The sequence below is a fragment of the Limanda limanda genome, chromosome 19 (genome assembly GCF_963576545.1).
Source record: "Limanda limanda chromosome 19, fLimLim1.1, whole genome shotgun sequence".
Taxonomy (NCBI): Eukaryota; Metazoa; Chordata; class Actinopteri; order Pleuronectiformes; family Pleuronectidae; genus Limanda; species Limanda limanda.
The window spans coordinates 18,241,735-18,302,682 of NC_083654.1; the positions used below are offsets into that span (position 1 = coordinate 18,241,735).

The 60,948-nt window shown below is 42.4% G+C and overlaps 4 protein-coding genes across 6 annotated transcripts; 3 read left to right on the forward strand and 1 right to left on the reverse strand.

The window, feature by feature from the left end:
• Positions 1-31,006: 31,006 nt before the first annotated feature.
• Positions 31,007-36,623, reverse strand: cks1b (CDC28 protein kinase regulatory subunit 1B). The gene is made up of 4 exons (XM_061093021.1): positions 36,196-36,623; positions 35,875-35,941; positions 35,289-35,416; positions 31,007-32,424 (listed from the first exon to the last, which is right to left on the reverse strand). Exons 2-4 carry the CDS (start codon positions 35,931-35,933, stop codon positions 32,375-32,377), a joined length of 237 nt encoding a protein of 78 aa, XP_060949004.1. The 5' UTR covers positions 35,934-35,941; positions 36,196-36,623; the 3' UTR covers positions 31,007-32,374.
• A 3,292-nt stretch (positions 36,624-39,915) lies between these two features.
• pbxip1a (pre-B-cell leukemia homeobox interacting protein 1a) lies at positions 39,916-49,220 on the forward strand. Of its 3 annotated transcripts, none has more exons than XM_061092948.1 (10): positions 39,916-40,031; positions 40,752-40,880; positions 41,707-41,791; positions 41,894-41,961; positions 42,593-43,406; positions 44,224-44,448; positions 45,392-45,435; positions 45,616-45,711; positions 45,874-46,054; positions 46,191-49,220. In XM_061092948.1, the coding sequence occupies exons 2-10, from the start codon at positions 40,809-40,811 to the stop codon at positions 47,198-47,200; spliced, it is 2,595 nt and encodes an 864-aa protein (XP_060948931.1). In that variant the 5' UTR covers positions 39,916-40,031; positions 40,752-40,808; the 3' UTR covers positions 47,201-49,220. The 3 variants fall into 3 exon arrangements, with proteins under 3 accessions (XP_060948931.1, XP_060948930.1, XP_060948932.1); XM_061092947.1 differs by lacking the exon at positions 39,916-40,031 and adding an exon at positions 40,121-40,258; XM_061092949.1 differs by lacking the exon at positions 39,916-40,031 and adding an exon at positions 40,567-40,587.
• A 1,368-nt stretch (positions 49,221-50,588) lies between these two features.
• Positions 50,589-52,003, forward strand: s100a11 (S100 calcium binding protein A11). The gene is made up of 3 exons (XM_061093019.1): positions 50,589-50,704; positions 50,788-50,934; positions 51,713-52,003. Exons 2-3 carry the CDS (start codon positions 50,806-50,808, stop codon positions 51,845-51,847), a joined length of 264 nt encoding a protein of 87 aa, XP_060949002.1. The 5' UTR covers positions 50,589-50,704; positions 50,788-50,805; the 3' UTR covers positions 51,848-52,003.
• Positions 52,004-53,750: 1,747 nt separating this feature from the next.
• s100u (S100 calcium binding protein U) lies at positions 53,751-59,035 on the forward strand. Its single transcript, XM_061093002.1, has 3 exons — positions 53,751-53,952; positions 57,851-57,979; positions 58,300-59,035. Exons 2-3 carry the CDS (start codon positions 57,860-57,862, stop codon positions 58,918-58,920), a joined length of 741 nt encoding a protein of 246 aa, XP_060948985.1. The 5' UTR covers positions 53,751-53,952; positions 57,851-57,859; the 3' UTR covers positions 58,921-59,035.
• The last annotated feature ends 1,913 nt before the right edge of the window (positions 59,036-60,948 follow it).

A 60,948-nucleotide genomic window follows, 5' to 3' on the forward strand; every position in this document is an offset into this window, starting at 1 on the left:
TGCCTGCCGCTCGGGCTAATTTTCATAATTAATTAAAAAGCCGGTAAACATTACATCACGCTGCTGATAAGGTTCCCTGTTGTTCTCCTTTCTTCCCATTAAGCGCAAATTATCAGTGTGCAATGCATTTCCCCCCCCCCGCGTTATCTCACTATTGAACTTCAATAGAGTGATAGTTTGGACTCTAAACCAGCGGTGAACTCCCGGCGTGGCCCCTGTCAATCTGTCACTCGCTGTGACGAGACTGAAGTCGCCACCAAAGACTTGAGATTATGTATTATATACACGCTCAATATACGCTCAACAATTATACAGATAAGTCAACTTGTTTTCAATCAGGACTAGGGTTGCAAAGGGGCGGAAAGTTTCCGGTAAATTTCCGGAAACTTTCCATGGGAAGTTTAGCTCTGGGATTTTGGGAATTTTGAAAAAAAATAAAAAATACGCAAATTAAACGCTGAGCAATAAAAACATCATTCAAAACTCTATTTTAAAGATGTATGGAATGCAGCACACACTGCACGTTGAGTTTCAACCCTCCACTGTGCATTCTTCCATCACATGCACAGATAACTCCCAGCATGCTTCACTCTACAGCAGGGCTATTGAGGCCTGCTGTAGAGTGCAGGACTAGTCAGGTAAGTTTCCATGATATTACTGGGGAAAATATATTAGCATGCTGATTGAGGATTGTTCATCTGTTCATCTAGCCTATTTCCATTCATTTATCCATCAATTGTAAATTATTTTTACAGACGATTCCAATAGTTTGGCTAACTATTTATATCTCTGGCATTGCATTAGTGTTTTTTTACAAACTTTTTTCTCATCTTATTCTACAGAACAATGCCACGTGCACTCTCTCATGTGTGGAGACATTTCACCCCATCCAATGTAGAAGGAAAGGCTGTGTACATTTGCAAATACTGTGCAAAGACCTATGTTAAGAATGACACAACGATGCAGAAGCATATAGTCAAGTGCCCAAAGTTTCCTCAGGGCTCAAATCAGCCTATGACAAAACAAAATGTTTATATTTATGTCTGTATATGACAAGGTAAATACAGTGAGTATAAATTACCCACAACATTTCCAGTTTATTCCTGTTAATTCCCGTTAATTCCCGTTTATTCCCATGGAAAGTTTACAACTTTGAATATTCCCGGAATTTTGCAACCCTAATCAGGACTAATATTCCTTCAAAAGAAAATTTACTTTTAATCTTTTAAAGGCTTGTAGTTGGTTCAAATTCTTCATTACAATGTTTAAAATGATAAAAAAGACCTATGGGAGATATTGACAGGATTTGTGTAATGTTCAAACCCAGAGAAATCCCCAATTTTATTCAAGGTAACAGAATCATATCAACAGCCGGTGAGCATCAGGACATCAGACACAATCCATCATGTGTCGCCCTCATCCATCAAACAGTTCAGTGAGCAAAGTAAACCCAGTCGGTTTCTAACCTCTGATCCACAGACGCCACGAACACGGTCAAAATCCAAATCATCCAAAACCTGGCCGGTGTCACCCGGTGGATAAACTTTATACAGCCCACAGTAAATAAAAGACATGGGTATAGATAAAAAGTTGGATAAACAAATGCATAAATTGCTCTTATAACGATTATTCTTGAATAATGATAATAAAAAAGGCAGATTTTCATCGGTAACGCTGCGGTGAACAACTCCCAGGATCCCACGCTGCTTCACAACACCATCATAATCATAAGAGGGATTTTAGTGCTGTTTTGATTTAGAGACCCCTAGCGACCTAAATTATATATTGTATAATTCAATTTGAATCTTCCCCCGAGAAATATTTTCAGAAATTGTGTTATTCTTGGGTTCCTCCTCATCTCTTCATTGACAAGCAGGAGGAGGAAGAGACCCCCTCCCCCCCTCTCTACATCCTGCCAGACACAGATGGACCGAAAAGAAGAGGAGGAGGATTTTTATGTTTTTTATCCTAATTACCTTTTTTATCCAAGTTACTCCCACTGCGATCCGGAGTCTCCTTTACAACCCAAGTCAGCAGCCGCACACCGAGCCACTGAGAGACCGACAATAAAACAAATAAAGTAAACTATTTATAATAAGTGACATGCAATCTAAGCAAAAGGAAGCGGGAGGAGGGAGGGGGCGCAGGAAAGGCAGAGGGGGAAGAAGAGGGATGAGAGGGAGGTCTCAGAATGATGTGCGAGCAGCTGCCTGCTGTGAACAAGCCCCCTCAGCATCCAGGTCCTCATTGGTTCGGAGGACTGAGAGTGGCGCCACGGGCCCTTCACTCCACTCCTCCACCGTCCTCCATCTCCGTCTTCTCCCTATTCATCTTTCACTCGTATTCCTTCTCTTTCTTCCCCTTCCTCCCACTTCTCTCTCTCTCTCTCTCTCTGCGGTTCTCCTCAGCTTCCTCTTCAGAGTCTTTTCTCCTCGCACGACACTCCTCTTCCCTCTCTCCTCATCAGCCGAGCATCCTCTTCTCATCTTCTCTTCCCTTCCCTTCCCTCCTCCCGTCTCCGTTTCTCTCGTTCATTGTACATCAGTGGGCCGGATATCAATCTAGCATTAATATACTAATGTACACACATGTTTAATCACGTAGATCCCTTGTCCCTCTCCCTGTACAGTAGATCTGAGGATGCCTCTCCCTGTCTGAAGCTCCCACGCTCTGCTCGGCCTGTCAGATTCCCCCCCCCCCCCCCCACCCGTGTAGCAGCTGCAGTGTTTGCTTTGGGCTCTCTGTGAATAATCAAAGTCTCCTGTCGTACGCCTGTCTCCTCGCCGCTCCGCGTGTGGAGTGTCGCCGTCAGGATTACGGCGTGGTAATGAAGAGCGGAGGGAGAGCCGCCCGACCCCGGACCTGGGGTTAGAACACTCCTCCAGCGGATTAACGCAGCACATAAGTGTTTGGTTGCACCGCAGCGCGTGATGTGACAAACTCCTTCCCAGGGAAATGTTCTCCGCGGGTTTTCGGCGAAGTGAGCAATGAACACAGCGGGCCTGAGTGGGATCGGCACATCAGGCAAAAACACATGAAAGTCTGAATGATAACGTTGATGTGGGTGTCGTGTACTCACTAGAGTAAAAGATTTTAGCGTGAGTTTAAATATAATGACAGGCTGATATTTATGATGTCTATTTTGGTGACTCTCAGACATTCTCAGAGAGTCCTTCAGTTGTTTATTCAAGCAGGTATTTCCTTGTTTGGAAGGACCTTTGACCTAGGGAATGACCTCTGACCAGCAAATGGATGGAGGTGAAGGGAAGATCCTTGACCATTGTTTTTTCATCTTCATGTACAAAAACACTTCCTTATTAGGAGGCCTTAGGTGAGATGACATGTTACCCGAAGCCATGGGCGGAACTGACCTCTCTATATAATGTGTGTTTGACTACGGCCTGTCAGACTTGTTGAAAAAACAACAGCGTGTTCTTTACTTCTTTAACGAGAAGATGAGCCAAACTCAGTTTTGCTCAATTTAAGAATATTTATTTAGGAAAGCAATGAACAGGTTACGGCGAAGCAATGGGCTCCCAGTACATTAGGTGTATCAGAGCGAGATGGACATCCGGTGTCTGTCCATTTTATACAGTAGATCTTCGTTCCTCCCTCCTCGGAAGTGCGCACGCGTAGTCCATCCTCCTGGCTTTTGGAATATACGGAAGGGAACAGGTAGACACTCCCAATGCATCTATAGTTGCTAGACAACGAGTTTTACTACAAGAACGTCCTTCACCCAAAGATGCAAGGTGGGCCAAAGGTGTTTACAATTGGAGAAAAGATTATTATGTTTCAACTATTACAAAACAAACCTTCCTGTGTAAACATTCGCAACAACTTCACCAAAACAATGTCCCAAAATGTAGTCACTCTGTCCAACCTCGAGACTTATCAAGACAGCTGTGGAACTCTGTGTGAGTTCAATGAATCCAAGGGAATAAGCCTTTAATATCAGAAAAGTTAATTATTAGCACTAAGCAGCAACAGTTATTAAAATCATATGTATGAATGCCTAATATATAGCTAAAACTGTTCCTATCTTTATTGTTAAGAGTTCTTTCAAAATTTTGAAATCCCAACAGACTTCACCATTTGGCCTGTGTGATTTCTCCGAGTTCTAGAGCTCGTCCTGACCTGTGAAACTTCTGTGTAATAAACATTATTATACTTGTAAGTACTGGGTCCGCTTTCCTTACCTTCACCCTCAACTTCTACAACCACATCGACCTCTCGGCCGACCAGAAATACACGTCATGGGCTCTTGTTTTAATGCTGAAAAAAACAAGAAGGCTTTACAGCATCAAGAAATCCAGCGTCATCTAATTGTTTTTAGGCCATATGCTCACGATACTATTTCATCCATTAGTGGGAATCCCTACTGAGACACCGGCTGGGGAAATAAAATCTGCTAATTCCCCCGAGACGCCCCTCACACGTACCTAACGGAGACAAAGAAGATGGCATGTCGCCTCGGAAAGAAAACTCCTGAGCCCCGGAAGTCAGGTGTAACCCTAATAACTGAAGGAGCCGCACGGCGCGGAGTAACCGTCCACTTTAATTGCACATTTTCCCCACAGTAATTGACGGAATAATTAAGACTCAGAGGAGTCACCGAAACCATCTGTGCAGGTAAAGAGAGGAGGTCCAAGAGGGGCGACAGAGAAGAGGAGCCAACGAGAAACATGAAGAGAGAGGGAGTGTGCTCGAGGGAAAAGACAGAGGGCAGGACAGGGGGAGGGAGGGAGGGAGAGCGAGAGAGAGAGAATAAGAGTGTAAATGTGAGCGGTGGAGAAGAGGGGGATGAAGGGAAAGAGCAGTGGAAGATGAACTCATTAGTCTCAGAGTTATTCGTCATGGAGAAGCTGCTTCTGCCAAATCCAACTTCTGCCAAAAAGATTTACCCGAGACACCAAAAGCTGGGGGAACTTTCCCTGTAGGTGTGTGTGTGTGTGTCATCGCATCAGTGTGTGTGTGTGTGTGTGTGTGTGTGTCATCGCATCAGTGTGTGTGTGTGTGTGTGTGTGTGTGTCATCGCATGAGTGTGTGTGTGTGTGTGTGTGTGTGTGTGTGTGTGTGTGTCATCGCATCAGAGTGTGTGTGTGTGTGTCATCGCATCAGTGTGTGTGTGTGTGTGTGTGTGTGTGTGTGTGTGTGTGTGTGTGTTTGTGTGTGTGTGTGTGTGTGTGTGTGTGTGTGTGTGTGTGTGTGTGTCATCACATCAGTGTGTGTGTGTGTGTGTGTGTGTGTGTGTGTGTGTGTGTGTGTGTGTGTGTGTGTGTGTGTGTGTGTGTGTGTGTGTGTGTGTGTGTGTGTGTGTGTATTCTTCCAGGAACCAAGTAAAAATACCCTGTGACTGTCCTTAATTAGATTTTTCACACATAGCGGTACTTGACTTTACTTGAGTATTTATATTTTACTTTAACTAACTATATCTGTACTTTCTACTCCTTATAGAATCAAAACAGGCTCATTACTTTTGTTTTAATGCATAATTAATACATTTTGCACCATTATGGAGAGATCTTCCAAAGTGGTATAACATAGAAAGTATAGAATCAGCCATCATTGCTGAGAACATATTTCCCGTCCCTGGCCTTGTTACTTTATTCAGTACATGGTCCTTGACTTTTATACTTTGAGGGCATTTCAAAGCTTGTACTTTTTCTTGAGGCTTAAGTATCTGTTCTTCTACTTGTGTACATTTGCCACCTCCGCACTCACTTAAGTACATAACAAGTATAGTGTGTGTGTGTGTGTGCATGTGTGTCTTTGTTTACTCACTGTACATGCACGTGTCTGTTGCCTGTACAGTTACTCATCGGTGCATCCGTGTGATCGTTCACTTTAGAGGACAAACACCGGGACGCAGCCGACAGAGAGGGAACACCAACAAGAGATATGAAGAGAGTAAAGACGATGGGGGGGGGGGGGGTAAAGACACCGGCATTACTCTTCAGAAGCCTCCTCCTCTGGGCAAACATTTATTCTTTGTCTAACAGATACACACACGGACCATCTGGTGCAGCTACTGGCTACAAACGTGACCGCGGCCTCTTTGTGTGCGTTAGCATGACAGACTGTTGTCAGGCAGCCGATCATGTCACAGCAGTGGTGACTAACATGGTGACTAACATGGTGAGCGGCCGACGGGAAAAGATGAAATACTGTAGATGAGCTCTGCCACGCGGCCCGGTTTGGTAGATAACTTGTCATCCGCAGAATTGTTAGATAGAGTTTGAACAGTGTTACAGAGGGTACGCACAATAAGTACACAAACCTTTCCAATAAACAAATGTTGTTGCTTATAATTAGTACAAGTAGTGACATCTGTAGAGGCATGAGTATTACCAGTAGCTATATCTGCATTCTTTATCAAAATGGCACAGCCGAGACATTGAGAGAAAACCCATTGCGTGAGTACTTTTACTTTTAATACTTAAAGTAAATTTAAAAGTAGGGACTTTTTACTTTTCCTCAAGTAGGATTGTTGATGTAGTACTTTTCTCTGAAACAAAATGTCTTTTGCACTTTTATCACTTTAGAACGTCGACACTTTACTTTACATAAACCTATGCTGCTACACGTACTGTACTTGAATCTGTTTGTTTACTTAGAATTAGGAAATGTCTTGTTGTCTTATCCGTTGTGCCCCTGCACTTTATGTTTCACCGTGGGAGAGAGTGTGAAACAATAAATCGATTTCTTTGTATATCTGTACATGTAAAGTAATTGACAAATAAAGCTACTATACTATACTATACTATTTTACTTTTACTTAAGTATATATTTTCCTGGGTTTAGTACTTAAGTAAAAGTACTTAACTTCAGTACTTCCTCCACCACTGCTGGTTTGTTCTCTTTTGTTTTTCTTCTCTAAACATTGAGAGACAACCCATTGCGTGAGTACTTTTACTTTTAATACTTAAAGTAAATTTAAAAGTAAGTACTTTTGGTCTGAATGTTTCCACCATTCTCACAAGAGGGTTTGTATCATAGCTCAGAATGCTCTGCCTCAAAAGAGGCACTCTGTTTTACCATTTAATTGATTTACTTTTATTTCTGTATACTTTTATTTTACTTATCTGTTTTTAATTTTTTCTTACTTGTATAGGACGTGACCCCTGAATCTTCTGCCTGTATGGATTTGAATATGTGTGTGAGACAAATGTTTGTCTTGTTTTGTGTCGTATTACCTGTTAGAAAACTAATAAACTTTTTTTTTACTTTTCCTTAAGTAGGATTGTTGATGTGGTACTTTTACTTGTACTTAAGAATATATTTTCCTGGGTACTTGTACTTTTACTTAAGTACTAAACCTCAGTACTTCCTCCACCACTGCCGGTTTGTTCTCTGTTGTTTTTCTCCTCTAAAGGTCCGACACCTCTGTCTGAGATTGACAAGTTGTCCACTAATGAGTGAGATTCGATTGGTTGTGCAAAACAGAACCAACTGAAATGAGTGAGTGAGAGGAAGCAGGAAAACAAACTTAGTTCCATCAGCCAATGAATAAAACCTCAGCTGTATTTAGTCCTATTTTCAGACGGGAACTCTACGGGTTGGAAGCTTCCACAACAGTTAGAGCAGCAGGAGGCTCGACATGAAATATAAATTCTGCTGTGGAAATCACAGGTTTTTGTTTACAGCCCAAATCGCCAAAAGTGCTCAAATTGGTCGGCATCCTCTACGTGTTACCGCTCCTCATTTTCCTCCTGAAATATTTGTATTCTTCCACTCTTGTGTCCATGGAGACGCTTACGGTGAGTTTTCCTGCTGTATTCTAACACGAGCCTGACAGGAAACGTTTCACGAAAATTACTGGAGCAAAAAACTTTCGTTTCCATATCAGTGCCTTTCTGACAAAAGATGGTGACTTCAATTTTTACACCTCATCTGAGGAGCCAAACATGAAGCAACATCACGCTTTAAATTAATTACTTTACGCGTGTCGAACCCACAAACCAGGTGGCGACAAATACGGTGGAACAACAACCAATCTGTGTGTAAAGTGAGGATGTCACTCTCTTATCTCCACGTCACCTGGATGTGAGACTACTGGCTGTCTCGTTCAGATCCGACACACTTTACAAGAATCGAGTCTTCAATCCCATTTGATCGTAAGTACCTGGAAACTTCAGGTAGGATGAAGCTGTCACTCATCGTGTCGCCGTGGAAACAGTCCTTGAACTGAGTTTATCACAGAATCAGAGCGACAGCTTCATTTAGCTGTGGTGTCAACGTCCTGTTTGCAAGAGATTGAGATATTTCAAACAGAGAATTTTCAATTTCTATTGTTTTGCTTGCCGAGTTTGATACGAATCCTGATCAAAGTTGTTCTCCTTTTATTAAAGTAACATTCATCCAGCTTTTCGTGGGACACAATAAAGAATAAAAGGCTCATCCAATTTATGCCACTTTTTGCATAATCCAAATGGTTCTGTTGTAAAATAATCAATTTTTTGGCACAGAAATCGAGTCATTGTGAGTATTATTCGGATCCAGAGCTCGTAATCCTCATTTCAGTTTTATGAGACTGCATTGTGCTGTGTCCTCTCTCTCTCTCTCTCCCTGTTTCTCTGCCTCCTGATTTCTCTCCTGAGCGATCCCCTATTCCGGGTCTGGGGAAAGACGACATTAACCCATAATAAAAGCAGGAAGATGGAATCAACAGGGGAGGAAACACATTCCAAAAGGACGGGTGGGGAGGCAGTCAACAGGCCTCAGCTCCCACAACATCAAGGACGTCCCAGGAGGAAAAGGAGAGGAAGGGAGCCAGGTCCACAGGGGCCTGCAGGGAGGGCCAGAATACATTACTGTCATCGTCGGTGCAGTTCCCCCCCGACTCACAGAGCTAGAAAATAGCATTGAGAGCGTCGAACACAAGCCGTTCTATAGAAGTACAAAGTGCTGCTGCTGTCAGTGCGGCTGTGAACGATGAGCGTCGCAGGCGTATTCATGTGTGAATGTGAGCGTGTACGATACAATAACAGCCGCGTTCACACTGATGAATTAATGGTTTAATATTTTAATAGCTCTCATTTACGAGTGGCTGCCTCATTCCTACGGCATGAAAAATGCAAGTGGAGAATGTGACGAGCAGCGGTTTGACAGAGACACAGAGATGAACTCTCTTCTGCTCACGAGAGTTTATCATGACCGCTTTTTTTCAAAGGTACATCTCCTCCAATATTTTAAAAGCTAAAATACTACAACACATTTCATTATTGGCTCCCGGGCCCTCGGCTTGTGTTCACTCTGCCCGTGCAGTAATCCGTCATTGGACCCTTGAGCTAAATAGAATCCATACGAGCCTTGGTGGTGCTTAAAGGAAGAGTTAAACATTTGGGGTTAGATAATAGTATTTTCATATCTGTGCGTTAAATATCAGGATTAATGGCTGGAAGGAATATTTACTGAGGCTGCTTCCACACCACATGGTTCTAGTTTTAAAATTCATCTCTGTTGCTATGTTCCTGTCTTCCATTAAAACTCAGAAGTTTGGAAATGCTGCTGGTCCTGATTTTCCTTTTAAACGATTGGGCTGAGACGTTTGGGAACGATGACACGTCACCAGTGTTTGCTTCTTCTGATTGGTTCTTATCATGGTCACGTTTATATGTCTTTTCCAGGTGTGTTGGAGCAGATGAGGATTATTACTGATACAGTTTTACATTATTTAGAAAATAGGACAAGATGTTGAATATCTCTTGTACGTTTGAAGGTCTTTTACACAATATGCAGAGATTATATTTTCAAAATGAAAGCGTTTAAGCCTTGGAGTCTCTGTTGGTTGCTTGGCAAACACAGGGCGAGCAGATAACCAGGAGATTTTTATTCCACATCTTCCAAATCCTTGTCACGAAGAACCGACACTATCCAAAATGAGCTTTGAGTGTCACCTAAGTATTAATTTGAGAGGGAATAACTGAAATCTACAAGTTGTGACTCCGCAGTATAAATGTCCTTCATGCCAACTTGACTTTTACGCACTAATGAAAGTGACACTTTGATGGAGAATATATTCTTACAATTGTTATTCCTCTCTGCAGGTACTTCAAGATATCACACACATATATATAATCACATTACAAACTCATTTTAAAGCTGAAAGGGTGAAAGAGACGGAGCTGCGTCAACGTTCACGTCCTTGTGCAGCGATCGTTAACGTGCGGAAAATGAATATAAAACTTGAAATGAATAGGATCAGTGTCTTGATGCTGCTCTTTTCAAACATTAGCTCTCTCCGACAGCCCCTGCCCTCTTCAGGTTATTAAATTGCCAATTAAGGGCATCCATCTCTTTTGATAATTACGAGCTGCCGGGGAAGATCTTCCTTTTATTCAACAATTACGTGTCTAAGAGACAGTTGAAGTGCAAAAATGTGTTTTCTCGTCCATGTGCCTGATTCTATCTGGCCCAGTTTCCCTCCGCCGGCTCGTCCAAGATCTAAAAAGCTCCGGCGACAGAGACCAGGAGCTGCAGCGTCTTTTTTAAGCAACTCTCAGAACGTGTATTGAAGGAGGGAGCCAGGAAAGAGGGATAAAGTGAAGAAGGATTTAACAAGAATAAAAAGAGTTTGTCGATACAGAGACACAAAAACTAAGTGTCTCCATGAAAGATGGAGGGAGCAGAGGGAGCAGAGGGAGAGAGGGGAGAGCCGGTCGTGCGACACACTGGGAGCAGTGACTGTGAAACTGCTTAAATAAACACTGCGAAGGAGCAGGAGGTGGAGGAAGTGAGGGATTGGGCCCCCGGAGGAGAAAAGAGCAAAAGAATAAAAGGGGAAGAGAGTGGACCCTGGCTATTTTTTCAACATACGCAAGAAGATGCAGAAAGGCGTTAAGGAGATAGACACTAAAGGTTAAAATAAGAAAAGTGAGGCAGATGTGTCAAAACAGATGAAATTCCTGATTATCAACCAGACTGTGGAATTGGACTCAGAGGTGGAGCGATTTTAAAAGATGGAGGCAATGGAGGTGAAATGCGGTTAGTATGAAAGGTGGCAAAATAGAGGGAGGAAGATTGCGAGTGAGTGAGGGGAGTGAATCGATGGAAACAGAAGCGATGACTGCCGGAGGGGAAAAAATGCCTCAGGGAGCGATTCAGCCCTAACTCCCATAATGCTCCTGTGACAGAAAAACCTTTTACCTTCAATCCACGACATTTCCATATTCACTCCAGCCGACGTCGGGCCGGGCGGCTGCGTGAGGAGCCCGGTGTCATGGCTCCGCCGGGATTACACAACCTATTAAAACCAACTGACATTTACAAAAAACAAATGGTAGTTTAACAGAGAGCGCTGTAGTTAAGACGGGAGCTTTTTATCCTTCCTAACATCCAGCGAGTCTCTTTATGCCGAACGGAGATAATTGGCTTCTGCACTGGCATCTGTAGATACATGGTTCTATAGTCTGTGGATTATTAATCTAGATTATATATTATTACAGATGATTTGAAGTATGTTGTTCTACCTCATGCAAAATTCAGAGGATTTTCTTTTTTCCAAAATCCCAGAGAGAAGTTGCAGATGCAGGGTGACACGTTTCATCATGTCCAATTAACTGTGGTGCAATCTTCACGTTGCTCGTACAGTTAAATTAAATATTACAAAATATATTCTGAACAATGGCCTATTTTAAATCACATTTCATATTAATGATATGGATGTGGATCACCATTTTTGGTAACTAGCCCACATTGAGAAACTTTCCTGCCAGTTAGCTGAATGTAAGAATGGAAACGTTCGAGAAACTCTGGAAATTCTCCGGAGGTTTTCCTGCCAGCTCCCCCAGTAACATGTCACACCAAGCGAGTGGGTGTGTTGATGATTCCAACACCCAGCAAATTAAAAACTAAATATCTATATCCACAATACCCGCTCCCAGAGCTGGCTTTCATTACATCTGCCTCGTGTTAAGACCAACTTGGGGAAGACAGTTTTCTGTTATAAAGCACCCTACATTTGGAATGAGGTCCAAAAATCTTTAAAGTTGCGCTCATTTGTTTCAGTGACGGAGTTCTTGAGTCTGGTCTCATGTACAGCTGACTTCTCCTGCAGTGACTGAAACTGCTAGTTGACTTGGCCGTAGCATTTTATTGACGAATTGTTTTATACCTTGTATTACTGTGTATATATATATGCATATTTATTTCATTCCTATTTATTCAATGTATTAACTTTTAATGTATCAGCTTTTTTATTGTACCCTCGGCACCATTGAAAATGAGGGTCTTATCCCTCAATGTGTCTTCCGAGGCTTAAATAAATATTCAATCAATCAATCAATCTATATCTCAGGATGAAGAAGTCCATGAGATTTGAGCAGTGAAACGCAGCGGAACTATTCGGTCCTCTTCTGCATACTCAACCCAGATCCAACCCCTCGCCTTAATGATCTGGACGTTTTCCTTTCATTGTGAATGCATCTGATCTATAACGTTGTTCATATGTAAAAGGAAAAGTCCAGAGAGAGTCCAGACCCAACTGTCTAGACATCTTCTGGAATCCATGTCTGAAACTGGCCACGTTGTGTTTGACGCTGGTGCCAAGAGGAGATTATCATAAGAAAAAACTAATCTTACTTCTTCCAAAGTTAAGAAATATGCAACAATAAATCTAAAAGCTCACTAATCAAATATCAGAACTTGTTTGTTTAGTCTATACACGTATTTAAAGAACAAAAACCGCCAGGAGCAGAAACTTTTAAACGTCTTGCTATAATCACGAGGCTGCCAGGCAACTGGCGGCGAAGTGCTGGGAGGAAGCGATAAACTGTTCTTTGTCGAGAAATAGTCACAGTGCACGAGTGCCTGTAACATCACACACTGAATTTATTATTCTGTTGTGTTCTGATTAAACTCAGGAGATATAACAAGTTAATTAGTGAGCCTCAGAGATGTCGATGGGTGGATTCTCTTGAACTTCGGTTTCTCCACCGTTCCATGTCTGAATGCTAATCTGAGATAATCTCTCTCCTCGCTTCGGGTTCAAATCTAATGTAAACATCAACAGTAGCATCGGTGTCATAGAAACTCACAGAGAACACAGATAAACATAACTTCCAGAATGTCAAACCATGCATTTCATTTGGGTTTGCACTTGTGGGAAGAGAGGAGCTTTTTTATTTTTTGAGTATTGTTGCCATCATTTAAAGGAAAATGCTTTTTACATCAATATAATGGGAAATATTTCCATTTTACAGTATGTCTGATTGATTTTACCAAGTTTTATCATCATCAACAGGTGAGAATGGCTCATTTGATAAAAATGTAAGTAGAAAAATGTATAACAATGGTCGAATAGAGCTAACACAGAAACTGGATAAATTGATAGTTTGTGCAAACCTTAATTATAATTATTCTCACATCTCTTAATTAGTAATTCTGTTCCTATTTTTTCCGCCCACACAAGCCTGGACTGCAGAGCTAAAACACACTGCGTCTTTTACAACCCTAATTTGAGGCATAAATGGAAGATGTTTTTAACATTGTCAGTTTTTGAAATGCTATTATTCACCGAGATGCCTGTGTACACACATTTATTTCACACTACATTGTTGCACCTGGTGCACTTAGCCCAACACGTCAACAACAAAACATATGGGTTGTTGACGCATATTTGTGTGTTGACAGGATGAATGAGAGAATTGAACGTACATTCATAATGCATGTGCCTTCTGTGGGGTTCTGGATATGTATGAAGTATCCATGTGTGCCCGGGCGCCGGCGCTCCGGCTCCTGTCTGCTGTCTCCGGACCAAAGGTCGGCAACTCAACTGTCACATTTGGTCCGTCACAGGATCTGCTCTGTCTTACAACAATGGTGTGAGGTTCAGGGTCCGCTGACGCCACACTCCACCTCTCAGCGTGGGCGGCGTGCGAGCCGGGAGGAGAGTGACAGGGCCGGGCTGGGAAAGGGCGGCCGACACGGGGGTCACGGAGCCAAAGGGCCATGAAGGGAGTCGCAGGGATGGAGAGAACACAGGCAGGGTGATGGAGGATAACCTGAGGAGAGGACAACTTCTCCGGGTAGCATTTGCGTCTCTCTCATGCTCTGACTCACACTCTCCTCCACACCTGGGTCTACTTGTTTCTACTCTGCCCCCACACACCCTTTGTTTTCTTACTTCCTCTCTCTCTCTCTCTCTCTCTCTCTCTCTCTCTCTCTCTGCTGCTCGCTCTATTGCTCTGTTGGCTTCAGGCAAGGCTGTCCGTTCCCCTCTCTCACTCTGTGATGGAGGGATGGCCTGTGGAGTGAAGGGGCGATGGAGCGATGGAGGCCTTCAACACGGAGGGGAAGACACTCCCTTTCTTCGTGTGCCATCTATTGTTGACCCTAACATCCACCAAATTAATAATCTATTGTCTGTCGACCTTCAGAGCATCTCAGGTGATCTGCTTGTTTAATTGAAGAGTCAGTTCACCCAAATTAAAAACAGACATATCATCACCTCCGGTAGTTTTGAGCCATGGAGACAAATTTTCGTTTTATCTGCCTGGGTTTGAGATTTTGAGCCTTTGTGGAGATTTATAAAACAGACACCATCTCTGAGAAAAGACGTGTATTTTGACTTTTTATTTCTGTCCATGTTACATCCACTAACATGGAGGAGGCAGGATTCAGTACGTATACTGCAGGTGGCGCTGTGGCTTCCACCCTCCTTTGGTTGCTCGGAGAGGAGGCTGTATTTAAAGAGTGAATAATACGGGGACAAAAATATTGTCAGGGAATATATCACTGTTATGTTCAATGCCGACGTTTTATTAATTCAAAACTATTAAATTAACATTATTTCCACATTATGTAAATGAAGAAATTCGAATCAATGTCTCATTGTGTCACTGAAAAAAGTAAGAGGCGGAGATGAATGTTTTCTGCCTGACGAGATACTTGAGGCGTTAATGAGGGAAATAGATGATTGTACTTTGGGTGAAGTGAGAAACTTATACATGCTGAGTCACACTTTAAATACATATCATCTGAAAGCAGGTACTGCAGGTGCATGTTTACCACTGTGCTGTTTGCATCTGCGTAATTCAAACACTGCCTCTGCAGTGTGCAGCACGCTTCGTTATCTCCTCGCACACATTAATGAGCCAGGTCTGCAGGATTGGACCAATTAGTCTCAGTAATCTGGTCAATTTAGCCATTCTGCTTTCTCCTCAGGGTTTTCAGCTCCTGGAAATCAGGCTCCCATTCGATGGGAGCATTGAACGGGGCGGGAGGAGGAGGAGGAGGAGGTAGGTGGTGGTGGTGGTGGGCTGAGGGAGAAGTGGGGTGGGTTGGGGGGGGGAGCTATCGGCCGTTCGATATCATAATGGTGCATTACAGCTCGGAAAGCTCCCCATGCGGCGCAGCCAGCTCCACCGGAGGTCAGACAGAGTATCATTTAGCTGTGATAGAAGCATCTGTGCTGCGAGCGGCGGACCTCTCTCTCGCTCTCTCTCTCTCCCACAGGCATTATCGTTTTAATTGCAGGTAACGCGGATACACCGGGTGAGCAGAGGTTATCCGTAATGCGGAGCGGCGTGGTTATAGCCGTGTATCACCATCGCTCTTCCCCCCCATCAGACATAGCCAAGTGTCGGCGTATCGATTCTCGGGCCTCATTTACATCCAATGGCAAGCGCGATTATCAACGCTTTAATGAAGATTCTCAAACCCGAGTGTGGATCTGCTTCGACCTCTGCCTCGCGTTATGTGGTCCTCGTGTACCTCCCCCCCCCCCCGACCCGTGTTCCACTCCGTCTCATTATGTGGTGACATCTGTGCAGCGAGCAAAACTTCAATCGAGCATAATTAGCTCCTACCTATAATTACGGCACGTCTCATGGCTCCTCGCTATCTGATTGTTTTCGCTGTGGTGTGCGGTATTAACTTCGCAAGGCTCCGGTTTCCTCAGTACGGTGCTCACCTGGACTTAAATGCTTCATGTGTATGTTTTGACTATACTTTATTAAACCGTTTATGCTAATTTACTCTTTCTTCCCCTGTGCACGGAAGGAGAAACAGAGCGTGGAAGCTTAATTTGCAATAGTCCTTGCCTGAGTAAAGGTATAAAAGTAGACATAATACACCGATATTAAGGATAAGATTAAAGTCGCAATTCTCAATCGTTTTCCTCAGTGATTGCTCCGACACGTCATCCTTCACTCGGCTGCTTTTTAGATGTGCATAAATGACTCTCTTCATCAAAGTATGCTCCGACAAGGGGAGCACTTAATTGAGATACACAGTGTTTGTCCTGGTCTGAATACACTAACATATCGATCCAGAGGCCTTGTTTATGTCACATTTGACTGAGCATTATCAATTCGGTCCTGGCACTTTGATTGATCACCAATATGCTGTCACGGGTATTGATTGGGGCTATGGTTAGAATAATGCCACCATCCTAAATGGAGTGGTTGAAGGGGAACGTGCTGAGCCGGGCCTGATTTGTCTCAAGAGGGTCGCTTCTCCGGCTCGACTCCTTATTTTAGAACGTCTCTGCACACGTCTCTTCCTCTGCACTGCAAATTCTTTTTTGCTTCACGTCTCCCTCTTGGCCTCGGTCTCTCCCTTTCCTACACAAATACACCCTCCCTCTTCTGTGTCTTTGCTCATTATCCCTCCTTCACCCAACTTCTTGACTTGTCATTTTTTTCCCAAAGCCTCTCCCAGATCTCCTCTGTGCATCTGTGAATTGTGTCTCTCTGTTGCTGTGCCCCTGTATAGCCCGACTCTTCACTCCATCCATCTCTGTCTCTCTCAAGCCTCTCCCCACTCCCCTCATCCATCTCTCCTGCTCCCGTATTCATATCCTCTGAGCTTTCTCTCCTCTCCTCTTTGTTACAGGATCACGGCAACCAAGTTTCTCCTTGACCCTGTGCAGCAAAAACACACACACACACATTACCCTGAAACACAGCAATACATTAGTGTACATTTTTAGAAAGTAATGTATTTTGTACGGCTCTGCACGTGTGACAGTATGCCGACGACATCTATATGTATATCTACAATCTGCTCTACATGGATACAAATATTTAGACAATCAGATATTACATGCATGTCTTTGAAACATTCATTTATTCACAGGAGCATTAGTGAGGCCGATCACTGATTCCCAGTTTATCCCAGTGATGTTGTATGGGGTTGAGCAGGACAGTCAAGTGCTTCCATATCAGACTGGGAGAAAACCGATTCCTCACAAACCTCACTCTGCACTCGGGGGGAAGTTCTGTATTGAAACAACTTTGGAAGCACAATACTGCTTAAAAACAGGCATGGGTAATTGTGTTTTTCCCTGAGGGGCCACATATATACAGATATTGTGCATTTACTCTTATTCTTCAGGATTTATCATATTTAAAATTCCAAACCGCATTTTATTAGGAATATTAAATAATGTAGGAGTCTGTGAATATACACAACAGGGATGCTTTCATAGCTCAAACCCATTCTGTGTTTTCTGTTTTATCTTTGACACGAAGGAATAATAAACCTTAAGCACTGCTCTGGCTTTTTTGGGAAATAAGCTACACTAATTCAGAAGATTAATTCGTTGTATGATAAGGATGAAGCTAATGCCGTTATATTAAAGGGACAGTCCACCCACATTTCCAGCTGGTCAGCTTAGAGCAGAAAGAAACTAGGTAGCCTACCATCCCCCCCTACAGCTCATGGATAATCACATTTCTTTAATCTTACATTTTCAGTTTCCCTCATGCAAAGCTAACCTGTCCACTGGTTCCAGATCCATATATAATGTTATATATAACAATTCGCTTAAATACCAAACATAAACAATAATTATAGTTAGAGGGCAGTAAATGATGAAATAATACCTATTCAATGAAGTGTATAAAATAACAGTGGCATTACATGGTACAGTGTATTACATATAGCTCAATTACATGACATAAATGAGTGAGGTTAACTGGAGTGAGATGTAATGAGTGCAGTGGGTGCATATCTCTTTTGACACATGCATCCACACTCCTCATACAGACGCGCAGCCATGCAGACAAAAGTCCAGTCATTCCTCCTCCGTTTCATCTCCTCCCTCCCGTGTCTGTCTCCTCTCTTTCTCGCTTCCCCTCCTTCCCTCCCTCTCCACAGAGCAGGGCCAATTAGAGAACATCCCATGTTTCTTCTTGGCTCAACCAAGACACTCTCCAGGGCTGCTAATTAAACACAAGCCTTCCCCCTTTCTGTCTCTTCCTTCCTTTCTCTCTCTCTCTCTTCCTCTCTCTCACTGCTCTGTCACCTCTCTCCATCTGCCTCACATCCCCTCTCTCCATCTCCCACCCGCCCTCCCTCCCTGCCAGCAACCTCTTTCCATCAATTTGCTCATGCTTGCCTCTTTTCACAACTCTCGCCCGGCTCTCCATCCCCTGCCCTCTTTGCCTATTTGTCACGGTGGAGGTTTGATATTCACATTGGGACAGTCCTCAGAGTCAATCTGTACAAAGCGCTGGACTTGTTATTCTCCTCTGCTGGTGTTAACCATGCGCCCTGTGACCTGGGCCGTGTACACTTTAGGAGAATGTCCAGATCTGACAGTGCTGCTGCCTCTTAACAATGTTCCTCTGCAGCACAGCGCAGCCCGCTGTCCGCAGCTGAGCCCGCTGACACTGACAACCCAGCCCTGTTAATGGGTCAGTCATAGTTACTCCCTGTACTCCTGCTTTCTCCTGCCGCCTCATTTTCTCCTCTCTCTCTCTCTCTCTCTCTCTCTCTCCCTGCACCACTTCCTGTCAGGGCGCAGCATGAAGAAAATATATGCAGCTTGATAGAAACCTTCACCTGGCTTGGCAACATGTCAGCTGTTGCTACATGTAAATCCTGGCAAAGAAATACAGGAAAATGTCCCAGCCACATTTTCATTCACGGGATTTCATCCAGGGAAACTTGATTAGTCGTAGGTATCATCCAGCCGTGATGTGTGTTCCCATTACGTGCATCTATTTGTTCTTTTTTTGGCTGCCATGCAGATTCATGTAACGACCAGGGAGCTAGTTAGCAGTCTTTCTTGTTATCTCCTATTTTTTCCCCTCTTATATCTATACAACTTTGAAGAAAACTTCAGAATACACAAATGCTTTGTTACTGCATCGTTTTCCTCCCCTCTATCACAGGGAATTAGACCCCGTTGAGCACTATTTCTGTGTTAAAGGCTCCCCCGATGGCATCAGTAAAGAGAAAAAAGATCTCACAAGCATATCTTTCATTTCCAAGGCAAAATAGGAGCAACAAGAGATTCCTGCCAACTGAAAAAGGAACAGCTTTAGCTGCTCATTCTGAGTCATGTGCTGAAACTAGTGTCTTGTTTTGCACTGAAGGATCTATCAGGGTAATGTTGGAGGACAGACTAGCTCCAGGAAACAGGAAATATTAGAATACAAAAACAAGGTGGTGTGATCCATCTTCTGCTGCTTATACCCACTGGTTCACATGCAGATGCAGAATTAACATAATGGTGGCCAGCAGCAGGTGTTGCTCCATAGATCCGAGTGGTCGTAAGATGGTTGTATCTGCTCGACAACAGTTGGCGAGAAGCTCTTAGGATGGAGTGAACCGGCAGCTTACGTTTCACCAGCCATGCAAGCAGCTTAGAGGCTGCACAGTAGTTGAGCCAAAAGCTAATCAGCATGTAAAACATGCTCTCAGTGATAATGTGAACATGCTGATACTAAGAAGTTGTGATGTTTGTCATGATCACAGGCTTTGTTGCACAACGGAGTCATCATATATAACCGAGGGGTTCGTGGCTAAACCTGTAAAGGTTGGGAGTAGGATTCATCATTAGGATTCAACCACTGGGTACCATGACCGGCTTGAACAAATTTAAAGGCAATCCATCCCAGAGTTGTCAAGATATTTCACTAAATGCCCAAAATGTCAATCATCTGGTGCTAAAAGTCAAGGAATCACTGTCAGTATCTTAAATAAATGTGCAAATTTATACTTATAATATTGTTTTATTATTTTAACCACTGCATCTTCAGTTATAAAAGTTTGCTGCCAGTGTTGTCCAGTAGATAAACACATCCCAGACGGCTGGGAGTGCAGGGTGAGTGCAGGGTGAGTTGAGAGAGAGAGAGAGAGAGAGAGAGATTGCTTTGCGTCTCACTTTGTCAACAATTGATTGATAAGAGGTTTTGTTTTCATGACGCCACCCAGATCAGCCGACTCGCTCGCCCTCCCTTCAATCCCCAGTCCCTGGAGCAAAACTAATCCTAACTAAACTCCCAGGATTCCTCCCAGTTCCCATCCCACTCCTCTCGCTTTCTTACTCCCCCATGTTCTGTCATTCCTGAATTGGCACTAATCCTCCCCCCTTCTCTCTTTTTCATCTCCTCTTTCCTCCCCTTTGTGTTTTTATGATCTGTCGTTACCGGAGCAAAACTAATCTCCCCCCCCCCTGCTCTTTCTCTTCGTGCTATGGCTGCAGTCCTCCTTACGCCAGCTCCCACTTCTTCCCTCTGACACCCAGCTGTTATTCACCTCAGACCATAAATGTATTTACCTCTCCCCCCGCCACAGTGCATCTCTCCTACTCTCCACGGGCAAAGTCGTATTGACAGGTAAGCCTTCGGAAAGAAACGGCTCAGGTGAAATTGGCCGTCATGTATGTGATGGTCCTCCCAGCAACATCCTACAAATAGGCTTCATCTGACACTTTGTATTCAAACGCTGTACTAGAAGGAGGAAGATGTACCATGTAATAGCGGTTCTCCACCTTTCAAAGAGGAGGTGGTGAGAGTGCAGCACGGATAAAAGCAGAAGCAAAGACTTTTTTCGCAGAAGTACCTGCAGCTTCGCCGGATTCAGACATCTTCTGACGTCTCTTTCATACACCAAGGAACACTCATAGGTCCTGTCATGTGCGCACACACACAAATACTCGTGTGCTTGTGTTGAAAGAGGCCGTGCAATTTCCACTTTATCTCAACGTCCACTGAGGAGGAGTGGACGCACAGAGAGCGCGCATGAGGCTGTCGGCTCATTCTTCGCGGCTCTGCCTCAAATTCGTATATCTGCTGCAGCCGCATAATTACAGAGTTATCAGAGCCTTTCTTGGGCTCTCGGCTGCCGACAGCATATGAAAAGACCCCAATTAAGCAATTATCTTTAAAGGTAGAGCCTAATTCAGTCATTTGAGCTGCAAAGAAGCATTGAGACGGAGACCACAGCGGCTGACAGCTAATTCGGAGAGTGGGGCTGAAAACGTTAAGGTTCAGATAAAAAAAAAAAAAGAACGGAAGAGGGCTTGTCAACACGCAACGCTCGGATAAAAGCGAAATGGCGACAGGGAAATGACACACACTCTCAGTCCTGGGGAGATAACAGGTTTTATATGCATTCTGTGGACATTCAAGCCACTTTATCGCACATGTCCATTCTTTGTCTTTTCATAACACTGCAGTGCTTAGTAGCAGAGTTCAGGTCACTTCAATGGATGTGCCACTGAGACGCTGAGGACATCTTCTGCTCTGAGATATTCTATAACGACTCCATAATACACCCTGTTCTCCAGCATGGCACCTCCTGGCTCTGCTGTTTAACAGTGGCTAAATGCTGTTCTCATTAGTTCCTCACACTTTCACTCTCCGTCTTTGTCACTCAGGCTGATGTGAGAAGTCCTCCTGCTAAACACTGGCCTCTCGCCGTAATGATCCTCACAAATCACCACACCACTCTACACACACCACTCTACGCCCAGTGAATCAGAAGAATAAATTGCTGCAAATGGTCGCCTTTTTACACCCATCTGCCATTTTGGATGTAATAATTAAGGACGTAATCATTTGTACCTGGAAAAATGGCAGCGTTTCACCCCTTTTGGCACTCTGCATAGTTCTGACATTTCTCTTTTGCTTGATCTGTTGATACTGAACTCAGAAGTGCAGAGATGTACTCGGTGAGAAAAACACATTTGCTGCTGTAGCCTGCTTTGTTATGTCCGGAGCTTCCTGAGCGTCTCTGCGTCTGTATCAATCTCAATTGTCTGCATTATACCGTTTGTCAATGTGTCTACACTACTGGAGCAAAGTGAAGTGATGGACGACTTAACTACCCATCTTATCGCCTCTTGAGCTTATGATATATGGAGAAGGTTGTGACAATTACAGTTCTGACTTTTTGGAACTTTCTGGTATCATGCTTCAGTTTTTCATCACTAGTGCAGTGCCAGCTCAAAGCCTGCCTGATTGGAACGGCCTGTGGTAATTCTGTTTGCAGCTTTCAATCTGGAAACGTATAAGTGACCTGCAGTAATTGAGCTGTGGCTGCAGTAATTACTACATACAGTATGTATTATATACTACATGGTAAAGAGATGGACATAGAGCTTGGGCTGTACAGAATCTCTTCCTCAACAACAGAGCTCTAGCTCGTTCTACCAATAATCAACACAATGATAGCCAGACATATTGTGATGCATTATTCATTTTTGTCTGTGTCTGATTACCCGCTACCATTTGACAACTATCACACCCAAATGTGTTTGGATTATAAGCAGCAAGGAGTGAAAAGGGGGAAACGGCTCATCCATTGCCCATCTATCATGCAAAGAGGGTCTTTCTGCAGCAGCGAGGGAAGGGAGGCAAACATTCCCTGATTCATTGGGGGTGTAGTTCATAAACACTAAGCTCCAGTTTGACACAATGTCTATCCCTCTGGGAGGATAAGTAGTCTCACGAGTGGTCAATAAGTCAGACAGTGCCCCATAATCCACGGAAATGAATGCACGGCGCCGAGGCGATTCATAACGTGTGAGTTGTGCGAGGTCGTTTAACTATTTCCATTGATTGCTGTTGTTATTGAAGTGCGTCGCTGTCAAGGGGTCTGAATGAAGAGGCTGCCTAAGACTCAACCTGCTGATCGATAGCACAGTCTCCAGGTCCAGACGGCATCTCACACATCAAGGCCATGTGGAAGTCCTCCCCCAGCCCCCTCCCTCCCTCCCGGCGGATCGATACCCTGTGCACAATCACACGCACTCCATTTGCTCCCGACCTCTCATCAACAGGTGCAGTTTAATATCCCTCATTTATAAGAACGAGTCACTGAATCAGCCCACATCGAGTCGCCTTGTTCTACATAAAGAGAGCAGTCAGACGCTTCGACCGCCACTCGCCGGTGCAAGAAATATACTAATGTTTGAAAGACCCGTAAGAAGGATCTTGCCAAGGTTGAAAAATCAAGATAAAGTGCCCGGTCGATCCCGAACTTGATTCATAACCTTCCTCTCGTGAGGAATATGCGAGTCGGTGCCACAGTCTTTGAGGCGGATTTCAGTTTGAACGAAAGTCCCTTTAAATAGAGTCTCAGGACATAATCCAAAAATACTGTTGGAGGATGTTTCCGTCAGCCTTGAGGTTAGCTCCGGGGAGTGATGGAGAGGAAACTGAGTGACTAAAACGCTGTGTCATGTGTTTACAGTGCAGCATTATAAGTACAGGCAGCTTGACCCCTGCGGCTCATATCGACAGCCATTACTGATTTTTTTTTTCCTGCTATAGGCCCAAGTGTGCCGCTAGCAACCCCGACAGGGCCGACTCCTGAAAGAACTGCCAATCTCCACGTCCTTTTCAATAGACAGACTCAGGGAACAACTCTTACACAAACACGCCATAAAGTCCCATGAGCGAGTGGGATCAATGCAGCACAGCGCCCCTGGACCAAACACCTTCAAAATCGGTATCGCCAGAGGTGCGAGTCCCTCCTGAGACCAGATCGATGGCTGACCGGCCGACTCCATTAGAGGCTCCTTGTTAGCAACAGGAGTGATTGGTAGGGGCGGAGGAATTAATGGCTGCCTCAGCCCTTCACCTTGTGCTGTAGGTTTCAGTTGCACTTAAGTGGATGAACTCATTGGAGATCTTAGGTAGAACCGCTGCTTGTTTACTGACGAAGCTTCGACTCGGTGGAAACAAGGACACGGTGAGACTCTGAAGGTGAAGATGCCACATGAAGCCGGAGAGACTGGAGCCTGGATAGTGTTATGGCAATTTTACGTAGTCGTCAGGAATAAAGAGTGAATCAAACAAACTGTTAGTCTGTATTTTATTACAAGGCCTTGGACACAAATCAAACTGAGAGCAAGGCTGTCTGCTTGAGAGTGCGAAGAGTCTCTCAGGAACTGGCAGTTAAGAAGCCCCCCTGAGTTCCTCAAAACACTCAGAAGGACTTTACACAAACACATGAACAGCACACATGGACAGGCAGATCATCTGATCACAGCATCAATAACATCATAAAGAAACTTAAGATTTAGCATTTGAAACAGGAACTTTGACGAGACAGTGTCTAGACACGATCTCCAACAATAGATTTTTAGAGAAAGTTTCAGGAACAAACACAGTTCAATGACTCATATGAACCCGGGTCACTTGAAAACAGAAGAACTTATGATCAGATACATTTGAACCTGTGTTGACCTTACAGGCACTACAGGAACAGTATAATTTTCCACTACGATAGATACACAGGCCGGGTCCAGACTCAAATTCTAAAATGATACCCAGGTGCTGTCATGATGGCTGGGCTAATTATTAGATTTAGCCCAACACTGCACGTGCCGGAAATCAGGGGAAACCAACCGGGCTCAGGTCGGGTTAAGACACAAAAGAGAAGAACGCCTGCTGGATGAAGGTCGGCATCGTTTAGTTTTTCCTGATTTGGGCAGAAAATTGCTGCACTCCAGGAGAGAGCCGGCAGTCGGCACAACCTCAACCATTTTCCGCTTTCTGCCAAATCGGCTGCAGTTTGACAAGCAGTCTGATGGCGGGAGGGTGGGGGGGGGGTCACCACGTCTGATTAATTGCCTGAACAATCAACAATCTGGCTGTCGAACGCTCAGATGGATCTTCCGGTAGGTTTCGAAACATTTTAGTCGGCTGATTTCACACATGGCTGCTACAAAAACATCTCGTATAAACTGTAGTGAGCTTGTGTTAGAATAAATAAAGTCAAATTTTTAAAGCTGCGGTTGAATGTGCACGGAAAAAAGAAAATTGTTGGAAATTAACCGGATCAATAAATTCCATTTGGGGAAAAACTATTTAAGTTGTGTTACCAATTGAAGTAGTAGTTTAAGTTTGTACAATAATCATTTATGTCTTCAGTGTCGTCTTGATTTCTCGACTATGCAGGGACATAAAATGAACAGTTGCAGAATGTCTGAATATACGAGACTCCTTTTATTGTAATTTTACTTTCTATTCATAATAGAAAACAGTAATAATGATATTTTCTTTGGGTTTTATTTCTTCCTTATGGTTGAGGACCCAATTATCATGTTTGACTAAACTTTATTGATCCTGTTCCTAGACAAAACTGACCCGAGGTTCAGAGCCGACTTTCAGCCCCATTGTACGGGCGCTCATTGACTTTCTACTCTTGTTTTTTTTTCGTGGTTATTTCCTTCTCTCCATTTTATGACACCGCCACGGTTCAACGGCGTTAATGCGATATTAAACACGGCTCCTTGGAAGTTTAATTTATGTCCTCATTTGGTCTTGCAGAACTAATTACCTGTAAAATTGGAAACTGTTAAACACTAGACTGGATGTATGATTATTTTAAATCGTACCTGAGAAAAACAGTATGATTGATTGATTATAACAAAAGTGTGTTAGTCTAACAAGCTATTTCAGACAGTAATTAACGGTGAAAGTTGAGCAATACTTTAAATCTGTAATAATGAAGCTTAATATAGATTACAAGTTGATTTATTATGTTCTTAGGAGACAGTGCCCTGAACAGACGACTCATATCATGTTTTAATACGGCACTTAATTATATTTAATAAAACTTGTCTTATTCTGAGACATTTGGACACCTAAATATATATTTGTCTCTCTTATGCATCAAAGTACAACGTATTCGAGTCCATTGAGAGAAACAAAGCAGCGATAGTTAGTTACAACAAGCCGTCACAGCGAGTGACATTCACTCTTCTTTTCGATCATTTTGCATGAGAGGACATGTCATGTGAGAAACTCCCAGTGGGGAATTTTCATAGATTGTATTAGAAGTTGAAAGGGGTTATTTTCCACCTTCCTGTCGTTTCTGTAATGTGCTCAGCAGAGCGCCTTTGCCTCTGGACAGATCCCCACCAGCTTTAATTTAATATACGACACTCGTTTTTGCCAGATTTGCCCTTGTGGCCCCAAGGTCTCACATCGTGCGTCTTAGTGGCCGGTAGATCATTTCATATTTTCCGTGACAGTATCAGTCTGAGGCAAATCAGTGAATCACATTAACTGAATTATAAATTTTTTCCGAAATGTATTATTCAAAGATTAATTTATCACAGAGAGTTTGTTGTTTCACACAATATTAACCTGAGAATGAATCGCCGGGGTTTTGTATACTTTGATAGATTAGGCCAATCAATTATTTGGTGCCCGTCCGGAGATGTATTTTTAGAACACGGGTCTCTGGACAGTCTAATGGAGCAATTTGGAGCTCTTTGTTCCATCAGCTGTCTTTCAAACAGCCGCTCCCTCTCCTCTCGCACTCTGTATCAAACTTGGCTTCCTTTTAGAAGGCGTCCCGCTGCGCCGGCGACACTAGACGTAAATACCCCCTCTCGCCAGAGCACTCTCCCATCTTTGTCTGACCTTCTTTCTCTCGCCTCTCTTATCCCCCCTATCTGACTCTCCCTCATTTCTTTTCCATTCACATCCCTCTCCTACCTGCTCCTGTAAAGACCTTCTGCTCGGCTCGGCTCTCTTTGAATCTCCACTCTTTTTTTTCCCCAAATGTAAAACTTTCCTCTTATTTTTCTCCTCTCTGAGCAAATCTTCACAGCACCATCATTCTCCATCACACTTTCCTCTCACGGCTTTTACTTTTGCTTTATTCATATACATGGTTAGCTCTAATGACACTTTTGGAAATAGAATGTCAATTTCTAAAGGCAATATTGAAAGGGAATGCAGATCCAAACCAGGATTCAATGCCATGTTATATAAATGTTCATAATGCATGTTCTGGGTCCAAACCATAAAAGTAGCCGTCATATTTCAAAGTCAACAAAATGTTAACTGAAATGTCTTGTTAAGCTTTTCACTTTTAAATCTGAAGGAGAAAAATACTAATTTGTGCATTCAGAACATTTTATTCATCAGTAAATTCAAAGAGCATGGTAAAAAAAATTTAAGTACATTTTAGTTTTGTTCTGTGGGTGGATGGAGCGATAGGGGGGATATTGTTTCTATTGCTTTTATTGTGCAAAGCACTTTAACTTCAAAACTGTCCCATTTATTGATCGGGGGGGAATTAGGTCATCTCCTATCAACACTAACCACAGTAGACATCATACTAAAAGGCCAGCAAGGCTCATGTTAATTCAGACAATGGAATTTGACGTGTGAATATAAAGAAGATGAAAAATGAGATGTCATTACACAAACACACATTCTCCTGCGGGTATATTTTGTTAGAACGAGATTTATGAGAATTACACATAGAAAAGACCCCAGAGGGATACAGTTCATTCTGAGACGTTTCAACTCTTAACCAAGAGTCTCAACCTTCCTCAGGAGAACTGAAGACTCGTCTTTGATGAACTGGATGACTGGGAAACCTCAGACATGCAGGTTATGATCTGGCTTTTCACCATCCAATAAATCAATGAGTGGTTGTGAAACCAGTTGTATGTCATAAGACCAAACTTAGAGGTGAGCAAGTTCCCCTCCCAGTATTATATAGTATTTCAAAAGGAAAGCAATGATTGGAGAAAGAGACCTAAAAGTTATTTTTTATCTTCCAACCCCGATGTGACAGGAACTGGGACGGGAACCAGTAATCTCTGGGTAATGTTATTTCCAAAGCTCAACTTTACCAGTGTTGCTATGGTTCCCTCAGTAGTTTGAGGTATTTTACAATGGTGCACATGGGGAGAAATACTTGTCAGTTTCCAAAGGGGGCCATGACCGAGGTGGTAGGACAACCATCAACAATTATATTTCTGTATCCCTTTTAGAGAGTGAAATCCACGTTTGACAGCAGCAATACACAACATATAAGCTAAGCCTTTAAACTCAGGATCAAAAGTTATTTGAGCAAACATGTCAAATATTCCCAAATTCAACACATTGATTCTTTGTTCTTTGATTCAACAAAATAAGCTATTTGAAGACTGGAATCTGGCCGCTTCACCATTTTCTACCTTTTATTGGCCAAAAAAAATGAATGGATGTTTAAGATAGTGATCCCGATCTTAATGATGAAAATACGTGAGAGTTTCAGCTCAAACCTCATCCACACTTACCCCTTAAACTTGCGGTCATGTCATCTCTGAACACCATTAAACCTCTTCTTTGAAACTAAGCAGTGATATTGGTAATAACATTATAAGCCAAGAATGCTGACTGGTAGATATTCAATAGAAGGTCATCGCCCTGATAAACTGGTTCAGCATCTTGCTGCACGAAGCTATTCTGTAAATACTGTTCCAGTTTCAGGTTCATTTACCTTGAAGCCTCCTATAGGAAACAAATTTCAGCACAATTCATAAGATTCTTCTGGCAGATGCTCAAGCAATTTCTTTTCTTATTCCACCTTAAGGCATCTTGCTCTGCCCACGGCACAGATCTCTGGATCTCAGCGAGAGCCTATGATTGCTGCCCATCACAGACTGGTGATTATACCTGGGTAACGTTTTCCAGAAATTGTCAAGAAACCTCTCTGTGCCTTGCAGAATATTTTCTCTCCTCCATTACCAATGACTTTCCAAAGTTGTGTGGATAAGATCTACGATGCCGACTGCTGCAACGAGCTGTTTGCAGCGATTCCGTCTGAATGCATGTGGGACACAGACTAACAGATACAGATCAGAGCAGCAAAACATCACAGAAATGTGACAAATAGAAGCTGCTGATTCTGTCTAAATAACACTCAGCAAGCAGCCTCTGTGTTTACATTGTGATCAATGCAGCATATATGAAAAAAAAAATGAAAAAAAGAGCCAGTTGAATTTATTTAGTCTCCCTGTTTATCATAGTTGTGCTGTACTGCCCTCCACAGTCTAATGTGTGAAACTGCATCACAGCAGAGACATCCTTGAGGCTCCGTTTTTCACATCCTGCTCTTTTGAGAATTTCATTATTGTGTGAATGGATTAATGAATAAGTCAATTTGATTATTATGCGCTGACAAGGAGAATTAAGTCAAATGAAACTCAGCATGATGATAAATAGGAATTTCTCATTGATTTTTAATTTAATATGAACACCACAGACGACAACAATCCCTTCCAGGGTTTGGCTGCTTAAATGAAAACGACTGATTGCTAAACATTTGTGTAACTAAGTCATATTCGTCATATGAGGATTTCGTCATGACTGCTGTCATATATCTGCTAGTTCAGGATTTAAATTCTTACAAGGGAATAAACTGCCTTTTATCACAGGCTCTTAGAGAAGAAAAGTTAATTTACGAAGAGCTGAATCCTCTTAAAATGAACAACAAATCCTCTGAATGATCCGGTCTGTTCATTAAAACCTCTGTTCAGCAATAATCCACAGCATGTATAAATGCTAAATGGGCGGCAGATGCTGCGTCTGCCTCTCCCATTATGACCTCCCAGTATAACGACTCGCCCATTCAGTAAAATATTTTGTCCATTACGCTCACAAAGACGTTTACCCGTGAACGAGACCCAGATTACACATGGAGGAATTGGAATTGAATTACAGGCGACTAATAAGTAAAACAAGAGTCCGGTCACAGTGCCAGACAACAGATGCTGTATCGCTGTGACACTGGAAAACCACCAACTGTACACACCGTAATATCACATATTCACAGAGTGAGCCATCTGGCACACACGCCTGCACATTTTGTCAGATCACAGCTTTATAGCAGCAGGGCTCATCCCATTATACTACAATAGGTAGAGTGAGATCCCAACACCCGATTATCATACACATGGAAACTTTACAGCAGACGTTGAGTCAAACAGAAGCTTTGAATTTACTGGAAGTCATTTACAGAAAACCATGTCATTGTACATATATAATAGGGTGTATGCAGGTTTAAATAACCTTTTAATATAATTCTAATAAATGGAATTCTAGATTTATGTAAAGTTCAACAGATATGAATGAATATCAGAGCCCCAGAATTACTTAGACTTCCCCATAATTGAAGATGCAGTGAGTTAGCGGAGTAGAGAATAAGCCTGAAATGTCACATTATCCCTCAAACTGCAGGCAGAGACCGTGGAGTATTGAGTCCTTCCCACAGCTAGGCTGAGTGGAATGAGGTCAATTCAGACCCAGTGTTTGTAGAATCAGTTCCACGTGCGTCTTGTTAGCAGTCTTACAGCGCTCAAATATCTGGATCGTTGAGAGAATGCCACTAAAACAGCTCTTGTGGAAAACTCATTTTAAATTGTGATTGAAGTAGAGTCGACAAAATAAAAAAAAATACCTAAACATATTTAAGACCTAGTACAAAATATTCTGGTGTACTCAACAATTGTATAAGAAATCATTTTGCATTTAAACTAGATTTAAATTTATTTTCTGAGCGGTATAAGCACAAAGAGATGTTACAATAAGCCTGATTGATTTCGCTGTGCTTTTGTGGGTTTGCCTTGTGCACATCACATTGGCATGAAATTAAATGAAATCCATACAACAACGTGACAGGTTTCAACTGGCAGAGGAGGTGCACATCATTGTCTTTGTGGTTTTCAAATGTCTGGTGTGACAGGCGTAACGTGCAGTTAACAGGAGGTTTGTCGTCGGCTGTTGGAAAGGACATTAAAATCACCTGATGCTGCCCAAATGTGAGCTTCCTTTATTTTACATTTTGACAGAGACAGGAAACAGAGGAGAAATAAGAGCGTAGTCAGAAGAATTTCATGCTGTTGTCTGGTTGATTTTGTTTTTTTTAACCAAACACGACATGATTGGATAAAAGCTAAGACAGTAAAGTGAAGATATGTGTAGATATTCCAGCACAGACTATTCAAAAAACATTAAGCAAAAACAGACGAGTACATTTCAATGCAGCTGCAACATGTTACAATGCAAAGTGAGGCATGATCAACTCTACACTTCATCTGTAGTAATCCAGTAGTCTGGTGTTAACAGACCGGGTCATTCCCCTTCGTACACTCAATCCAAAGATATCAGGTTTCAGAGAATACATCACGACTTTCCACAAACATAGATTGTATGACCCTGAAAAAGAAAAGCAGCTCTTTGGCTGCACGTGTCTCAGACTCAACAAAATGTACAACGTCACTGAAGAACTTTAAGGCAAAAATCGTCACATGACAGCAGAGCAGCTCAGTGAGTGGAAGTAAGGCATCGACAGATCAGTACTTACAGGTGGGTGCAGGTATTCAAAAGGAGAAATGTCACAGACAAAGTGCCTCAAACGATCTCATACAACACGAAACAAATAAGTGAGGCAGCCTTTCCAACATCTGTGATCTCCACTTATTCTATAAGAGCATTGTAGGGTCGCGTTTTCCATTAGAGCCGCCAACTGCCGGGATGTTTTCTTTTTAAGTATTTATCTTACGAGTCGAGTGGACCAGCGTAACCACACAGAAGCAGTGAACTCCAAATACTGTCGAGACACACGTCTGCACTCATTAGATTTTAAAGTTTACATTTATTTCAGAGATGTCAAAACATTCATAAATACCGAGCAGCTCACTAGTACAATCCACCCATCAACAAAAGTGTGTTTTAAATAGGCCTTAATCTGATGAACGCTCTTCTGGAAAAAAGTGATCAGAACTAGTTTCTAGGTGACAGCTATAGATTCAGCCTTGCGTGTATATTACAAATTGTTAAATGCTGATTGACAGCGTCATTTAAACGGAGCAGCAATATGTAAAACCCCAGTTTGACATTTCAAAGGTGAGTGAAACTGAATTTAGGATCCAACTTTCCTACCTGGCTCGTGCTGTGTGACCGGAGCTTTACCCAGGATGCACTCTGTTCGAATAACTCACATGTTTGTACAAGTTTGATTCCCCACATCTTTTGACAATTGTTCTAAAAAGCTCAAATGTCCAGGCAGGTTGGGCAAGTTGGATGGACAGATTCAGTCGAAGGGACAGTGTTGGCTGATCTGAATGGTTCAGGCAAACAGTGTGTTGCTGTTACCACGTGCACAAGTCTTTTCCCCCACGAGAATGGTGATGATTTTGTTCCTTCGAGGCAAACTCCGTTCCACAACCATTGTTCATAAGTGTGATAGTCCTTATCCAGGTCCACTGTGATCAGGCCCACATTACAAGTCACCTACCACAAGAGACCTTGGTAGTCTGACAGCATGATCCCTATTCTGATGCGTTGATCTGTAGCACTCGAGTGGGGCTGATCTTCTGAGGACCCGGAGCATCGCTCACTTATGCTTTTTGGTTGGGCAGAGGGCGCCGGAACAGCAAGATGTGCGGCTCTGGAGGCGGAAGCAAAAGAGAAGGGCAATATGTCAGCAGAGATAATCATACTTGAACATCTGTGATGCTTTTATCAGTGGGGAAACTCGACTCTTGGAACGGCCATTACACCGTTTCTGGTTTTAATGGAAGGTGTGACTTCACATCTGCTGTCCATATGCTTGTGGGAACCAAACCCATTAAAATGTTAACCAATAACTGACACACCTCTTCAACAAGGTGTACAAGTGCACGTTTGAATGCAAGACACCCGACAAGTCATTAAAGGATTTTTTTTTCATACAACAAAAAAGCCAATCATTTGCTCAGCTGATCAAACTAGACAAAATAGTCCTCCAGCCAACGTGACAAATATAAATAGCAACGTTGGGATTTCTGAACTGTGGCATTCATTTTCCTCTTTTTTCTCTGAGTAGCCTAAAGATCAGTTGAATAAAAAACACATTATTAAACATAATGAATAGCTCTAGTCTTCTATAATGTGTCATGTGCCTAGTTTCTGTTTATAATTAGTCAAAACTATATCTCTGAGAACATACAGACGTTGTTTTATAGATATGTGACAGTAGAAGAAACTTTAACCCTGTGTCATCCTTTACTTTGGTGAAGATTCAAATCCATTTTCACATATTATTGGAGCCAAAACCTAGTGACAGCTCATTTATTACAGTATTATACTTTAGGGGAAATATATTAAAACACTTTCAATCCAACAGCTTCAGATTACAGGTTAATCTCTTAAAGTCTCTTTGCACAGTTTGTTAATGTTGTAACTTGTAAAAACTTTAGTGCTAAACAAATCCTGATGATATTTACTAACAAAAACCAAGACTTGCCTCAAACAGTCTGGTGATATTTGCTACTAGCGCCAGCAGCAGAATTCTAATAATAAACTATTTAGAAAGCCCCATTTAAAAAAATACATTACCAAGGTGCTTTACACGTTAAAATGTAAGGAAAACAATGGGAGGCGGTTAATAGCAAATAATAATAACCAATTAAAAACCAATAGAGCACAGATACAGAAAATAAAAGTGAGTACAGATGAGGAAAGAGTGAAAACAAGATAAAAAAATAGGGCAATATGACTACAAATCAATATCACTACTTTCAAAAGTTCTATCTTGATTACGATTAATGAACGATAGGAGTGAGGAGAGAAGACATGCAGCCGTAATACGACAGATCGAGCGAAAAACCCGACTGTTTCTTTGGGGGGGAAATATAAACCGAAGTAAAAGTACATCAAAGTAAAAATGTGGAATATGTCCAAAATGGCCCCTAATGCAAAATAGCAGGCTTCCTGTGGCGTTTTTCCAATTGCACCTACATACTTTTTTGTTTGTCTGGTCATGAATCACCTGTGTATCGATTTTTGTGCAGATCGGTCAATGTGAACACATTCGGGGGGTCTCGGGGGGGACCGTTGAGCCATTTTGCGACACCCATTGAAAATTCCTCCAGAATACGTAAATGTTCACCACTTTCTAACTTTCTGCAAATTTTAGTAAGAATTTGAGCATGTTAAAGCCCTCAAAAAGCCAATTAATTTGCCTGAATAATAATAATAATAATCCTTACAATTTCGATAGGGTCTCACCTGAACTTTGATGCCAGTGCTCGGGCCCTAATTAACAGATATTAACAGATGTCATATGTAACATATGACAGGTGCCACACCCCCTCCTCCAACCACTGAACATTTGATCATTCATACATTGCACTGACTGTTACTTTGTTTTTTTATACTGTTTTATACTGTATTATCCTTCCTAAAGTGTATTCATATTTATATATATATTTATATTATTAGCCTGCTCAGTGTATTCATTGTCCTTATATCTTACAATTCCTGTTATACTGTTATATTCCATATATATATATATATATATATATATATATATATATATATATATATATATTTCTACTGTACAGATCCTATTTGTTACATTTTCACTTTAATATGCACAATACTCTGCAATATATGCACAATATTGGCACTTTACTGGCTTTTTTTTGCACTTCTGGTTAGACGCTATACTGCATTTCGTTGCATATGTACTTGTACTGTGCAATGACAATAAAGTTGAATCTAATCTAATATGAGCGAAATTAAATCAGCCCTTGTCCCTAGATAAAATCAAAACATTATTTAATGTTAAAAATAAACTATCAGGGTTAGGAAAAAGCATATATATATATATAAAAATATGTCTTAAAGGCACTTAAAAATAGATTTTCTCAGGGAGATTGATCCAAAGCGTGAGGACCCTGGAAGGAAAGGCGGCCCGGTCAAAAGTTGACGAACAAAACCAGGTTCATATCTACATGTGATATATACAGGGTTCCTACAGGTTTTAACAAGATACATTTAAGACTTTTTAAGACCTTTTTAAGACCACTTTGAATAGAATTTAAGACCTATTTCACGACTATACTGGCAAAAAGTATGAAGGAAAATTACAATGAAAGAAGAAATAAGTCACAGAATTACTTACAAAGTAAATGTATACCCACTCAACATAACAATAACAATACACAAGCTTTAAACAAGCTTTATACATGCATTAAACATGCTGAAATAAATTGAAATAAAAGGATGTTCCATAAAACATGTCCAGAGAAGGAAATTAAACATCCCATCTTACACTACAAAACCTCTAACTTCTCAGCTCTGGCCGAATCAAATTTAAGACCTTTTTAAGACTTTTTAAGGCCTAAAATTTCAATTATTAAATGTAAGACCTTTTAAGACTTTTTAAGACCCCGCGGGAACCCTGTATATAGGGCAACTTTTTATTCCTGGTATCTTTTAGACAAGTTGTTGTGATGCGCCCGGTGTCCCAGCTTGGAGAGGACCTACCTGGCTGGTGGATCATGTAATGCACCCATCCCTGGCTCTGCTGGACCCCCAGGTTCCTCCACTCGGTCTCAGACATCAAGTGGGTTTTGGGAACACGCTTTGCGATGTCTTTGGGCAGCATGACATGTCTGTGGAGGGATCACACACATGTTTAACAGAAGTGTAAAAGCAGTGGATCCTAAACCATGATGCTGCTCTGCAATGTGAATACTACAAAAAGAGATGTTCTGCATTAACATTGTTGTATGATAAGCAAAAAAACATTATTCATGTCTTTGGCAGAAAAGGCTTTAGAGGATGAAGACTTACTGTTTGCATTCTGTGTTATTTCTTTTAATTTCTCAACTCCTTTTCTTTTTATTATGTGTTCTTATTTTGTATAAAACTAAAACTAAGAGAGTTTTAATATATTTTATGGATGTCCTTCAATCTTTCTGCTGCAACACTCTTAGCATCATCACCGAACATTTTTAAGCAGAGCACAGCATAGGTTTATTTATCTAAAACTACACACAATGTAGCCTTGTGTGTACTTATATTTGCTGTGGAATAACACTGACACTTATAAAGTACATGTGGTACTCACCTGTACTCATACTTCTCATCGTCGTACTTGTCCGAGTAGTAGATCTGTTTGTAAGACATGATGGAATCTGGTGGAGAGGTATTATCAAGTGTTAGTCAACATTCAGTCACACACGTTAAACACACATTAGCTACACACACTTTAACATGGAGCATGACAGCGAGCTGCAGGTCGTCATGCTAGCCGAGTCGTGCTAAGCTAACATCGCTAAAGTTAGCCTGAGAGGAATTAGAGTTTGTATATCGTGGCAACTCGGGTGTAAACAGTGGAATGGGACGTTTCTGCGGATGAAGCAGGCGAGCATCCGGGAGGAGAAGTTACCTGGAGAGTTGACAGCTTCTCCCGACGCGGTCACAGCGACTTATTCCAGCTTTTTGACGCGATGCAAGATGCGGGACGTTTCCGCCTCCTTTGTTTCCCTCTCGAATGTCGGCGAGCCCGCTCCTCACCGTTCAAATACACTTCGCCCCACCGCATTGGCCAATGGAAGTGAGCAGCTCTCCTGCCATTGGTCAGTTGGGTCCGTCGCAGGAAATCTACGCCATCGCCACAGTGCGTTCCGATTGGTTGGAGGAAACATCCCAAAGGTTTTTTTGATATGGAGCCACGAGGCCCGAATTTAAATAGGAAACAGTTTGATGTTATTGTTGCACCAGTGACACAGAAAGATGGATAGATGGATAAACAGACAGAGAGAGAGAGAGGGATAGATGAACAGACAGACAGAGAGAAAGAGAGAGAGAGAGAGAGAGAGAGAGAGAGAGAGAGAGAGAGAGAGAGGTGAACAGACAGACAGACAGAGAGAGAGAGAGATGAACAGAAAGACAGTGAGAGAGAGAGCGAGCTAGATAAATATATATAGAGAGAGAGTGATAGATAAACAGAGAGAGAGATAGAGAGAGATAAACAGACAGAGAGAGAGGGATAAATGAACAGACAGACAGACAGAGAGAGAGGTGAACAGACAGATAGACAGAGAGAGCGATGAACATACAGATAGAGAGAGAGGGATAGATGAACAGACAGAGAAAGAGATAGACAGACAGACTGGCAGAGAGAGAGAGGGATAGATGAACAGACAGAGAGAGAGAGAGAGATAAACAGACAAACAGAGAGAGAGAGGGATAGCTAAACAGACAGACAGAGAGAGGGATAGATAAACAGACAGACAGACAGAGAGAGAGAGCGAGAGAGAGAAACAGACAGAGAGAGAGAGAGGGATATAGGTGAACAGACAGACAGAGAGAGAGATAGGTAAACAGACAAACAGAGAGAGATAGGGATAGAAAAACAGACAGACAGACAGAGAGAGGGATAGATAAACAGAGAAAGATAAAGATAGACAGACAGACAGACAGAGAGAGAGAGGGATAGATAAACAGACAGACAGAGAGAGAGAGAGAGACAGACAGAGAGAGAGATAAACAGACAGACAGAGAAAGAGAGAGAGAGACTTAAAAACCAGAACAAGAGACAAGTGTGCACTAGTTGTTTGCATTTAAAAATAATGTAATGAGTTAGGTAGGAACATGACATTCCAAATACAATATGTATATTACATGTGCAAATTCACAGTTATTGCAGGAGTGAGCTGAGAGTTCTGTTTTGTTCTGTGGAGAGGAACTTTTTATCAGGGTTTAGAGGGTTCATCTTTTGACAGAGGTGAATAGTTGTAGAGTTTTATTGAAATATTTTTCCAAATTTTAAACAAAAGTTAGCGTCATGTTGATTCATTTTGACCCCAGGCCTTTTCCTTGTTGCAACACCTAGTCTGCAACACTATAAGGTTTTACCTTATTTTTGAATTTGAGTATATTAACCTGATCAAACTTGACTATATTCATGTATTTATATTTATTCATATATTAACTTGCCTATTTATTTATTTTTATCGTATAGTTTTGTCACTTATATTAAAAAAAAAAAATAACCAACTTCTGGTAAAGCACATCATTTTAATGGCAGTGATTTGTGTGGGTTCTCATTACATACATCTCTCTCTCTCTCTCTCTCTCTCTCTCTCTCTCTCTCTCTCTCTCTCTCTCATACATGCAGAGGCATGACTGTATTCATCCCTCAAGCACCTGTGAAAACTGTTGTTGGGTTAGGGCACCTACAGACCCCCATTATATATGACAGTTTCAATTCATTAAACATGGGGCGAAGTTGCCTGCTACATCTGATTGCTGTCGGCTAATCCAGCCATGTGCGGACATGTAGGTTTCAAGTCTCAAGTTTTATTTGTCATATGCAGTTAACACAGAGTCCACAGTACAATGTGAAGTTGTTGTACAAGAAGAAACCGCTCAGCAGTGGAATAGTTTATTAGATAGATAGAAAGATAGACAGATAGATAGACAGATAGATAGATAGATAGATAGATAGATAGATAGATAGATAGATAGATAGATAGATAGATAGATAGATAGATAGATAGATAGATAGATAGATAGATAGATAGATAGATAGATAGATAGATAGATAGATAGATAGATAGATAGATAGATAGATAGATAGATAGATAGATAGATAGATAGATAGATAGATAGATAGATAGATAGATAGATAGATAGATAGATAGATAGATAGATAGATAGATTACTTTATTCATCCCCGAAGGGAAATTAAGTCGTCATAGCAGCCGGTATATTTGAATACAATAACATACAATACAATAAAATAAAATAAAAAATATTGAGGTAGAAAGAATAAAAAACAGAAACACAAGATAAATAGGTAGATAAGGTGCAGTGGCAAGATGATGGTAATGTTACTGTTAGACAGTATATAAAAATAGTACAGTATATATAGTATATAATATAACATAATATATATTTATATATGATAGTAATTATACCAATATAAAAGCAGTATATAGTTATAATGGCAGCAACAGTATATATAATAATAATAGTAAATATAATAATAATAACATGTACACATGTATAAATATGTGTATATAGACTTATATATACAAAGAATATACAAAGAATATGATATAATATGATATGATATATAGTAGAGGTATAAATATAAGTATTTGACTATACAATAGATAATATAATATGCTATGAGTATATACTATGATTTAGGTCTATGATCTATGACAATATACTATGATTTATTAAAATCAAGGCAAGGTAGAAAGAGCTTACTATAACAAAAAAAATAAAATACAATACAATACAAAACTGAAGGTGCAGTTTGACATTCGCTGCAAAAGAAGTAACAACTTTAACCGTGTGGAGTGTGTGTGAATAGTTAGTGAACATGTGTATGTACAGTTATTCATTCTAAGAAACAAACAACCGAGCATAAGCATTATCTGATATTATTCATAGGATATAGGTAAAACATAGTCATAAGATAAAGAACAAAACATAGATATCTCAACAACAAAACACAAGGTGCAGTGTGACATTCGCTGCAAATTAAGTAACAACTTTAACTGTATGGAGTGTGTGTGAATAGTTAAAGAACATGTGTATGTACATTTATTGTGTGTCGGTTGTTTTTCCAAAGAAAGTGCAAGCAGGCCAGAAAACAGATGGTTGTTCTTGTTGTGCGTTTAGGAACACGATGGCCTGAGGGTATAGAAACGTGTACATGTGAGAAAGAAACTAATAATAGAGAAGGAGTCAGATGATGAAATGAACGTCCACACAGGAGCAACGGGAGCGGAGGGGATGTCCATGTGGTAAAGTCCCTCAGAGTAAATATAACTCTGAGGACGTGTCAGTGTGTGGCTGGTGCAGGCAGCCTCTCCCTGTAGTGTATATATATACCATGTGTGTGTGTGTGTCTGTGTGTGTCTGTGTGTGTGTGTGGGTGCATGGGTCACACATGAAGCTGCATTATCAACACACCCAGGCCTCTATCCTCTATCTATCACCTGCAGCTGTCAATCAACCTGACCCCTCGTCTCTTTTACCCTGACGCGACACTTCTCCCCTGATTGGTCCAGCCTCGCTGCGGGGGCGGGCCCTGCGGGGGCTACGCCGGGCTCCCATTGGACGAGACGGCGCAGTGGTCGACGTGACGCAGCGTGGAATTCCCAAAGTTCCCAAGTTCAGCGGAAGAAGAGAGAAGAAGAGGAGAAATAACCCAAACACACAAAAGAAGGCGACGCGGAGGGAAACAGAGGTGAAGCAGCTCCGGTAAATAGACCCGTGTGTGTGTGTTTGTTTGTGTTGTTAATGTGACGCTAAGGGGGGGGTGGGTGTGTGTGTGAGTGGGAACACGGAAGACTGGGGGAGTGGGAGACAGATCCCAGTCCACCATCCTTTGTTTACCATCGCGTCTCAGCTTTGAATCCGGTTGCTACAACAACCGCAGAACCATCATGTCCGACCCTGCTCGCTGCGGAGGAACACCCGAGCTCCAGGTGAGTGAGTGGGACTCGAACCTGCATCCCCGGGGGGCTGCTCGCCATGTTTGGGGGGGTGTTTGAGAAGGAACAACGGGGTGCTCTGGATCAATGGAGGATGTGATGGAGTGAATGTGATCAGCTGGTTCCTGGTTCGATGGGACTGGAAGCTGCTGCTGTAACTGCGCAGCTCGATCGTGTGGGCGCCTCCATATTGTTGCGTAACCAGGGCAATCTGCTGCTAATTCCATATGGGTGCGACGATTCAGATCCCGAACTAGTCCCTGAGATACACAATCCCGTCCTCCTGGAGTGTGTGTTATGTAACAACCAGCAACACACTGCAGGTGAGAAGACAGAATGTAACACAATGCATATGCTGCTTGTTGTGTCTGTAATAACCTAAGCTACAGTCAGATGAATGCATGTGGATGATAGTTGTGTTCCCAACAATGCATGTGTTGTGTCGTATTATATGCACCAGGCGTGTTGACCATGTTTCTGTCTGCAGGATATCACTGAGCCGGATCTGCCAGCGTGCTGTGCCGAAGTGAGCCTGCAGGCGGCGATGTCTGACCACAGCAGCAGCACAGGGAGCAGCTCGTCCTCCACCAACAGCTGGACCCTCCTGTCCCCAGAGGTAAGACCCCCAGATCCAGGGCACACAACAGTGACCTGCAGCCGTGAGACGCTGAGGAAATCACAGCGAAAGTTGTGGCCAATTGATTAAGCTCTGTCTAGGTCCAATGTACAATCATGACATGTGTGTGTATTTGTTAATCTGTAAGCCACTGACTTTATTTTGTTAGTGTATTTATGGTGTATGTGTTAAATCAAATGATTCAGGACAAAATTATTGATATTGTTAACCAAAGATCCTCCTCAGAATATATATTAAATTACATAAATTGAATTCAGAACACCTCATAATTTCAAAAAGAGGATAATACAGCAGCCCTTCAAAAACAATTCTACCCTCATGATGGTTATATTGCTCAGTTTTGGTTGTTGTATGTGGTGCAGTCGAATTTCGATATGTAAGACAGAGGGGTAATAGTTTCTATGAGTTCCATTTATTAGCGTAAAGGAGAAAACAAGACACATTGTAATCCATTAATATGAGTGTTTACTTCACAATGTAGAATTATATAGTAGCATGTATAACGTGTAATTTGACAATAAGTCAAACGAACTGTCGTTTGTAGCAGCAGTTGTCAGAAATACTTATGGAAGTAATCTGATTACCTAGCATCAATCAAGACAACAACATGAAACGCTACAACTGTGATCAACTAGAATTATCACTACACCCGTCAGTCCGGGCATTTATGTGCTTGGGCGAGCTCGCAGCCTTTTAACGGTTGTGCTGGTAAATGTCAAGGTCAGCATTGCCAATTCCTGCACTACAGGTGTTAATGTTAATGCTTGTGGGAAGCCTGACCTTTTTGGGTCGTCTTTCTCCACAGGAAGCTGCAGTTGAGAATGTCGGGCCCGTGGACGACGGCACAGAGAGCCTGGGCGACGTCGCCAGTCTCTCCGAGGAGCTGGCAGGTAACTGACAGCCAACAGAGCCGGAGCCAGATCTGCGGTTATGGGTTGTGTGACATCATGCATTTCATATTAAAGTCTGACGCTGTGTTGATCTTCGTTCAGGAGCTGCTGTGGAGTTCAGACCAAGTGACATTCCGGTCGAGACTGTCCTGTCAGAGGAAGGCCATCAGGTTAGTACACAATAAACAACGTAATAATCTTAATTAGTATAGATGTTAATTTGTTTTTTGTTATCATGCCAATACCAAACAATGTATCAAGAACAAATCCTAGCCCAGAGTATATTTGCTTATGCAATTGTGAGGTTGTTGTCCCGTGTTCATTCTTGTTTGATTGTGTAATCAGACCTCATTTGCATACTTACTCTCCAGCAAAATGTAACTGCAGTGGAGTTTTAACAGTCAAGCACAGGCCAGATCTTTTAATATAATTACATTGGAACTCAGTGGAGCGTTTATCTCCACCAAAGCCCGATAGTCCTCTTAAGTTCAATCAAGCTAATCTAATTTGCACATATTTATAGAAACCAGTCTAATTAAATGTTTTCTTCAGTCATGCTCGGTGCTCAATTGAGTGTGATGCTCGATCAAATGCTGGTTTTTAACTTTGTTGACTTTCCCAGTCGTATATGCAACTGCCTATTATACATGTAACACTTGAGAACTTTTCTCATGAAATTGTCACTTTGAGCAACGTAGGAATCCATTAAATGACAGACAGGTACACGGGAAACTAAATCATATGCCTTTATTTCAGAAGAGACACCTTCATGGCAACGAATGTCCCTCTCTCTACTTGTAGGTTTGTCAGGAGACGTCTCCAGAGTCCAGTGAAGGTCCCATCCCTTCTAGTCCGGTCCAGATGAGTCCTCTTCCACACGACCCCCTGGACCCCCTCCCAGACCTCGACATGGAGAGCCAGGCTCCAGTTATTCACGAGATTGACACCAGCTCGCCCTGCAGTGACAACGAACTCCTCGGAGCCACACCCTTTGTCACCAGCATTGACATGGAGGCTCAACTTGATATTATTGCTGCTGAACTACCCCCATCTGAGTTTGAAGAGTCCTGCTCTGCTGCCGTGACTGATCTCCCTGTCTCTGCAAACCCAACGTTTGACACGCCTGCTGATGTAGAGCAGGATCTTGTGAGTCCCGCTGAGGAGAGTCCGGACTTCGACGTTGAACCCGAGGTTAACGTTGCCACAGAGACCATCACAGCCATCAATCCTCCGTCTCATGTCGATGCTGCTGTTAGCTTTGCTCCAGTAAGCATAGAGCTGCCGAGCCCTGCCCCAGAGAGCCTGGTGCCAGAGGAGCCCGTGGTTGAAAGTCCTGCACCAGAGACTGTTGGTTCAGTAGAGGCAGAGGAGCCAGTCGTTGAAAGTCCTGAACCAGAGACTGTTGGTTCAGTAGAGGCAGAGGAGCCTGTGGTTGAAAGTCCTGCACCAGAGACTGTTGGTTCAGTAGAGGCAGAGGAGCCCGTGGTTGAAAGTCCTGCACCAGAGACTGTTGGTTCAGTAGAGGAAGAGGAGGAGGAGGCAGCGGTAGAGGAAGAGGCAACAGAGACTTGGGAGACAGGGGAGCAGGAGGGGGGAGAAGAAGAGGAAGAAGATGGTATGGAATGGATGCTGCGTGAACGATATGTCAAGGCTAGAATAATTGAGGGCTTTGTGTAGATTTGCTGGAATATCTGTGTGTGCTTTGGTGTACTTTGAACACTGGCTAATGTACAAACATGCACAATATCAGAATCAGAAGGTATTTATTGCCAAGTAGGTTAACACCTATCTGGAATTTGCTCTGGTTATTGGTGCATACAATGAACATAGAAACATAAAAACATAATAAATACACCACACATAAGAAAAACAGTTTTAAGAAAAAACATGAAACCAGATTGTGACTCAGGGTTTCAAGACCAAGTAACAAAGCCGGACTCATCTTAAGTTCGATGACACGTCACGTTCATTGTGTAGTTTACAAAGTCGTATAAACAAGTTATGTGTATATTTGGTTCCATCTCTATAAACCAGCTGCCACACAGAGAACATGGGGCCTTCATTAGAGAAATGAAAAGAGAGTCTTCATGCAGATTTGATTCACGTGTTTCTTCTCTGTGTCACACCAACAGCTGGAGAGAGATTTATCAGTATTACAGAGAGGCATACACCCAGCTGAGAAAATAAGAAACTCCCATGCATGAAATTACTGTTGTTGTAATTTAGTGGCTAAATGTCATCCACATCCACAAGCAGCACTAACTTTTCTTCTTTTTTACAGTCTGAGTGTTTTGTGTGAGACAGTCTGCCTGTAGATAATTATGATTTTGGAATTAAGTCTAGTTTCTCTTCTGCTGCTGCCAAATACGTGGAGACAATTTGCTGAAGTCACTCATTGCTTCCTCTTTGTCACGTTCCTACTTTTTTCTCAGAGCCATCCACTAGTTTTGGCGACACAAGCGGCTTCGATGATGGCGTGAGGAGGAGGAACCTCCCGTCGTTTGAGGGTCCGAGATCCAGAACGTCAGACGAGGACGAGGAGGACGAGGAAGTGGAGTTCAAGCTGCCTGTGAAGGAGGAGAAGCCATGGTTGTCCATGAACAAGTGCATTGTGGGAGCCCTGATCCTGCTCTTTTTAGGTTCCCTCTTCCTCTCAGGTGAGTTCCTCTTACGTCCAACAAAGCTTGACAGTGTGTTTCTGCTTTTATGGTCAAATAAAGGGAAAGTTGCTTCCGTATCAACAATAACAACACATGATTATGATATTTATTACCCAATCTCAAACCCCATCGGCTTTCATCCGGACACAAATTAGCCTCTGGGGCCAACGGGCAATATTTTGTGTCTTCTGGCTCAGACAGTGAATATCAGGCTCTTTCAGTCTCTTCCGTTCAATGTTTACAGTCAGATTAGTTTCTTTTATTATTCAAGTCTCTTATTACCTAACCCTTAATAATGCTTTGTGACAGTTTTGGCTTTCTGTGTATCACCTGCTTGTACCTGCTGCAAGAGATTTGACAGTTTTAGGGTTTATTGTGATTTTTTTAAATTTCGCATTACCTTATTTGACAATGCCAGTATTTAAAATAATACATGAGCATGTGTTCAGCAGGAGTATGGTGTCTGTTCTCAGACCTTGTTGACTAAAATGAACTGTGTCAACAGGTTTCCCCTCTGACCTGGATTATGGTGCGTCTAGTACTAGATTAGTCAGCCGTGTAAGCTTCTGCACCAGCTGGCTGATGCTCAGTAGCTTCTCCGAGCACTGATCCAGCCTAACACTTCACGCAGTGGTTAATAACACGTGTTTCCAACTGTACCACAACACTCCTTGTCACTTTGGAAGGGCTCACTGGATGATAAGAGTGCTTAAATTGAGGTGCAGGCCATTAGCTTGGTAAAGTAAACATATCGCACCATTCAAAAGTAATTTCAAATAATTGGTCTAAATAAATAGTTTCTGTGTAGCTTTGGCATGGCCTCAGAAATGCACTTCACAACAAAAGAAGCTCATGTTGCTGTACAACTGCCTGGAAGCCTGTGTCAATAAGTCAGCCTGTTGTCAGACTTGTGTGAACGATGTGTTTTCTTATCTGACAGGTGACTTTGACTCCTCTGAACTGAGCGATGGAGAACAAAGCCAGGTCTGTTGCACTGTCTCTCTTTCCATTTACTCAACCTCAGTGTTATGTGTTGTCCGTGTGTGTCCACACAGTGAGGCCTTTAAGAAAAACTCACAACTTTCAGACAAATGATAAGATAAAAAAGACGGGATTATTTTTGAAATATTTGTATTATTCATTTGCCAATGATTCTCCATCCAGGACTGGCTCAGCGGTGATCCACAGGATATGAAAGAGTTATTGGATAAACTGACACAGGAAAACCAACACATTGCTCAGCTAGAGGCTCAACTGCAGGTCAGTGTCAGATTCATGCAAATGATGTTGTTTTATGTGGCCAAGATGTCTCAATGCATTGCCATATATATACACATATATGTGGCATGTTTACATTTAATACTTTTCCAAATTGTGTCCAACCTGGATGTGATTAACCGTCTATTTTTGTTTCTCTTTCAGTCTCAGAAAGAAGAAATGGACTTGGCACTTAAATCAGTGTCAGAAAGCGGAGATGAGCAAGGTAAAGCAGATCTGGAACAAGAAAATGCAAATTTGAAGGAGGAGCTGTCGTCTCTGCCAGAACTGAAGAAAGAGCTGGAGAGTCTGAGAGCCAGAGTGACAGAACTCAACCAGCTCACAGGTATGATGAGAAGTAAATCAAATCATTTAATATTTATTAAAATGAAAATGCAAGAAGAAGGGTACTTTGCAATAAAAACTGTTCTCAGTGATATTTTTATTCACTCTAATTTTAATATCTTATACTCACTTTACAGTTGATCAAAAAATGCCTCCAGCGACTCCTGGTCCAGCTCCTCAGCCCGGTGTCAAAAACGGTCAGAGTGACCAGAAAGCAGCTGAGCCCGAGAGGAGAAAGGAAAAGAACGAGGGAGGCAAGCTGAAGCAGGAACTCCAGAGACAGAAGACGCTTTTGGAGGAGAGCAGAAAGAGACTGGAGGGGATGAAAAAACATGGCGGCAGCAGGAAACACGTCACCGACAGTTTGGAGGAGATCCAGAAGACACTCTCTGAACAAGTCGAGAGGTGGGGCAAGAAGAAGCCCCAGGATTCCAAATGGAAAGGGAACAAAGGTAAAAACGTCGAGCGGGACCACTGGAAGAAAGAAGAAAAGAAGGAGTGGAGAGGAGAGAAAGAGTGGAAGCACGGCAAAGAGGGAGGATGGAAGGAGAAAGACGAGAAGAAGAAGGAGGAGTGGAAGCCTCAGAAGCAAAACTCGCACAAAGAGGCCTGGAGGAAACACCAGGACGAGTGGGAGAAGAAGAAGGACGAGCGTCGAGTGGACAGAGAGGACAGGAGGAAGGAGAAATCCCACAACCACAACCATCAGCATCAGCATCAGCATCACCAGTCCCGCCAGACTCACCAGTACAACCACAACGACTTCTGGAGAGACCAGGAGCAGAAGCTCAGACGAAACTTCAAACCCCAGCTGGGCTGCACCTCTGTGGACGACTGCGCCAGCAAGGAGGGTCTCTACGCCGTGGAGCTGCCCGAGTTCGAGGAGCTGCTGGAGGGCTACCTGAGCAAGCTGGAAGGGTCTGTGTCCGAGAACAAGGACAAGATTCGAAAGCTGACCGCGGAGTTCTTCGAGGACGGCGTGTTTGTCCACGACAGGGTTCGTTTCAGCGACTTCGCTGAGGACGTAGCGGACGTCCTGGAGGACATGGTGGACGTCCTGGAAGGCCAGAAGGACAATGACTCCTTGGAGGAGGAGATGGAGGAGTTTGAACGAGAAGCCCTCTGGAAGTTTGCCGCCACAGCTTGAATTGAGTGTCGTTTGGGAAAAGAACACTAGGATGCAGCACAAGTGGTGGTTTGGTAGGACTTCTCTCGCCTGCCCTCTTCTCTCCAGAGCTGTAATTGTAGTAGCTTCTGGCGTAGAGTGGTTGTGCCTCTCATAAATGTGACCCTCCGAGTCTTTAATTATAAGGTAGACTCGTGCGTGTCATTCTGGACTTAGGTGTTGTCAGCTACCTCTGTCAGGTCTTGCTTTCCTAAGTCTTTCAGTCATGTGTTGTGTGGGTTTTCCTCTGCTATATAGTGTTTTCTCAGTATCTAGTGCATGTTGCAGCTCATAATGTAAATTCAAACTGATAATATTCACATCAGACTAAAACCTAGGGTTGTAAGGAGATGGTGTTTGCAAAGAATTCTGTTCAGCACCAGTGGAAACGGGTTGAATCTATTCATGCAGTTCATATCATATTAGATAAGTTGTCAAATACAGAAGGTCGTGTTAAATTGACCCTGAAATTTGCCGTTCCCTCCCTTATCAAGAGATCTCTGCTCCAAACAGGTTCAAACAAAGGCTGAGAGGTTTTATGTTGATTCTATCTGTGTGTAGTCAAGTTGGGCGTAACTGTTTGATCCCAGAGGATGAGATCCCGGTTCTTTCAGTGATAGGAATAAGATCAAGTCAGACCTGTTTTGTGAGAGCAGCACACAACACACAGACACACGCAGACACACACACACACACAGACAAAGAGCACTGTCTTAGAGCCCCAAGTGTTTGGCCTCTACATTTTTTTGGAGGTTTTTCCAACTTCCAACTGCCAGTTAACAGCAGATGTGTGGAAAAACCAGGAACCAGTTTGCGGAGCTGCTCAAAGAAACCAGCAAATAGGACAAACCGATTTAGAAATGCACAGCCACGGGTGAAGTGAAGACTGCTAAACCGCTTGAGCACTTTTCTCAAACATTCACATTTACAGCAATGTTTTCATTTGTCACGATTTACATTTTATGTTCTTGATTTTTTTTTAAGTACACCGGTTTTCTTTAATACTCTCTTTGCAATGTAGCCATGAGGACGTCCATCCCAAGATCTGTTACAGTATTTTCATTTCCTTTTCCTTTTTTTGTTGATGCAAATTGACATTTAGTCAAAAGAAAATTGAGCAAGCTGCTACATTTTATTTTGAATGAGTTGAATAAATGTGGCTAAGGTACAAGAATGGTACACAACATTGTCTAGAAGGTATCGTAGCATTATGCTTTAACAGAAATATTTCTTTTTCTTTCTTTTTCTTTCGTAGTAATGTTTGATGTCCTGAAAGTTTCCCTCTTTAGGGGGATGTGAAGTGAAAAGCGACAGATTGTGATTGTTATGTCTCCGTTTCTGGCTATTTTTTGAGATTGAAAGAAGCTTTGAAGAGTAAAATGTTTATTTATTCTGTCAACTACACTGCAACACTTTTCCTTATTCGACAGAATCGCCACACTCTGTTGCAGATCACAAACTTTTAATGTGAAAATGTTGACGTTTTCCTCTTAGTTTACAGAAATTTAGTTTGCCAGCTACTGCGTATGTGCCTTTATCATCACAAATAAGGTTAGACTGAAAAAGGTCTTTGATTTATTTTTGCTTCTGCGAGGATGAGAAGAAAACAGGTTTACACTACTTGCAATTATAGGGCAGAGAATGAATGTCAAAGGCTTTATTTATCATGTGTTGAACAGATTTTTATTTTATCTGCTGTGAGGAGTGTTTTTTCTTTTCCTTTTTTTAGACCGAAAGGGATCAAGAGAAAGTTTAACCAGAACAGATGAATCCTTTAATGAAACACATTTATGAAAGCAATATTTAAGACGTTTATTTGTCTTTGTGGGACAACAGTAGGTCTGTGTGTTTACTGACAATGTGGTCCATGATGTGCATGTTATTGATCACTGGACAGATGTATTGTTCAATTTGGATCATTTCTAGTTTTTCCTCATGAGTCTTGTCCTCTTTTAGGAAGTCAGTGTTAAGTTCAATAAAAAAAAAATCACCATCATGTTAACAGTGTCTGTTATTTTATTAAATTCATCCTTTATGTGTTGGAGGAGGTTCAAAAATGACATTACAGAATATATCGTCTGCCTCAGAGTCAGAGTGAGTTGTGTTAATGTTGTTGTGTTTTAGTTGTGAAAGATTTACGATGATACTCAACAATAGGTGACGTGTGACATATGACTCAGTCTCAACTAGAAAGTGAAAGTGACGGCATGACAAGTATTTATTATCACAGCTATGATCATGAACTAATTGAAGAGCATCTGAGGTCAGATTTATAACCTCCACACCATGCTACATTGTTTACATTGAACTCAATTCATAAGTATGTCATTTTATACCATATAGGAATGATTGGTTAATATAAACCTGCAGTAGATTGTGTATCTTATTGGTGGCATAAATGTATGCGCCTTGACATCCTCTTCTGACTTCACTTTCACGACATCGGAGAATCTTGGAAAATGTGTTTTTCCGACCATATTTTTGTTGACCTTTGACCAATCAGCTCCAAACGGTAATCATCTGGAGATCGCCTCTCAAGTAATGTTCTCACCAAGTTTGGTGTAAATCCGCCCATATATTGTTGAGTTATCTCGTACACTCACACACATACAGGGGCGCGAAAACGACACCTTGTTCACAGCTATGCTAGCACGCGAGGGAAATATTTACAACCATATTAAATACTCTGAACAGGAACTGACACATTCACAGACACAAAATCACTTCCAGCCCGTTGCCACACAGGAACAGAGATGCAGATGAGGGAGAATGTGAGCAATGATAGAGAACAAGTCATTCTCTTAGAGCGTGAGCGGGGATTCTTGTCATTCTTGGACTTCTTCAAACAAGTCATCATGCAGGCGTCTCTGCATGTTTCTGTACTTTATTCTCTCCTCTATTTCTTCGAGGGAGAGCATTTTCTCTCAATGACCTCAAGGTTCTTGGCTGAAGAGGAAACTGAACTCGGTTTAAAGTGCACGTCGATCTCCAACTGCAAAATATCAAACAGACAATACGGAGAGGAGAATTGAGAGAGGGCCTGAACGCTTACACTCTCATTTCCTCCTGAACGATGTTGCCTATATGTCACAGTGCGTGTTCCTCCTATCGTGTTTTGTATAAACTAATTCCTGCTGAGGCGTACACGATTCTGTCACTTGATTGCAATGGCCTGACAAGGATGAAATCACCAAATCCTTTGCTCTGTAAACACACTCAAATGTTTTTTTTGTGCTACCATCAGTACAAATTTGTCCTTTGCAGGTCGGAGTGGCAGTTCTGTGATGTGTGCCCCCGAGGCCAGTGGAAATCAGGCAGATAAGGGCGGGCGGCTGGATGAGGGACAAGAGGGAAGGTCGAGTGTTTTTTTCCGCTGATGTGAGCATCAGTACGAAGCATATATATTCAGGGAGGTGATCTCAGAGTGGAGTGGACGAGGTTCTTGGCATTTGCTCTAACACACCAGACCGTATCTCAACACAACAGGTGAGATCTCACCCGTCGGATTACGACAATATTTGACTTGTTTCTTCTGTGATCTGATTGTTTCACTCCTTCATTTATCTCAGGCCTTCGCACATTCCACCATGGAAGCTGCCATCTGCACCCTGGTCACCCAGTTCAAGTCCTTCGCTGGGAAGGATGGATCCACCAGCACCCTGAGCAAAGATGAATTCGAGAAACTGCTGACCTCCCAGCTTCCGAACTACGCCAAGGTACGACGCAGAGAGATCTCAGACGATCTTCCTGCTGATTTATTGTCGTCTTTGCTTCCTGGTCACAGACAGACAAAAAGAAACAGGTTTATTCAGCAACATTAAGGGGACGTATGAAATGTTTGCTATTGCGCAATGTAGCATTTCTCTGTTTCTATTTCACTTTTCACTTAGGTTTTCTTAAGTCACACATTTCTTATATGTTTTGCACAAACTGAGTAGATGCTTTTAGTACTAGATGATATGTGTAACCATTTGAGGGACACTTTAAGTAAAAGATGATGTCTTACAAATGTTCACTTTCTCTGGCTGACAGAAAAAGCTTTTCAGTTTGAAATGTTAATGTTAATAAAAGATTTACTTGAGAGCTGCTTAAATGATTAATTACCGAAAATCTAATTTGTCACCAGTTATATTTCCAAATTTGTGCAAAGTGTCATTTGAATCTACATGAAAGTTGAGAACTGTTTATCCACACATTTGAAAAACATTGCAAAATATTCATCTTTTATAATTGTTATTATAACATAGTAGGTTTGATTTCTATTTCCCACTGCAGCCTGCCAATATATCCAGAATATGCATTAAAAAATACAATACAACAGATTAAATATAATTATGAGGATTTCATCATGAGGAAACGTGTTTGTTTCTTGGTTTTTCTTCCTCAGTTGTATTTGTTGCTTCACTCAACCATTAGGTGGCAGGACAGTCTTCCAGAGGAGCTGATGCTGCAGCTCACTGTCTCATTAATTCAAGTCCCTCTGATCCCCCACAGAACTACAGCAGCCCGGCGGCCGTGGAGCAGCTCATGGGCTCGCTGGACGAGAACAACGACGGCGAGCTGACCTTCTCCGAGTTCTGGCAGCTGCTTGGAAAACTGGCGAGCCAACAGGGCGGCTTCGGCCAGTAGAGATCGGATTGTGCAACAACCGATCGACCCAATCGAAGCTGTCCTGCCGTAAACTAGAAAGGCATTTGAACTCGTTTATCTCGTGTGTGACTCTTTACTCAACCATTTGTCAACCATGAATTAAAGGCTTCATTGTCTTGAACCCCAGGCCACCAACACTCCGTCTCCTGTCAGTCATTCACCACACTGCATGATGTTCAGCCGCACAGTCAATTACAGCCTTGATTTAGAGGCCTGTAACCCTATACGTGTCACTGCTGTCACTGCTGCAAGCATGCGGACTATATCCTGTTCCATAGAGGGTCATAATGCCTCTAGAAAGTTACCCATCCATGCATTACAGCAGCAGTGATGCTACGGCTCCTGGCTGTAATGGAGACGAGGGAACCCAATGCATGCTGTCGTGTTTTGGAAGACATCTTGTGTCTTGAAGTGAAAATTGCATTTTTGCTTGTTTCGCTGGTTAATTCAGGGAGTTAGGGTCACTTTGTATTAATGCTGATGTCTAGACAGAGTTATGTGTGCTGGCATGCTCCCCAGCTGTTTTATTGCCCATAGGCCTGTTGTAATTTCGCAAAAAGACAACGGAAAAAATGCTGCTAAGTGAGAATGCGGATCTTTCGGCGAGATAAGAAAATGTGACCTTTGTCTCCACGGTAAGGTGCCAGTGTGGGAGGAGTGGTGACGGGCAGATGAGTCAGCAGCAGCATAGTGAGGGACTTAATGAGCAGGGCACCACTGGGCGCTGTGTGTGTATCTGTGGCACAGAGTGTATGTGCCCTGTGGCTTCTAGGTGAGGCCTCTCGGTCAGGAGCACTCCCACAGCACGGAGACTTCCACAGAAAGACTCAGTGAGATGTTATCCTGGCTCGGGCTTAAAAACAATACGTAGTTCTCCAAAGAACTGTTAAGAATCTGGCAAGGCTGCTTAAGTTCTTGCACCACTTTTCTTACCACCCACACCGGCTCTCCAGTGAAGAATAGTTTCTTTTCTCACTTTGCCAAAGTGACCTTTGGGAACGGATCATGGCCACAAACGAATTCTGATGATAAAATATGGTTTTGTTCATTTTTAGAGGTTTTTGTTTAAAAAGGGGGGATATTTCCAATGTGTGTCCCAACTAGTGACATAAGAGAAGAGGCACTTCCTCCATAAACAGGATTATTATAAGAGTCTGATAACTAAAGGAGCAGGGCACCCATCTCCTGGGTGCTGTGTGTATATCAGTGGCACCCACTGTAATGTCTGTGGCTACAGGGAAGGCCTCATATCTCATCCATCCATAGAAAGAATCTGTGTTCTAGTATCTGTGCGGGTAATCTAAAAACAACACAAAGTTCTTGAAAACACTGCTAACAATCTGGCAAGGTTGCTTGAGGTCTTGAATCACTTTTGACACCCACACAGTGTCTCCTGTGAAGAGTCCTTTTATTCTCTCATTTCCAAAGTGACACTTCAGCTGTCACCTGTGGTTGAAAATGCGGTTTTGTTGTTTTGGTGCCAAACAAATGTGTCATGACAAAGAAGAACAGGCACCTCCTTCATAAACAGGAGAGTAAATCTGTGTGATATTTTCAGTTTGGAAATGTTTGGTTTTGCTACTTTTAATAAGTGAAATAGTTTTGCGTGAGACTGAGAGTTTGTGCAGATGAAGTAATCCGCTCCGTCTCCTCCACAGCCACAAGCCTGGCGAGCAGGCGTGAAACTGCACAAACCACAGATGACGTACGAGTCAAACACAAATCGAAATTTAAAAAACAAAACAAAAATCGAGTTAATTCCGTTTCTGATCCCACTTTTTCTCTACGTTTTGGCTGAAGCGTATAAACACAAAAAAAAGGCTCCTCCACATTCCCAGCTCTGCCTCTCTCTCACTCACTCGCTCTTCCAGGTACACGCCCTTTGACTTGTCAGTGGGGAAAAGTTTTAAGGAAAGAAAAAAAAAAAAAGAAAAAGCCAAATCACGGAAGAGATTCTGTAGTCCTACTAGTTTGGCAAGTTCTGTGCGCGCAAAGCAGCGTTCGAAAGGCGGAGAAGAGGCAGAAGAAACTCGCAACTGTGCGCTTTTTATTACACCGCTCCTGTCCCGCAGAAGAGTTTTACGGTGAGTTGAATAGCGTCTTTCCTGGATTTTCCAAAAAATTTTTTTAGGGAAGTTTCTCCTCCGCTGGGTTTGCTCTCGGGGTGTTTTGCCACGTTTCGGTGGAGGCGGCTTTGCAAAGGAGCCGTCCCATGGAACTCGGTGTGGCTTGGTTTCACTGTGGCTTTGGCTCAAGTTGCACTTTGGGTAAAAAGAAGTAAATGAGGATAGTTTCTGGGTGGATTTGGTGCTTTTAACGCACTGATCCGCACAGGGTTTGATCACCATATGCTCCCTCTCTCTCTCTCTCTCTCTCTCTCTCTCTCTCTCTCTCTCTCTCTCTGCCTCCCGGAGAGATATTTGATATTTTGGATGTAGATCCGTTGTCAAGTTACCGATCAGATGTGAGGAGCTTATCAAAAATTGAAGGGTGTCTGCACTGGAGGTGACAGAAAGTCTTTCCATTTGGCGTCCTGGGGCCGTGCGTAAAAGTCGCATTTTGCGCTAAATGAGCCATTTTGCGCACAGCTTGCTTTTTATTACGGGGCCCACCAGAGTGACAGCTTGGCTCTCAGACCTGCTGGATTAATTTATTGATTTATTCATTTCATTTATTACCACAGCAATGTCGCTTGTGTTGGCTTTCTTTCAATACTGCCCTTTCAATATTGATCTATACGCGTCCTGGCACACCTTGTGGATGCGGTGGCGCACGCGTCTCCGCCAGCGTCCAGTCGCTTTGAAACTGCAGCTGGATGAGAGACAGACACTCACCGCAATCTGCAGCCACAAACCCGACTTGTTCCTCTGTTAATATTTCATGACACACGAGGCGCTAGTATTGTCATTACTCTGCGCACGTACCGTATCACATTCGCCCCTTTTGGAAACGGAACACTCAGCCTTCTCCGGGCTCTGGAGGGAAACGGGAAACCTCTGGTTGTAGGCCTGTATGTTTAATTATTTGCGCAGGGTGTTGTTTTGTTTTTTTTTTGGGTGGGGGGGCTTTAAGACAAATACCGGTGATTAGTTCGTGTCCTGAGTGGGACAAGACAAAGTTCTGACGTGGGAAGCATGTCTTGAACACTTTAGTCGATATTAGGACACACGCCTTGGCTTCAAACGAGCACCTGGAGGCAGCTGACAGAGTAAATAATGGATGTGAGAATGGACAGAAACGTCTTTGCTGGGTGTGTTTTTTCAGTAAGGCCCCTGTGTTGGCTTCCACTGCTGCAGAGGGTGTGTCACTGGGGCAGGAAGAGGTGAAGAAGTCCCCTTAAGTTCCTTAAAACTCTGTCTATAGCATTATCTATCAAAGGACATGATCCAGGGACAGGATTTTTATATAAAATGTGCCCAATTTATCAGTTTTTATACTCAAAACATGATTGTTCCTCAATAACAGCTGCATGGACAATCACATGAATTGCTCACTTTACATATTTGCAAACTTGTGGTTTGTATGATGTTAACGTGGGGTCAGACAGTTAGAGATCGTTATGTCACGCATCTAGAAAGGGGGTCGAGTGAAACTGTAGATGTTAATGGCCCCATGTATACGCCACACCTATCCGCACTCCCTGTGTCTCGTGTTATAATGAGACTAGCAGGCACATGCTCTCGGCCTCTGTGTGCTCCTGGGGACTGCTCCAGTGTGACATGCGCTCCAGCGGCGGAGATATACATTTGCAGTTTACAAATGAGCGTTTAGCTGATGCGAGCAGGAAGCTGTGTCGTCTATGTGGCCCGCTGTGTGCTCTGCTGACAGACGAGTACACTCAGCTTTAACGCATCGTGTCCCTGCTCGGTGTTAGCCTGTAAATTCCTGTCTAAGTGAGCTCCACGGAAAGCAATGAATGGAATTCCTGCAAAGTTGTGTCACCCCCTGGCATGTTCTGTCGTCTGTAGATTATCTATGCATCTGTCGAAACCCAAATTTCTGATTGTGTGTCTTTATCTTAGTCGGGTATCGTCTAAGTTCACCTTTAAATGTCTGCGTGTTTACAGCTGCGGATGTGTATTCCATACCGGGCCCCGGCTGTCTAATTCATTAGGTTGTGTATTTGTGCAAAACAGTCTGAAGGCTCTGAGGCTTGAGGAGAAGAAAGGGCCGACAGAGTGAAAACAAGGATGAGATCGTGCCACTAAAAGAGAGAGGCAGGTACAGCTGGCAAGAGAGGGAGAGAGAGAGAGAAAGAAGGACGGAGAGAGAGAGAGCGGAACAGACAGGGACTAGGTAATCCCTCAGGTAATCTGAAGCCCAGTACCCTCGGTTACTTCACTAGATCAGATGACCTATCAAAGATCAGAGCTTCCATTGTGCAACGGAACCTGTCTCTCAGTCTGACTCCCTCTCTCCGTCTTCACGTATCTCACGTCACCATCGTCATAGCCGCTCTGGGGACACGAGGATATCCTCTGTTTCATTTTCCACTAGATGTGTCCATAGTCTGAATGTGGTTTATATGGCAAGCAACAGCAGTCAAATGACTATAAATGATGATTTACCTACCTACCTACATATCATTTATCCTCCTAAATACCTACCTCCCTATTCTTTATCCTCCTACCTACCAGCCTTCCTACCTTTATCCTCCCATCTTCCTACCTACCTACCTACTTACCTACCTACATATCATTTATCCTCCTAAATACCTACCTCCCTATTCTTTATCCTCCTACCACCCTACCTCCCTACCTCCCTACCTCCCTACCTCCCTACCTCCCTACCTACCTACCTACCTACCTACCTACCTACCTACCTACCTACCTACCTACCTACCTACCTACCTACCTACCTACCTACCTACCTACCTACCTACCTACCTTCCTATCTTTTATCCTCCTATCTTCCTACCTACATATCATTTATCCTCCTACCTACCTACCTTCCTACCTACTTCCCTACCTACCGCCCTCTCCATGTATCTAACCATCACGCTGTCGTCGCTGCTCTGGATTTAACACCAAGTTGAAATTTCCATTGTGTGGTTTACACTACATGCAACAGAAGTCAAATGAATTATCTATTTATGTATCTATTTATGTATCTATTTATGTATCTATTTATGTATCTATTTATGTATCTATCTATCTATCTATCTATCTATCTATCTATCTATCTATCTATCTATCTATCTATCTATCTATCTATCTATCTATCTATCTATCTATCTATCTATCTATCTATCTATCTATCTATCTATCTATCTATCTATCTATCTATCTATCTATCTATCTATCTATCTATCTATCTATCTATCTATGTATCTATCTATCTATCTATCTATGTATCTATCTATCTATCTATCTATCTATCTATCTATCTATCTATCTATCTATCTATCTATCTATCTATCTATCTATCTATCTATCTATCTATCTATCTATCTATCTATCTATCTATCTATCTATGTATCTATCTATCTATCTATCTATCTATCTATCTATCTATCTATCTATCTATCTATCTATCTATCTATCTATCTATCTATCTATCTATCTATCTATCTATCTATCTATCTATCTATCTATCTATCTGTCTACCTATTTATCTATCTATCTATCTATCTATCTATCTATCTATCTATCTATCTATCTATCTATCTATCTATCTATCTATCTATCTATCTATCTATCTATCTATGTATCTATCTATCTATCTATCTATCTATCTATCTATCTATCTATCTATCTATCTATCTATGTATCTATGTATCTATGTATCTATGTATCTATGTATCTATGTATCTATCTATCTATCTATCTATCTATCTATCTATCTATCTATCTATCTATCTATCTATCTATCTATCTATCTATCTATCTATCTATCTATCTATCTATCTATCTATCTATCTATCTATCTATCTATCTATCTACCTTTATGTTTATATATCTCATATCAGTGTCTTCCCCACAGAGAGGAGTCATGGAGGATGCTATTAAGACCATGGTGAAGGTCTTCATGAAGTCGAGCAAAGGAAAGGAGAGTCTAGGGAAGAAAGAATTCCAAGGCCTCGTCAAGTCCCAGTTCAGCAACATCCTGTCGGTTAGGAAATCTTCATTCAACTATTCTGAAACTTTACCAGCACTTACATTATGTAACTGCCGCACAGTATTCATCACAAGGGGCAAGTCTGAACCTTTTTAACATGAGCATTGAGACCAAATTGGGATGAAATATACAGTAGATGAATTGGAACAATATGATAGAATGACACTAGTCAGCATGATAATGTAAAGAGAGCCACTGATACTGATAGAGAGACATTTATTAAAGGTGTATTGTGATTTCACCATCGAGTGTCCAGTTAGAATTACCCATCATCATGCCTGGTTGTCTCATGGTTGTTTGTGCTCACTACCCAGGACGCAGGGAGCAAGGAGGCGGTCAGCAACATGGGTCAGGGTCTGGATGAAAACCAAGACGGCAAGGTCGGCTTCGAGGAGTACATGAAGCTGGTCGGCTACCTGGCGGTCTCGCTCAGTGAGCAGCGAACCCTCGCCAAAGAGGAACCGGCCCAAAACGCTGCTGCCGGACAAGTGGCCCAAAGCGCTCCCGACAAAGAGGAGGAGAAGCCGGAGGCGACCCCAGCGGCTACGGAGGAGGCCAAGCCGGTAGCAAATGAAGAGGCAAAGGCAGACGCAGCTGCTGAAGTGAAGGTAGAAGCAAAAGCGGATGCAAACCTAGAAGTAAAGGTAGCAGTGAAAGAAGAGGGAGAGACGCAGCCTGATGTCGCAAAGGAGGAGCCAGCGGTGGTGGTCGGGCCAGCGGCAGCGGCAGCGGCAGCGGTGCCAGCGGCGGTGGCGGCAGCGGCGACAGAAGCAGCAGAGGCTCCAGCCGTCGAGGTGGCAGCAGCGGCCGTGGAGGTGGTGGTGAAAGAAGAGGGGGAGGCGGTGGAAACGGTGAAGTTGGAGGAGGTTGTAGAAAAGGTGGCTGCAGCAGTGGAGGAGGAAGTGGAGAAGAAGACAGAGGAGGCGACCTCATAGGGGACAATCCACAACAAAAAACACACAACACACACACATACACAAAACATAGCATTAACGTTGCCAATAATAAGTTTGTAAGCCACTAAAGTTTGTTTTTTTTAAACTCACAACTTTGAAACTTTGAAATATACAAAAGTTGTTGTTCAAACACTACCCACCCAACTCTGAAGAAACCCCCTCCCTATACATGATTAATAACACATGTCCATGAAATTGTAGAATTATTGCTTTATATTCCTGGTGACCACTATGTTCATATGTACAGCATGTGCATCCCACTATATTAAAGCACATTTACCTCATCATGACAATGTACTATGATTGCATGCAGACGTACATGATCTTGTGCATGCCAGATCCCTGTGAAAACTTTACTGAAAGTATGAATTCCCCTGCACATGAACGCACCACTGCAGACTAGAGGCTCGGTTCAGATCCTCACTTTTGACTCTTCTTCCACAGTTGTGTCATGCAGCCCTACATCAATTACAGTTCAGTCTTCCGGGTATAATATCACAAGTATACATCTTGCTAGGTACTAATGGCTTAAAGAAATAGTTTGACATTTTTGGGAATGGTGCTTATTAGCTTTCTTACCCAGGCTGTGGAATACGGATAGCTTAGCCTAGCATACCGGCTGGAAACAGAGAGGAATCCGCTATTGAATAGATAAGTCTTTCTTATACTTTGGATTTTCTACGATTAATCAAACACGATATTTTGAGCTCCGAAGCTGGTGGGCACTTTCTTTCCCCTTTAGACACAGCTGGGCAAGCTGTTTTCCCACTGCTTCCATTCTTTATGCTAAGCTAAGCTATCTAACTACTGAGCACAGTTTCATATTTACTGGCCAGATATGAGTGTGAGGTATCAATCTGCTTGTCTAACTCTGGGCAAGAAAGCAAACCCCAAAATCTTAAACTATTCTAATATTGGTTGCATGAAAATCTGTCAGTAACGCTTAATTATTTTTTAAAGCTTCTCCTCTTTTAACTCACAGTGCTATTGAACTGACTTGGCATGACAATAAACATATTGTTTTGCTAAAGCTTTGCTCATCTTAATTGTGTACTCTATCACACCCTCTTATTTCTCTCTCTCTCTTATTCTACTTTACGGGCTCTTTGACTCTTTCGTTTTTTACTCTGTAAGAGTTTAGCTTCATCTGGAGCCGACGGTATATTCCCCTCACTCGTAGTCGGCCATCGATTGCGAACTGGAAGATCAGGCGTGGTGCCTTGGCTAAATAATTAAGGTCGAGGGATAGAATACATATCAAAAAACCATTAGGGTCAAAAAGGAGCCTGAACTGGTCCCATGGGAGTGAGCTGGTCACTGGAGGAGCAGGTCAGAGAAGGTGTTCATGCAACTTAATCCACGTTGGTTAGAGCTGGTGGAGTAGAAAAAGATAACAAACACCAAGTAGAAAAGAAACCCTTATCAGCTGTCACCTATCAGCACTTTTTACCTAGTCCTTTATGATGTAGTGCATATGTGGTTATTGTAGCGCTATTATGGTCATATTCTACTTCCTGACCCGTAAAGGTGCAGGTCTCTAGAGGTCTATTACTGGATTTGAGACATCTCATTAGGCTCTGTTCAAAATAGTTGCTGCTTGTTTCCCACTGTGTGTTTATCAGCCACGCCCTGCAACAGTGTAGAGACCCTGTCTGACAAAAGCAACTGGATCCTTTAGTCTGACACGTTGGGAAACTGCTGGATTAGGCATTTGATGTGAAACACACCCTGTGACACAATAATTTCTCCACTGATCCTGCCCATTAGACGAGGTGCTGAGTGTCAGAGGTGGTGCTGTTTGTGTGAGTAAAGCAGAATACTGAGCCATCAGTCTGATTCCAGGTGGTGTTATCTTTTGTACGGCAGCCTAAGGATAAGATGTTGCATGCTATCAGAAACTAAATAATACCATTGTATTTACCATTACCGGGGCCATTATTTAAGTTCTACATGGCCGCTTTATATTTAACTCTTTAACCTAATTCTTTCTTGTTTGGACCACTATGG

Bases quoted from the DNA above. Each gene is read 5' to 3' on its own strand.
- pbxip1a (XM_061092947.1), top strand. From the start codon at position 40,217: ATGTCCGACCCTGCTCGCTGCGGAGGAACACCCGAGCTCCAG. The intron at 40,259-40,751 runs GTGAGTGAGTGG...TTCTGTCTGCAG, and splicing joins GAGGAACACCCGAGCTCCAG to GATATCACTGAGCCGGATCT. The intron at 41,792-41,893 runs GTAACTGACAGC...ATCTTCGTTCAG, and splicing joins TCTCTCCGAGGAGCTGGCAG to GAGCTGCTGTGGAGTTCAGA.
- s100a11 (XM_061093019.1), top strand. From the start codon at position 50,806: ATGGAAGCTGCCATCTGCACCCTGGTCACCCAGTTCAAGTCCTTCGCT. The intron at 50,935-51,712 runs GTACGACGCAGA...GATCCCCCACAG, and splicing joins AGCTTCCGAACTACGCCAAG to AACTACAGCAGCCCGGCGGC.
- cks1b (XM_061093021.1), bottom strand. From the start codon at position 35,933: ATGTCTTACAAACAGATCTACTACTCGGACAAGTACGACGATGAGAAG. The intron at 35,417-35,874 runs GTGAGTACCACA...ATCCCTCCACAG, and splicing joins GATGAGAAGTATGAGTACAG to ACATGTCATGCTGCCCAAAG. The intron at 32,425-35,288 runs GTAGGTCCTCTC...TTCCGCCTCCAG, and splicing joins TTACATGATCCACCAGCCAG to AGCCGCACATCTTGCTGTTC.
- s100u (XM_061093002.1), top strand. From the start codon at position 57,860: ATGGAGGATGCTATTAAGACCATGGTGAAGGTCTTCATGAAGTCGAGC. The intron at 57,980-58,299 runs GTTAGGAAATCT...CTCACTACCCAG, and splicing joins AGTTCAGCAACATCCTGTCG to GACGCAGGGAGCAAGGAGGC.